Source organism: Melanotaenia boesemani, chromosome 5 (genome assembly GCF_017639745.1).
Source record: "Melanotaenia boesemani isolate fMelBoe1 chromosome 5, fMelBoe1.pri, whole genome shotgun sequence".
Taxonomy (NCBI): domain Eukaryota; kingdom Metazoa; phylum Chordata; class Actinopteri; order Atheriniformes; family Melanotaeniidae; genus Melanotaenia; species Melanotaenia boesemani.
In genome coordinates, this window is record NC_055686.1 from 19574356 (window position 1) to 19639852 (window position 65497).

At 37.5% G+C, this 65497-nt stretch overlaps 1 protein-coding gene across 7 annotated transcripts; it reads left to right on the forward strand.

Annotated features, from left to right (window-relative positions):
* The first annotated feature begins 23806 nt into the window (after nucleotides 1–23806).
* elavl2 (ELAV like neuron-specific RNA binding protein 2) lies at nucleotides 23807–60135 on the forward strand. 7 transcript variants are annotated; one of them, XM_041986605.1, is made up of 9 exons: nucleotides 23807–23822; nucleotides 24228–24312; nucleotides 43070–43160; nucleotides 44534–44777; nucleotides 50522–50625; nucleotides 53593–53746; nucleotides 55437–55662; nucleotides 56232–56270; nucleotides 57538–60135. In XM_041986605.1, exons 3-9 carry the CDS (start codon nucleotides 43089–43091, stop codon nucleotides 57866–57868), a joined length of 1170 nt encoding a protein of 389 aa, XP_041842539.1. In that variant the 5' UTR covers nucleotides 23807–23822; nucleotides 24228–24312; nucleotides 43070–43088; the 3' UTR covers nucleotides 57869–60135. The 7 variants fall into 7 exon arrangements, with proteins under 7 accessions (XP_041842539.1, XP_041842538.1, XP_041842536.1 ...); XM_041986604.1 differs by lacking the exon at nucleotides 23807–23822 and adding an exon at nucleotides 23849–23927; XM_041986602.1 differs by lacking the exons at nucleotides 23807–23822; nucleotides 24228–24312 and adding an exon at nucleotides 27373–27851.
* Nucleotides 60136–65497: the final 5362 nt, after the last annotated feature.

Genomic DNA, 65497 nt, shown 5'->3' on the forward strand with positions numbered 1-65497 from the left:
GTACATTTGAATGAAAGCTTTTTCATGGAGCATGGCATGTGCGCTTAGAAACTGCAGGAATTTTAGTCTAAATAAAACAGAACACATTTAAAATGAACAAATTCATAAGGTGCATTGCAGGATTCAGGACAACTGTTTGGTTCTTTCTGAGATAAAAGAACAAACTGATGAGGTTGGTAACATAAAACGGCCTGGTAGTCATCATACAACAGCACTGATGGATGATATGTAGCAGATTCCAACGTCTTCAAAATAAAGATTGGAACTTTTGTTTAATCGTGACTGAATTAAACAATCTTTGAGGATTTTCTCTCCTTACAGACTAACAGTCTCACTCCCAAAGTGGAGGTCTGACTCAAATTTATGACTTGGTTTCCAGCTCCACAGGTCAACAAAGGTCGACTCTCTCCAACATGGACTGGGGAGGACTTCATTTAAGTTATTTACGAGATCTGGGAAATTTCTGAACTTTAATCTTCTGCAACATAAATTTGCTTTTTAACCAAAGGATCCCAGATGCAACTCTTCATCCCAATGTCCACTTTTGAAACTGTCTCTTTCTTAACTGGAAACAGAACACCTGGACACACCAAGAAACATTTATCTTAACATTCCAGAGGGTAATAAAGTGTCTTAATGTTTCTCTGTGTCCCCGCACAGAGAAGACAAAGACTTTGTGTGAAGAGCAAAAGATCAAACTTTTACTAGTCTAAAATGTTCATTTAAATAGATACATATATATATATATATATATATATATATATATATATATGTGTGTTTTTTTTTTATCTGGATACCATGCACATGCATATAATCATTATCATTTTGTACAAGGTTTAATCAACAAGCTTGATTAATTGGTGACCTGAAACTTTATTACTGTGTTTGTGTGAGATATAACCTTTTTACTATTTTCTTGTCTTTTCGATGATTCACTGATGGATTTTAATGATGTTTCTTTTAAGGCTTTAATAACTTGGATATATGGATATATTCACAAAATGTTTAATTTGATAAGTCTTTACAACATGATCAGACCAGCCCCTCTGTATCTGCTATCTGACCTGAAACCAGCCCACAAGACTGTTATTGGTCCAGATAATGGTCCCACATCCTTCCATGGGGTGTGTCTTAAAACTAACACTTTTAAAAATTCAGAATAAAGAGTTAGTTCTCTCTTCTTTTTTTGCTTTCTTCCTCTTTTGGTCCTCGCCGCTTCAAGTTGACTTCAAGTCAACCCATCCTCTCCAGACATGGCTTTCTTCCAGAGTTAGGACACTTGGTCTGAACGCCAGAGAGAAAGAGAGAGATGCTGCCAGAGGATTAAGTTTGCAGTGATGTGAAGAACATCACTACCAATACTGAAGTTTGTGCCTGCATACCAGATGCATGATTGACAGTTTTTGGCCCTTTTTGGACTCCGTAGTTCATTCCTTTTTCCAGCTAATACTTCGCTTTTCTTGAGTTATGTTTTTATCTTTTGGACTTTTAATATAGATCCTAAATAGATCCCACAGAGTTTCTTCTTCTTTGGACTGACCTAAAGCTGGACCTTTTCAGCTTTGCCATATCACCGCAAGTCATTCACTGTCCATCATCGATGCCACCAGCCGAGCCACGGGAGAGTCCGCATCGCAGAGCTGTCTGATCCAAACCTTCGGACCACCACGTGACGCATCTTCTGGCCTTCCTGGAAGTCGCTCAGGATCAAAACCACCTGCGCCAACTTCCTCACTTGCCATCAGAGTCACCACAATGGTCGTAAGTCGGCTCGATCCAAACAGAACCGGACGAGTCCTGCTCGGATCAATTCTCTGCTTATCTGCTCCCAGAATGGTTGGTTGTCTGACAGCGACCTAGTAGTTCTACATCTTAGTTAAACTTCCAGCTTTTAACAGATAAGATTCAGCTTTCCCTCTTTTCTTTTAGGATTTAGAGATCTTTTTCAGTCCTGAACCTTAGTTTAATTAACACCGCAGGTTAATTAACTTTTGTTAATTTCTTGCATACATTTCATTCATTCTTACACACTGAAATAAGATTCTGGTTTGAACTCCATATTCTGCATTTTACAATGTTTGATTCATTTTCCCATGCAAAGTCCTTTGTAAATATTTCCTTTTCATTTATGCATGATTAGTTTAGTAATAAATATTTCATATTTATCCTAAACTGGTCTGGTTATTGTGAACTTCTCCTTTGAACCATGTTATGTGTCCCTTCGACGTAAGAATTCACGTTAGTAGCGTCCTGAGACTGATTGATTGATAACTGATTGATTTGACTAGCTTGAATTAATTAATTTATTAAATTAATTAATTTAGTTCTCTAATGGTGTCCACACAGCCATTAGATTAGAATAAAGCTATCTGTGTGGTGGTGCCCCATGAGGAAATTGATAACATAATTTCAAGAAATCAGTAAAATTAATAATTTTATTAAACATCTTTAATGTTTAAATACGCTTAATGCTACAGTAACAGAATCCTTGTTATTGTAAATAAGAACATCTCAATCAATGACAGGCTGTCCAGCAAATGGACATATTATTATTTTTACAGAGAATATGGAGAAGATAAAATATATACATATATATTATCACAAAGAAAACATAGTCAAAGTGAGACCACACTTGGAGCTAAATTATTTTTGACAAATAAAACAAAGATCAATCAGAATGAGGAAAAAGTATGAAGATGGTTTTTAACAGCTCCTAATACAAAGAACAGAACATCATCTGCAAAGCACGAGGACACATAACATGGGCCTGCATGACCTCCAAGGACAAAGGGTCACCAGAGTTTAATAATGTTGTGACAGAAACATTTGGAGGAACTCTGAAGTGTACAGGGACATACTGCCTCCTCAGATTCAACAATGTTCAGCGAAATATGTTGATTGGGACTTCAAAGAGTCAACATGAACCTTAAACAAACTACAAAGGCAACCCAGGAATTTTTGAAGGTAAATACAAAGAATATTTCCCAGTAGCCATAGTGACTTGATCTTTTTTAGCTGTATTTTACAATCTGAAGAAAAGCACATATAGGCAGAAACAACATAAGCAACTTTAACAACATAAACAATAAAAGACAGCTCTAGTAGGTCTGACCAACCAACACAAAGGAGCAGAATGTCTGTTTGATGATGTTCATGGTTTCTAGATTTCAAGTGATTATTTCCTGCAAGGGGTGTGACAGCTTTGTGCCTCTTCTCAGCAAAGCGTTTAAAATGTACATTTTAAACAATGTTATTTTATTTGTGCATTTTTATTTGAGCCTCCAAAGAAAGGCACCACATGAATGAAAGATCTGATGTTTCTAAACCCTTTCTCAAAGAGCTGAGTAAGGCTGAGGACTCTATTTATTTATATAGCTTCAAACTGAATGTGTTTTAATGACAACTAAAACTATGTCAATGTCATAATATTTCCTAAATCAAGTGTATTTTCTTGACTGATAGCAGTCTGGCTCAGTCATATTTTACTTAATCTCACATCACCATGTTCAAATCTATTAAAATGAGTCATAAGTAGTTGGGCCATTAGTTTTACATAAGCTGTATGAAAACTTGCTTTCTAAAACTGACTCAGTTTCACAGTGCTTTGCCAAGGAGAAAATTATCTTAATGTAACATTTATGTATTTATTTTCTTTAATATTATAAACCCGATAAGCAGATTGCTTTTGTTTTGGAGAACATAATGAATATCAGAAAAACAGCATCAGGGCAAAAGTTTAGACAAACCACAACATTTGAATTCTGAGATTTATTTTACATGGACATGGAGAATTAAAATTTAAATATAATGTTGATATTTTTTACATCAAAATAATGGAACATTGATAACATATTGGTAATGCACTTATGGCAGTTATCCAGCTGATCAACTAAAAACATCACTTATATCACTTGTGCATTATAATTTGTTTATTTATTTATTTTGTCATCTATAAATCTTCGGATGATATCATTGTGAATACTTTTGGCAAAGATCATTCTGAAGAGGAAATCTGATATCTTTACTACCCTTCATAGACATAACAGGACTCAAACTTTCATATGCAGCATGGTTACATTTAGGCAACATAGTTATCTAATGAGGTTCAGGAACTACAGCTACTTTGTTAGCTAAAGCACAGGGTAGTAATTTTGTTGAAGAAAAACCCTTTGTCACTGACATCTATCACCCAATGTCTTTGTCACCAGATGACTTACTGTGCCAGTATCTGGAGCAAAAAAACACCTGGATGAGGGAGAATTTTCTACAATTAAATGAAGACAAAATTGAGCTTATTGTGTTTGGTAGCAAAGAGAAGAGGGTCAGCATTGGTAAACACTTAGAGACTCAGGCTCTTAAAATCACCAACCAGTTCGTAACCTGGGAGTGTTGATAGACTCAGATCTGATTTTCAGCAGCCACATCAAAGCTGTCACTAAGACAGCTTTTTACCAGCTCAGAAACATCAACAGAATTAAAAGTTTAGTTTCCCAGAAAGACCAAGAGAAACTCACCCATGCATTCATCTCCAGTAGACTGGATTACTGTAATGTTTACAAATCCCAGAATAGTTTGGGTCCAGAATACATCTGTGACATGTTTAGAGAATATAAACCTAGCAGAGCTCTTAGATCCAAAGACTCTGGTCAACTAGTCCAGACCAGAGTCCAGACTAAACATGGAGAAGCAGCATTTAGCTGTTATGCTGCAAACAAGTGCAACAAACTGCCAGTGGAGATTAAACTTTCACCAAATGTAGACATTTTTAAATCCAGGTTAAAAACATTTCTTTTCTTATGCGCCTGTGAATGAAATCTTCACAGTAACTTTTGACTTATCTTGCTTTTAATCATTTTAATGTAATTTTTATGTGATTTTTGCTATTTGTTGCTGCCTTTTACTACTTATGAATGCTTTCTTTGCACCATCTATAATGCTTTTAATTGTTTATGTAAAGCACTTTGAATTGTCCTGTACATGAAATGGGCTATACAAATAAACTTGCCTTGCCTTAGAAAAAATCCATTAACCTGGTGCATTTGATCATAATGCCGAAATTCACTTTCTTGCAATGTTTACAGCCCAGATAAGCAGCAAGAAAAAGGATAGATGGACTATGTTTACAGATAAAAAAGGCTTCCTTTGCATTGATTCGTGAGACTAATGGGGAATAAATATATTCATAATGTTGTTTAGAAATTTCATCAAAAGAACCCGTCTTGAATTTTTAAACCACTGGTGCGTGGCTTTGGGCTTGTGATGTAGCCAGCTCATAAGTTAGATGTCATTGTTGAGAAAAACAAAGGACTTAATCAAATACCAGAAAATTTTAGAAGCAAACATGCTGTCGGTTAAAACAAAGAAAGAAAAGATGATAGAGGATGTCTTCTAGAAATCTACAAATAAATTACCTGAAGAGCCTCAGCCATGTTGAATCTGAACAGTGGCATGTCAAAGGAACGGAAAATCCTCTCAGTGATTATGTGTTTGTTTTTTCTTTATGGTTATTGTCTGATGATGATTGTGGGTGACCTCGGGGGCGTTCAGCGTATCGCACCTTCACTCCATTACTCCACTTCAATGCAGCCCACACATTTAAAGCTCAGAGCTGAATGGAGTGGGGCTCTCTAAGCACTGAACCCTCCACTGAGCTGACTGACCTGTGTTAGATTTCTCTCATTTCTCAAGACCTTCCTGAAATACACACAGGGCTTGACTAATTACTCTTAAAAACAAAAGGGGGTGTGGGTGGTTTGTAATTGGCAAGAGTCAGCATCCAGTAAAAGATCACTCATCTTGAGGGCATGTGTCTGAGCCTCCCATTCATGCTGTTTCTGCTCAACCACCTGATTTTTTTTTTATTTTATTTATTAATTTATTTTTTTATGTTGCTGTGATCCCTCACTGTTGTATTCTGCATGACTCAAATTCATTTATTACCTTGATTTTAGTAATGGTTGAAAGATTCAGGTTGTGAAGTTGCAAAAACAAATGTTTCATTACAGTTACAGTCTTTTACAAACTCTTGTTTATATGACGCAAAGACAGAGGAAATGCATGGGCAGTTGTCTGAACTTGTAGCTGCAAATTGGCTAGACAGAGTGCACGAGCAATGTGGAAAACATTGAGCTGCAGTGTGATCTTGAAGTGAGTGGGAGGGATGCCATACATTACAAGTGGCACATCCACTGACAGGAGGCAGCCAGAAACAAGGCCACTCTGTTTCCAATTACAATGCAGCAACAGCCACATATCCAGTAATTAGGTGGATCGAGTTTAATTAAATAAACAAATAAAAAATAAAATCTTATCTTTGTAAAGAAAAACAAGATTGCAGAGTGAGGAATCCACCTGAAGATATTTTATCTGCAGCTGGAATTCCTGCTTAGTAATTCAACAACACAGCTCCTTTGGGAGTTGCCTTGTTTGCTCTGGTTTTGAATTGAAGTTGTTTTACTTGGTATGACAAGGACTCGTATTGACTTTCACAGAGACCTGCTGCCTGAGAGTGTGGGATGCCATCCATAGATAATGTGAAATCCGTTTCCCCATAGCGCAATGAGGCAGGAGCTGAGGCACGCTGTTTAAGTCAGTGTTCATCGGTTCATTGTCCTCAATAAAGCCGCGAGTCCGATACCCTTTTCAGGGGGAGCTATAATTACAGCGCATTCAGGGTGATTATGCAGGCGTGCAAGATGGCAGGCAAATAATAAAAGAGATTTCACTTTAGCTGTCAGCTGCCATGCTGCTGAATGACAAAGGAAAATGTAAAGAAGCAGAACTTCATTTCAAAAGACATATATGAGATATGCCAAGTACATCAAGAGCGACCTTAAACTTTTAAAGGAAAAGTTATTGGAAATGGAATTATGAACTGTCACGGGCAAAGTCATTTCCTTTTCCCCCAAGGCCATTCTTGGCCTTTGCAATGGCTCTAATATTAGAAAATATTACTGCAAGAATTATTTTCTGACATTCAAATGTTATTGCTTCCACAAGTACATGTGTGTTGCTTTTTCCTTGTTCATTTGGGTACTTGACATGTAAGACAAATAGATTAAAAAAAAAAAAAAACAGAAACAGCTTTGTTGTTTTTAGCAGCGCTACAGGCGAAGTCTGCAGCTTCTTGGACAGGCCGAACACATATCAATAATTGAGTGTCTCACTAAAAAGGTGGGTGCAGGGTGCATTGAAAATTTTATGGCTTGTCATTATGCCCCTCCCTCTGACACCACCACCCATATTTTACTCTTTTTTTTTTTACCTCAGCAGCATCCCTTCTCCTCTCCAGTAGACAACGCTGTGAAATAGAGACGTCTCTCAGGAGGCGACGTATTCCCACCACACCTCAGTCACTGCCCTCAGTTTCACCTGAGCTTTTAGGAAAACCTCAGCCACTGAACTCCACCGGAGAACCATTAGAAGGCAACATGTAAGTACATTTTTGACATGTTAGTTGAGGGTCAGAGCGAGGTGGGGGGTGGGGTGTGTGTGTGTGTGTGTGTGTGTGTGTGTGTGGGGGGGGGGGGGGGGGGGGGGGGGGGGGGGGGGGGGGGTTCAGAATAAAACACCTAAATAGACACACCCAAAGTAAAAGAAAAAATTCACTACAATAATAAAGTTCATATGGATGTTTTCTGTTTACCTCTGAGAACGTTTTCTTAATGATGTGTCTGTTACTTTGCCTGAGGAAATTTCAATAAAACAGAAGTGAAGTGTGAAATTTCTATCCTTGTCCATTTTTTTTTCTCCCAATTTGTCAAAAGCAACATACCATGCTAACACTGATTCCATGCACACACATGCAATTGACCTTTAGCTACAAAATCATTTCTACATTTCTACATTGTTTTGTGTACATTGGGGTCTAAATTAGCAAGGGTACTTGAGCAACTGTAGCAAATGAATGGGCTATTAACAGGTTTGTGTGAAACTTAACAATCTTTTAAATCAGGTGTGTTGAAGCATAAAACATCTGAAACTAGCAGGACAGCAGCCCTCGAGGACCGGAGTTAGACATCCCTGGTTTGAGGGATTAAAGTAAGTTATTTAAGATACCTAAACACAATCACAGAATCAATAATGCTGATCATCGAGTTGTAAATTATTAAAATAAAAGAAATCCTTAAACTTTACCCAGAAATTCTTTACCAGAGCTACTTCACCTTGCAAGTGTCCACCAAGCTGAACTAATTATGTAAATACTTAAGTGCTAGTGTTTCAGCCAGTCAAGCTTTAGTAACACAATGTTGTGTCTAGACACAGCTTTTTTTTTTTTTTTTTAATCATTTGAAGTTGTTTTCTTGGTAAGATGTTCAATAATTTATTACGTTTTTATGTGCTTGGCTTTGCCAGCAAACACGTGGTGTGTAAAGTCTCTCTGTGCATGTGTTGCCTTCAGCTTATATTGTGCTAAATAAACTGTGTGAAAACACCTTGCTGTTAAAATACACACAACCATGAGTCACTCACCCCATGTTGTCATCACTGCTGAAATTAGATTGTGAATATATTTGCTTATTTGCCACAATTGCTAATGGAACAAAATGTTCCTTGTGTACTCAGATTACTGGGCTTTCTCTTTGTTTGAGTTTTTCCAGGTGTAACATGACGGCTTGTGGCCAGCCTCTTCCTGCTGACCTTTCTTGACAGGGGGCCATTTTGTTTCTCTTGGTTGATGTCAACTTTTTATGTTTCTTTGCACTTCACGGTTCCTTTGTGTGCGTGCGATGACATGGTGGCCCCTTGCATGTGCGCTGGAGCATAACATTCTGTCGGTGAAGACAGCAGGTCTTTGGTACAGAACCTGGTGTTTGACAGCCTCTCACAGTCTGCATCTGATGGCGGTGCTTCCCTGACAGCTGGTGGTTTTTGGTCCTTTAGTACACATACAGATTGTGATTGTGTACCTCTTAGCAGGCCACCCCACAACCTCCCCTCCAAACCCTCAGAAAAAACTATGAAACGGGAAGTTTTGTGAGGTGAGACTTACAGATTTCTTTTGTGTATCCCATTTCTTTTTGTTTCGGTAGTTGTGATGATGCATTCCTGAGCTTGCACTTCATTTTCCCTCCAGAAGCAGCTCTGCTACAGTGAAGTAGTTGGTTAGGAGGGGATCCACCAAGCCACATGTCATGCCATAGCTTCCAATTACTTATACTTCACCCACCCAACCTTCCACAAGAGCTTTGTTTTACCAGCACCATTCCCTGAAACATATCTGAGTTACACCAAGCCTGTCAGTGGAAGGGCTTTTAGGAGCTCACTTTGCTCTTTGTCTTCCACTCCTGTAAGGATTTTCCTCCTCTGCCTCATTCCCAGAATCCATACTTCTACCTGCGCATCATCCTTCTGTTCTAATGAGAGGAAGGGATCAGCGAGGAAGACCCCTGGAGTTTGACAGAGATACCTGTTGTGTCTCCATATTTCTTCCTCCTCGTTCTCCTTTCTTCACCCTCTTTCTGTCTCTCTTTCCTCTCCCTAAACACCAGAGCTGTCGACTTCTGGCAGTTTGATTCTAAACTGTTCCCCCATGTCGGCAGTAGCTGCCATGACAGAGAATAAAACGAGTGAAATGTAGAGTTTGTAGTGAACAATGTGTGGATTGGTTTCCTCTCGCATGGTGTGTGAAAGTCTGGAGTTTTTCTTATTCAGATTTTGTGTCTTGTTGATTTTTTGGGTTGATTTCTGCAAAAGAAATAGCTCAGTGTTTATATCTATTTTTAGGAGGGAGCAATACTGGTCAGAATAATTGAAATCTATGAAATCTACTATTATCAAAAGGAGTTATACAAACTTTCAAGGCTTCAAGTTGTAAGAACTATAAACATGAAAAATGTCAAAGACTGCTCTAACAGTCAAAGGCTATCATGGTTGTAAAAAGGTTATTTTATTAAGCATTTTGTAATAATACACAATTATTATTTGCTGTTACCTGAAAAGATATAAACTCTGCACTTAGTAACTGAGCAAACAAAAATTGAAAAATACACCCATTAGGACCTTCAAAATTAACTTGAAAAATCAATTTTTCACTTGATTCTTCATGTTTATGTTGAAACTGCAATAACACAGGCTTCCCTTATTAGAGCTTACAGACAAACTGCGTTATTTAAAAGTAATCAGATTAGATTTGCATGGGTACAAAGCAGCTCATAACTAGTTACTAAGCTTGCTAATGGAGTTAGAACCAGTTCAGTTAGTCCTGAACACAAGTTATTTATTTTTGTTACTTTTAATAGATTGCTCTTCCCCAAATCCTTTGAAATGGATTTATCAACCAACTAACATCCTGGCTACTAAAATCAATTTTCAATGATTAACGTTTAAATTTGATTTTACAGGCCAGAGTATCGAGAGTGAGAGTGCAAGAAATCCAAGTGGAATGCTTTATTAAACCATCTGGAGGAATATTTATTGAGCATCTGTAGTTCCTGTGCTTTAGACAGATTCTCATTTCTTAACTCCATCACCTTGCTCAAGAAAATACAATAGGAGCTCTTTTTTGTTGACCATTCATATCACAATACAGCACATAAATAAATACAGTTTTCACAAAGATAAAGCCTACCGGACACATATGGAAAATAAAATATAAAATATAAAAACTACGCTTCAAGTAGCTTCCATTCATACACCTTAGTGGTGCATTATTAGATTTCTTTTCCTATAACTTCTACAACTCAGAATTTTTAGCTTGACGTTTTAGCTTTAATTTGATATTGTCCAAGGTAGCTGTTTTAATTTTCAGCTTTGTGATATCCAGGTACTCAAAAGGAGGACAGACTGAGCTACTCTGAGCTAAATTAGCTTGTACATTACTTACTACTGTCTTGATCTCTATTGCTCTTCCTTTTATCTTTTTGTCCTTTCTTTTTCTGATTGATGGACAGATAACTTCTCTTCATTTTGATAAAACTGCTCTCACCAGTTTTTCTATATAATTTTCCCTGGGAAAATTGCAAAAAATCCTAAATTTGATCCCAAATGTCCTTTTATCTATAGGTTCTGTAGTGCGTCTTTAAAGGTACAGTATGTAAGAATAACTTAAAACTAGTGGTGAAGATGGGCATAGAAATAACTTCAAATGCCAAGCACAGCTGTGAATGGGCAGCGCCCATCAGTGGGCAAAATCTTTCTAGACATAAATATGTTTTCATCTGCAAGTGGATCCAGTGGCTTCAGGGATGATGAATGTACTACAGGTAACTACTTCAAAATTTTGTACATGTGTAATATATTTTTTGTGTGCCTTTTAAGGAGTTACTTATCCCAAACAAAGCAAGTAGTGCAGTTATATAGCTCGGGGTTCTCACTCCTTTGTCCATTTAGCGACCATGCCAGCTACCATGTATGTGGATCTAAATTTTAAAAGAAAAAAAATTGCATTTGTTTAGTAAAGTGATTAGATACCATAAGATATATAATGATATATTACAGTTTTCTTTCATTGACATTTTTTTTACATGCTTCACCTCAAGGTTTTGAGGATATTTTCTACCCATTTCAAACATGATCAGAAATCAATTGTATAATTTAATCCCAATTCACATATTTTCACAGAAGATGAATGAGATGCCATTCTGGGTCTTGTTCTAAAACTATTTCTTGAGAAATATGGCAAACTGAAACCACTGAAATGCATCTAAACCTGTTACATCCCTGTCACAGCAATACTTGAAGATATTGGGGAGACTCAAACTATGTATCCAGCCATCTCTATGAAACATGCGGAACAAGATATTCTGCATTTTCATTCTGCTCATTATAGTTTTAAATGTGTTATCCCAACCATTCCACCTTACCTTGACATGCGCTAACTGGCAGAATAAACAAATGCCCGCTAGTCACAGTAATCACAGTCACAGTAAAACAGATTAAAATGAATCCAAATAGGAAATAAGCTGCAGACAATTTTTTTTTTTTTTTTGTTTTTTTGTTTTTGTTTTTTTTTTTCTGCAGCTAACGTCTGTTGGTATTGGCTTGTGTGCAATTTATATAAATGTCACCATTTAAGTGGGAATTTCAAAAGCAGCATGAACCACAAACAAACTATACTGTTCAACTCCCGCCTCCAATGCCTCAACACTTACTCAGTCACACATCACAGAGATTGAGAAATGGTTTTGCAAACTGTGTCCCATATGTAAGCTACATGCTATCCAGGTATAGCCAAACAAAACAAATTATTATTATTTTTTTTTTTTCCCCCTCACACTCCCATTTAACAGGGCTGTTACCTTGTTGCCATGGCAGCCATATAATGAGTGACAGTAAGAGCTTCGCTGCAGCGGGCAGCGTAGTGCATTATTTCCGGCTGGATATTCAGGATTAATGCAGGTCTATTTGAGGTCAAGTCAGATTAACTTCTGACTCAGCGCCAGCTAAACTTTCTAAGTTTACTATACAGCAACATCAGCATGGATTATTCTATTTATTGTAAGAAAAATGTTCATAGTTGTTATATTTTTCTTTCTTTTTAAACACTTGTGACCTCTTAACAAACTAAAAGTTGTGATAATTATATAAATAAAATGAGACATTGTCCTTTATAGTTGAGAATTTATTCAGTAGTTTTCCTCTTATTTTAGTTCAGGATGTGATTTACAAAATGTACCTAGAGAAAATGGGAAAACAGACAGAGAGAAAGAAAAAGGCAGCCATTGACTTTTCAAGCTCTCACTGTTCAGCTTACCACTGTCAAGTAGGTCAATGCGACAAGCTTGACTGATTTCTTCCCCTGTACTGTTTTTGTTCAGGCTCTTGCTGAGCAGGTGCCACGGTGGATTCACCTGTTTAATAAAGCTTACACAAATGCAGAGTGAACTGTGTGCCTCATGTTGTGAGGAAAGAAATCTCAGAGCTTCCTTTGTCCAAAGCAATAGATGATTTCTTAACCTAAGCAAAAAACTCTTTAAATGGCACACCGACACATACAAAAAGAAAGAAAACTTGAATGACTGTAGTTCATCTGAAGTTTATCAAATGCCACTGGACATATGATGGTCTTTAAGCATGGTTGCTTTTGTCAGGGACAGATCATCTCCATGGGTACCAGCTGAGCCATTCTCATTGAAGTCATCTTCCCTCACAATTGTACATTTTGCAAAATGCGGAGCATAATGACTTGCACCCTCCACTTCACAGGCTCTCTTCCTGCACACTCAGCTGCTTCAAAAAGACCACATCTGACTCATAATAGACCTCATTAGACTTGTATTGAATAAGCTCTGAGCCTGCGTAACCTAGACTTAGTGTTAGCTGCTTTTTGCCTCTGTGTGTATTCTCCATTAGAGAATTAAAGATTAATTGCCAAATTTCTCCACTTTAAAGCATTGATTAATTACAGCGAGAACCACTGGTGGATCCAGAAGATTAATGTCATGAGATTCGCCCCCTTTAGATAGCTATTGATTTTGATGTGCTCAAAAATGCCTGTCTTCTTTTCCCAGGAGGGCAGAGGCTCCAAGAAGTGCGAGGCAACTTTAAATTACATTTTGCGGGACATTTTATGTCTTAAAATATGAGCATTAGGAATTAACATTCACTTAATTGGGCTGCAAGTGGTTGTGCTAAAGAGGTTACCAATGGCAACAAAGAATCAGCTGCTGTATTACAGGAAAATGGTTCAATTCAAATCAGGCATTAGCCAGGCAGGGAAGGATTAAACGTAACCCTAATTTGCTGTTTGATGTCAAGGGAGATTTCCTGCTTCTTAAATCAAGATGCTTTTCTTGTCAAATCTTCTGGCTTTAGCATATTATGTCTCCTTCTACCTATGAGTGATGCACAGGCAAAGATGAGGGCAACTGCCTTTTTTCTGGTTGTCACATTTTTACTGTTTAGTCTCAGTCTTAATCAAAGCAAATCAAAGCAAGCATGGCATTTCATCTGTTGGAGATGCAGACATCTTTATTATGAGTGTGCCACAGGGAGGTAGTCTTCCAAACACGGGATTATACCCATTGTGATTTGCCTAAGCCTGTTATATTAGCCACATTCTCATGAAATCACATGAAAGCCACTTTTAAATCTTGGATGCTTCTGATATACCTGTGTCAGGGGATGTCGTGGGATATCAGGGAGAGTGTGATTTCTGATTCAATTATGACTCCATTTTGAATGTGGCAGTGTTACTATAAAAATCCCAGATCTTTACACTTTGAAAGGGAAAAATTGTAATCACAAGACCTTTGTGTGATCTGCAAAAAGTGTTATATCAAATAGATTTTTGATGCCAGCCTTGACAGAATATTCATTCTTCTTCCAATGAATGTACAGGTCCGTTTAGCTTTGCATACGAATAAGGTCTATATGTGATAGCATACATTAGGCTGTGATGGAGGAAAATTGCTCATGTGCAGCTGCTGTAAGTGGAAAATTAGAGGAAGCTTATATTTGAAGGTCTTGGCATTGGGCTCAACATGACTGATGTTAGCTGTGTTATTTAAATTCTTATAGAAATATGCTGTCTTTTCCCTCCTTTTAATGTCTTCACTACTTGAATGCAATTATATTAATATATATATATATATATATATATAATTTTTTTTTTTTTTTTTTTTTTACCTGCAGTCTCTGACTTGCCTGTGAGTTTTAAGTGGATGCCTTTGAGGCCCACCATACCAAACCTGTTGAACTCAATCAATGGAGCTAAGATGGACCATTGGTTTCAAGTCACGTAGGGGGGTTGGGGGAATGTTTGTCTCTGTGATTGAACTGTCCCCTGAGTCTACATTAATTGAGCTCCCTGTAATCACACACAGGCACATATGATCATCATCTGCAGCCCTGGAAAAGGTGGTTAAAATGATCCTCTTGCTCGGAAGTTCCATTTTGAAACTGTAATCGAAATAGATTTTTATCTTCTTCCACTTTCTGACTGACGCCTAAATATCTCTGTCTTCAGACATTTGAGAAGTTTGCCTCAAGGGTGCACCAGCTTCACAGGGTTTTGGGGTCGGTGGAGTTGTTTGAAATGTTCATCACTCTGATCTTCACTGAAAATCTCAGCAAATAAATGAGTACATTAGTAAATGATGTGCAGGAGTTTAGTATTCGCAGAAGGAATCATAATGATTTTTGCGTTTGCCTCATCTCATCAAGCACCAACCTCACATCAGAGTTTTCATTTATTCCTCATCGAGAGGATGGATCAACTTGGTGTCACAGAGATACAGCAAATAACCAAAACCACTTTTATTTAATGTTCTGAGGTCACTGGTCAGCACCAAAGTTAACACACACAAAATATTTTTTTTTTTAAATGAGACATTGTAGAAATCAATAAAAGTCTGCCTTCCAGAATTATTCCACTGTCTTATTCTTTATCTTTTTTTTTATTTTCTTTTCTTTTTTTTGAGCCAATGTTTGCCTTTGTTATCAGTAGCTGTTTGCTTTGGTTTCTATTCAAACTATTTAGGTGCCAGTTATCTGGTTAGATGCAAGAAAATGTCATGGTTTGGGTAGACTAAAAAACATAAAAAGAATTAAACATAACTAATGTTAAATTATCATGATCTTGATGACTTTTCAGTGCTTAGATGACCCAACAATTTTTACAATGTTCGAGCTTCTATTTATAAATAGGTTACCGTAATATTTTGTTCTTTGCTTTATGAAAAAAAAAAAAAGATCGGTCCTGAGCACTATCATCAAAGCTCAATATTCTATAGACCGACATTCACAAAAACCTATACACCACCAGTCCAGAGCTTTTCTCCCTCCTACTCTCATCAAAAGACTCAATACAAACATGATTGTGTCTTTGTGTCAGCAAATAGAGATGCCAGTTTACCATGAATATAATATGTTAATATCAATATTTGCTGCAACTTAAAAATTAGAAATGGTCAATGATAACTTCACCTGATGCAAACTAGTTTTCAACTAACATTATAAAATGGAAAAGTCAACTCAACTTAGACAGATAAGAGACTGTTCAGTCTTAAGAGGGGTTACCAAACTTTTTCATGCAACAGCCATGGAGGTATGTTTGGTCCAGCAACACCCACCGAATAGTTCATGCAGTAAAATAAGCCAACAAGCATAAAACTCTGCAGTCACAACATTTACAACCAGATAAACACACTGGTAGACTGATGAAGTGTCAAAGTTTCCTCATCAGCTTTTAACCTGGATTAATAAAATATTCCTCACTGGCCAAGAAACGATGTGGACAGTAACCTATGTGTGCAGATTAGTTTAGCTGAGCCTCTTTGGTCCAAAGCATAAATATATCCCTTGGACCAATACGGTGCTATATAACTGTGCTGGTCCTTTTTGTCCTCCATGTACGAGTTTCCAGTCACATAAATGGACCAATAATAAATGAGATCTTTGCTCAGTTCATCTTCCTAGTAAAGCTAGGCTGTCTAATTTCTAAAAAAATTTTCTTTGGGTAGAAGCAATTAACTGTGATGTACTAAGGCGACACTGCTCCACTGAATCATACCTCAGATGGCGAATCAAAATAGGATCCAACACATTTGTCTTTTGTTAAATTCATTAAGTCAGAGAAGCCATTATCTCCGCAAACTGCCATGGCTGAATAATTAATCATCCCATCACGTTGTTTGTTTGACCTGAATGTATAACGTTTACTCCGCTCTCTTTGTCTAATAAAATCCTCTCTTTAATTTGAGGAAAATGTTGGCTCTTCATGTGTAGCCCTGAAGAGTTCTGGCTGAATCTTGATTTGACTAATGCATAATTAATTGCAATTATCTGCCACTTTTGAGCCTAAAGGTCAGGGACACCTTGAGATCTAACAAGAGGCCCTGTTAGAAATTCAGAGTGGGATGTAATTAAACTTTTTAATTGAAGACAACTATGTTGTAAGAATTAGAATCAACATTACAATTTGTACAAAATGTATAGAAAGGGGCCCTGCCGCTTATGTTATTACAATTTTTTATAATATTTTCAGATTCTTTTACACTGTAAAATGTAACATTAGCTTCAATAGAAACTTAGTAGAAAAATTTAATCAAGTTGTTATTAGCACTCATCTTAAATAAGTCATATTTGGAGTTCAAAAGGTTGAATAAATGAATATCCATTTTCTAATCATACAAACTAAAATGTCCCTAAAAGTATCTCTCGTTAGTTTTCTTAATCAATCATTGTTTCTCAATATTATTAACATTTAAGTTGCTTGTGAATAATAAAATATAAAAAATACATCTAATGTCACCTTTGATGTTCTCTACCAGGCCAACACAGACCCCAGTTCCAGTGTCAGCAGCCCCACATGGAGCTAGCCACACAAGATATGACCCCCCTGATAGAGTCTTGCCCACACTCTAACCACCCCATTTATAAAAGTCCAGCTCTGCCACTGATTCCTGTCTGCTTGCAGGTGATTTTGGAGGGTGGTGTAGTGCAGGAAATGTGAGAGTATACAGTGTAACTCCACTTATCCATTGGTCATCTTTGAGTATACCTAATTCTAAACCCTGATGTGCATCACATTCTTTTATCAAGATAAAGAGATGGCTTAACTGTCTGCATCACAAGTGAAATGGGAATCTGTACCCCCTCTACTGTGTGCAATGCTTGTTTATATTATTTTATTTAACTTATCTTTTTTTTATTGCATTCTATTTTATACTTTTCTTGCACCTTATTGCCTCTATTTAACTTTATACCTGTATATGTTATATCTTAGTGCTTAACCTGCTTTACTGTTGGTGTTGTATTGCTGCTGGTACCCAAATTTCCCTGAGGACTCTCCAAAGGGATTAATAAAGTATTTTCTATTCTATTCTATTCTATCTCGTTTGCTACTACTTGGATACTTGTTACTACTATTGCATGGACTGGTTTGACTTTTGCATGAGATTAAAGACAGCAGCTGTACTCATTAGTCGCACATGGATTTACATATAATGGCTAATTGTTTTTCCATGTTGCTCTTTTTAACTCGTAGCCTTTTTGTTTTGCTTGAAAGCCCATTTTTAAAAAATTCAGATAGAAATTAAAGCGTACACCCATGTTTTTGAGGCACTAGACTACTGATTTTGGAAAAACATTGTTTTCACTGTAGTTCCACATAGTCTAAAACAAAGGTATGTCACAATTTCTAAAGGCAAAAAAGAGGCATGTAATGATTTTGGAGCCTTCAAATGTACAAATATTTGAGCTTTTATTATGCAACTGGAAATTATTGGGCAATAGACAGGGAGCTATAAAACTTTCTGGAATTAGAGCATTACAAATGGCATAAATTACTTCATATTCTCCATGTTTTGTGTGTGCAATCAGGAGAAAACAACCGTCATAAATGCAGTGCAGAAGAAGAGAAGAGAAAAAAAAATTTGATTTACTAAAAGGTACAGCTTCTGCACCAAAAGCAACTAGACTTGTTGAAACATACAAAAATATTTTAAATTACTTATTTTGTCGGGTTCTCGCCAATATTTGTATTCGTTTGTTGCTTTCGCTGTATATTAGAAACACATTTTCCATTTGCTTGTGTAAAGCTGACATTTTGAAACTGCCGTCCAGGCCTTTTTCATGGAAACAGTCAAAACACTGTAACAAAAGCTACCGAAGGTTAGAATAGATTTTGCCTGACAAAAACCACAGCTAATCATGCATGTGCCTGCAATACAATGGGCTTTACATGCTTTTAAGCCTTAATGAAATAAGTCACAGTGAAACACCCTCTGTGCTCCCATGTGTCCGCCATTTTCCTGGATTGATTTTTCCCATTGCAGTTGATTAGATGGTAAAATAATACAAGAGCTGTTTGTGTGGTGTCTGGACTATAAACCTGAATAACAAAAAAAAAAAAAAAAAAAAGCTGATTGTAAATTGACTTGTGTTTTGTAAGCCAGGATGGCAGCTCTAAATAAATATCTTTTTAATGGATTGTTCTGTTCATTAGAGAATTGATAAAGAATTGTTAAATGAGCTTCAAGGAATGTGAGATAAATTAGCTCATGATTAACTTTCCACCTAGAACACTTTGAGCTCATGTAATTTCTGTGTTAATTCCACTAAGATGTTGTTGATTAAGTAATGCAAGCCAGTGCTATCATTTTAGTAAAGTGCTACTATTCTTAATGTGCAATAAATGTGCTGCAGGAGATACAGAGAAGGTGCAAATCTAAGCTTATTCGCTTAAAAGTCATGTACTTCTCATATAAAGACTTGTGTCAGAGGCTGAAGGGACAGACAATTGGCTTTCAATCATGGAAAAGCTTAAAATTTCTCTCTCTTTCTTGGACATTTGGATTTAAAAGGCAGGTGAAGAACATGTTGCACTTAAAAAAGTGTGAGCAGTTGATGTTTAATGATGCCCTTTGTTTGTTTTCTGTGAAATTCCTCATCTAATCTCCCTGACCCTGTGAAGGCTTGCCAAGAAAGCGGTGCCACAAAAGAAAAAAAAGAAAAAAAACAACTTGATTTCTTATTTTATCTGCCGACAAGCAAATCGATCCTTGTCTCCCCTGCACCTGCTCACCTCAGTCCCTCTACACCCCCCAAAGAGATAGGCCCACGCCGTCCATCCTGCTCTCCAATCAGACTGTTTTAGATCAAGTTATTTCTGAGATAGAATGAGGCACTGGGTGGTCAAGTGCTCCTCAGTGTCTCCAAGAGACAAGCGAGTGTTAAAAAAAATAAATAAAGGCATTGAAATTTCCCAGGATCTTGACACGTCTAATTGAGATTTCATGCCCTATTTTCCAGGAGATCTGAAACCTCGTTGCTTCACCACCAGCACTATTTCCCACAGGATCGAGATGAAAGAAATTGTTTTCAGGTTTTATTTGCTTTTGGATGCTTTAAGGGTTTCTTTTTTCCCTTAATCAAACTGGGGCAGATTTTCAATAAAAGTGCCTCTTATTTATTTATTTTTAGTTCAATAGAGAAAACAACTAGGAGTTTATCTAGTTTATCTGTAAGATAAAGATTAATTCCACTAAAGTTCAGTTCCTTCCATTAGAGTAATTCATTTGACTGCATGCATAGATATGTCATGACAATAAGAAAGCTGGTCTTATTCACTGTTAATCATCAGATCACCCCAGAATGCCTTCAGCTGTTGTTGGCTTTCGGTCAAAATGCTTAGTAAAGAATCATGAATATTTCAGCAACTATATTTCTACAAACATTAACTTCACTCTTCCCAATATATTCTAACACAGAGCTGAGTTAAAGTGAATAAATACACAGCATAGTTCATGTTCAGTAAAGCTTGTATCACACATCCCTCATCTCATTTTTATGTGCTACTGTATCACAATGCCATTTTGTCTCTATGGCCCCTGTCCCTGCTGCGATGACATCACCTAGTCTTACATTACACAGTCTTAACAGTCACAGTGGGAGCACCAGCTTCCCAGCAGGACCCATATTGGATGTTGTACAATCAGTGACATCATCTGCAAGCATCATTCTCAAATAATATGAGGAAATATACAAAAAGCTAAAGTGATCTCAGACCCCCTAAGGCTTTTTTTTTTCCTGCAGGTTACATGACAGCAAGATATTAGCATCACAAGAGCAAAAGATTTAAAGTGGTTGTGTTTTTCATGGTGACTTTTGATCGTCTCTCTGTTTGAATTTCTATGATTCACACAGATGGTTTGTACTTAAAGTGTATCTTTTTTAAGTCCCACTCCAGCAATACTAATCCATTAAAAAGTCTAAAAGCCCCCATGGCCCTGAATAGCTTTGCATATGACCACACCTTTTTTTCTCATCCAGTAAATATATGACTATGCTAATCTGATCACATAAAACTTACTAAAATTTTTATGATCTTTGCCTGCTAGCAAATGACACCAGCACCCTGTCCACTCTGACACTGCTATATTAGAAACATAACAGTAATGGATGATATGAGCCTTTGATTTGGGCTTGTCATCAGCTGCTAATGTTTGCTAAGTATAGTCAACATGCTGGCAAGGTATAGCCAACATTAGCATCGCATTACCCAGCACATGCTGACCAGCAGCCATGCTGCTTGTTTCCAGCTTCCCAGTCACTTGTACCAAGAGATTCAGACAAATTGTTCACAGTTCTGCTTGAGTGCATGACAACAAGGAATATTATACAAGAAAAGCACAAAGAGTTAATGGACTCACATTGTTTAGAAGCAAAACCTCAATGTTCTTGTTTCAAATTAGCAAATCATCTTTAGGAAAATGAAGACTGCAGAACTGTGTAACAGGACACTTCTGTTGAATTTTAATATCTTATAGAATCGCTGTGCTCCAGCCATAAACACATGGCAGGTATGCTAACTCTTTCAACAACAGCAAAACGCACTATGTCGCTTATCCACCTTGTGCTAACTGCTTAGCTTGCTAGTTTCTTGTTTATTCAGTTCCTCACAGCAAATGCAAATTACAGATTTTACTGTAATTTACTGTACAGATCCACCTATGTATGTGGTCAGAATTGGTTCCTCAATGTTCTGTGTGGGAAATGCAAGCTGTCTGACATCAGGGTCTGTAGTGTGAACTCTGCAAATTGATCACAGAAATCCCTAGTCACAGTCTTGATGATTTTGCTATTAATCTGCACTGTCCCTTGTTTAAAAAATGTATTAACTCTGTAAGCTCAATTGAATTTTGCATGTAGAGTTTTTCATTGTTTGGTGTTATCAATAGTCACAATAGTTTGTTGAACATGTTCTCTCAAACATGATGTGGATTTTTGGCATGATTTATTTCTTGTTTTAGCTACATTGTATTTGCCCGTGGGTTGTTGTTTTCTTCCTTTTTAATACTCCACTTTTTTACAGGTCTTGTTTTTTAGGTGCATTATTTATGTTGTTTTTGTTATTGATTGATTGCACTGATGTTAAATAAGATAAGAATTTGGCATCCATTTGAGTTACACTGACTAGGACTATCCATTTTTGTGTTAGCATTTTGTTGTTGTAGATGTACTAATGCACTTTTCCATTTACCCAAAATTCCATTGAAAACCCTTATTTTTTATTATTTTTTTTATTAAGTGTTTTATGTAGCTGAAAAACCACATTAGAATGTGCTTACCATTTTTTCTTATGCTTACACAGAAATACTCTTTTTATTTTCTATGCTAAGTGATTTTGTGCAAGTTGAGAAGTCTGTATTTTAATATTGCCAACAGATAAAATACAGAATTCAAGCTTCCCTTGCTCACCTGAGAGCTAGAAACTTTACATCCCAGTCACACATTAATAAATGACTTGCACAATATGTAATAAAATCAAATGTAATAAAGTCAGGAGAGGAACATGTGAATCCAAAATAGTTCACATAAAATTTTGACAAAATAAATGGCTGTTTGTCTCCCAAAGAATCCTTTCTATTATCTTAGAATAAGCCTATTCAGTTCCCTCTGATCAAAAGTTTTATTCTTCTTTTTTTTATGGTCAAAGAGATATTATACAGAAGTTTTGCTTATTACCCTTTTTTGCAGCCTTTCAGGGAGCTCATCCCGACACGTTTTTGTCCACCAACAGCAGGGAGCATTAATAATCACCTCCATGCAACACTGGGACTATCATCGCACAAAGGGCTTCAGCACAGCAGCCGTTAATGTCTCAAAGGAACGTCCATTGACATCTCAGTCCTTTGCAGGAATTGCAGCGACAGAACGTCCGTGTGTGATAAAATGCCCAGCCTCTCATCCTCATAGGTTGCTAGTAAGTGTGCAGGAAGGATGCAGAGGTCAAGAGATCTCATCCGTGACATTCAAAAGCAGGAGGTGGGTTTATTATCAATCAGCAGAGCTCAGATCAAAATAGTAACTTGTGCAAGGACAGTACTTTGGAAAAATATGTTTTTTTTTTTTTTTTTGTTTTTCTGTTTTTTTGTTTTTTTATCTTTTATTTCCTGCAAAAGTGTGGTCAAGTGTGAAAAAAGATACAGAGGCTTTGGGTTTAAAGTCATTCATTTTCAGTAGCATTGTGCTGCAGGCTGTTATTTGAATCAAATACATTCATTTTTCTTTAAACTCTGAAGAGAGGTGAAATATTTTTACATTCTCCATTAAAAGGAATGCTCATGGATTGAATAACAATTAAAAAGGTACAAAATTATCTAGCTGCACTGAACCTTTTTAAAGTTAGGGATCCCATTATGCATCATTGATTAAAATTAAATATAATGTAGTATAAAAACTGAAGGACAGATGGGTAGCTTTTCAAGGGTGTTCCTGTTTGGTTGATTGGTGTAGAAAATGTTAAGGTATTTGTTTACTTTTTAGACAGTGAAATACTCTCATGAGTATCATATTATATAAAGCAATTACATATTTTGTTTGTACAATTTGTAAATTTATATTGTATTAAGGTAAAAATAAAGCAACACATAAAGGAAATACAGAAGCTAAGTGTTAGATTGTATATATATATATATATATATATATATACATAATTTTCCTTATATTTAATCCATTACTCCAACTCCTGAATGTAGATTAGGTGCAGACCACATGTGACACATATCTTTGATATTTATTAGTCACCCAAGCAGAAAAGAGCTCTCAATGTGCCCTCAAAGCACACTGCTTTGCAGGTTGGATTCCCCTAATAAATAAGTCTGGCTAAAGTCACTTCACATGGAGTATGAGCCTACACATATACAATGCCTAGCTGTAAGTACTTTTAATTTAAAGGTACCTTTTCCTTGTGATAAAGCCAACATGCTGGAGGGTTTATTTCAGCAGTGTTCCTTTAAGGCCACACCCTTTTGTCTGTCTTGTCCCACACTCCTTACCAGTTGGTGGCGGTAATGCACACCTGAACGTTCTTTGCCAACTGCCAATAAACTGCAGAATAAGAAGAAGACCGCCACACCCTTTCCACATGCATTCAGGTAATGGTGGGCCACACTCACAGGTTTCTTTGTCAGAACATGAACACAGGAAGTTCTGTTCATGCTTGAAGCAAAATTATGTCAAACTCACAACATTTGCTGCCGGTGAGATTGTGTAACAAAAGTGGATACAAATAAAACCTATTAGCTGAGGGCTGCTGGTTGACTATTCTATCCAGTAGCAAGGTGCTAACCAGTATTTAACATGAAAAGAATATGTTTGCTGGAGTATTTTGGGCCTCCTCGTTTGTTTCACATGTGCCATATTTGGATGATATATTGGGCTTGTTTCCAGTAGAATGTGATTTGTTAGCTCAAATTAATCTTTCCCCCTCAAGGCTGCTTGTAACCAGCAGTCTAAAATGTCTGGTCTCCTTCACTAGAGGATTGGTTGATTTCTTGCAGCTCCCTGGGTGTGGTGTGGTTGGCCAGGAGCATGCTGCGAGGCCCTGACAGGAAGACAGTGCTGGACCAAAGCTGCAGGAGTCTGGTAAGATTTGTTAATGATTCCTGCCTTGGCTGCAACGCAGGGAATTCTCCTGAGTAGCATAATATTTAATACTCCAGTGCTCAGCTTGTATTTCTAGGCTGTTGCTACAATCCCAAGCCAAAATTATTGACTTCTAGATGGTGATAATGTCTTGGGATTTAAACATGAGGTAAGACAGGCTTTAGCCCAGGAAGTTCGGTTCATGCTTGAAGCAAAATTATGTCAAAGTGAAGGAGTTGACAAGGGAAGAAAAGGAGGAAAAATAGCTTAGCAGCTCCCTTGTTAGGTGTTAATTTGCTACTTCATTATTTTTACTGTCCAATTTAGTTACTGGGAACTACTGAAACAGAAATTTAATACTTCTTTAATACTCCCCTGATTTATCCTGATGTCGTGACCCATCCTTGTTTCTGATCTTTCTGACATTCTTTTTAGACACACTTTTACAAATTACCATTAAAAAATAGGGGCAATAGGTCCTTGTTCTTTCATTTGAAGAATTCCTATATTCTATCTAAATGCTAATGATCTAATTGATATTTGTGGGCATGAATAACTTCAAGAAAAGCCCAAAACCAAAGAAGCAAGACTGTCATCAAGATGTAAGTCCTGGAAATTCCATTTAGAAGAATGATTTTGATGCCCTTTAAAAAAAAATTTTAACCTATATCAAACTATCTGGAGTGATTTTTTTTTTTTTTAAGAGATGCAAACCAACAGAACATCCCAGACATGAGCAGCAAATACTTATTCCAAATAAATGTGTCTGTTTAGTAAGACATGCTTGACTGTCATTTGTGCACCACTGTTTATGATGGTTCACTTACAAGAAAGTAAATAATTATATTGTTTTTCACTGGGATATAGAGCATCGTAAACATTGAGGGTCACCTGTGTTGTATATATATATATATATATATATATATATATATATATATATATAATGTGTGTGTTTGTGTGTGTGTAGTTAGTTAGTTAGTTTCAGTTTAGTGCGGTCATCCAAATCTGTCAGAACGCCTCCAGACATCTTTGTTCTGTTTTCCGGCTGTGATGGGCTTTTCATTCAGAACTGCATGAAAGACAAATTTACTTTTCAAAACTTTTGGATATTTCATTGCTCTTTTCTTTATTGAAATTGTATATTAGTGCCCATTCCAATGCTTTGAAATAACATGCACTTAATTTGCATGACCTATTTTGTGATTTCCCTCTGTGAATGGACTACATTCAGCACACAGGAGTGCAATAATTGCACTAAAACCTGTTCAGTTACACGGTATCATTTGTACGGAGTTAAAGAGGTAGAGGAACGTTTGAAACCTATTCCAGTTTTATTAAATTCATCATTACTCAATAAGTTTGCACAAGCTTTCAAGTTTTGTGTGTGTGTGTGTGTGTGTGTTTTAAATCAAATGGCATATTCCTCTCTTTCCAGCAAGAGCACTGAATCAAGCCTATGATGACTCATTTATGGTTGCAATGTTTCTTTTCCTTTTTTTGTGGTTTGGTCAAGGGGTGATATTATTTTTGTGAGCCATCAAAAGTTTAAAAAAAAAATTGAAAGAAATGATAGCAGTAATTTCTAGTACCTGTACCTCATACTCTTTCTTGAAAATAAAAGAAAACCCCAAATATCCCCCATTTTTATCTCACTATTTTCATTGACCTAGTCTGAAACCTATCCTGCACTGTGGGGAGAAGGGAGAGGACGAGTTATGGCATCTCACAACATTAAAAAATGCTGTTTAACTCGTCATTTGTTCCAGATAGAGGCTAGCTAAGTTTAAATAAAGCAGAGCTTCCTCATGATTCTGTTGTAGCTGCTGTGGGACTATAAAACTGTATTGATGCTGTATCACAGCTGGATGATGATTTATGTTTAACACATTAAGTTTCAGTTTGTCTGCTGCAGCTATTTATTTATTTATTTTGCTTGTACAGTAACAATCTACTCTACATCTGTCCAGATTCACTGAGAAAGTATCTACTTCAGATTCCTCTAGAAGCTGCTGCAGATGGGCTTCACTCATATCTTCACCACCTGCTGGAAAATGGAAGTTTAGTCAAATCATAATCTCGCCTTGGGCACCAAAGTGGCTAAGATCGGCTTTGTATTTGAGGTACACTTTCTTGCATCTTAAGGTTGCAGCTATACGTCAATCTAACTGTTGCTCTATGCTTTGAGAGTCAACAAAAGATGTTCGTGGGGTAACTCCCGCCATAGATTGTGTTATTAGTGTGCATCGTGCGCCACACTGCTGTAATCTGAGTCGGACGTTTTTGTTGTTTTTTTTTTTTTTTTTTTTTTTTTTTTTTTTTTCCTTTTTTTTTCTCCCTAATAGAATATCATGGGATTCCAGATTAACTCCCACCTTTGTTCCTAACCTATAGGTCGAGTATTGAGGGCTGGCTATTAGCTGGAGGTCTCTGAGACAGACTGAAGGAAGCGTGTGGGCGCGTCACTTTATTAGAGAAGGAAGCTGACCGTGGTACTGAAACCTGCTGAATGCGAAGGTTTTTCTGTGTCAATATAAACGGTTCTAAAGCGGAATAAATGCTATTTTCAGAAAATGTCCTCTTACATGATGGATTTAGAGAAGTGCCAAAGAGTGAGGGAGGGAATTATTTGATACGAAAGGAAAAACAAAAACGAGTGAGGTTAATCTACAAGGAGAATATCGGAGTTGTTTTATTGTCTGAGATACGAGAAAGAAAGAAAAAATACACTGGGGGAAAAAAAAACCCGAACACATAGGTTGCAGCGTCGCCTTTTTAAGCTGATGGTAACCATGTTATGTAAAATAAATGTGTGTGGTTAGAAACGATATGCTCCCTTGAAGCCGGGGTGCTATTTCAACCCACTGTCCGTGCCTCGGAAAAGCGATATTTGACTTCAAATGCCATATTTAGGAAAAACGCTCGGTCGCTTTGAGTGATTGGGGCGAGGACGAATGGCATCTTGCAATCCAAAAACGACGACAGAGCCCAACGAGGACCCTGTAAGAGCCAATAGTATCGAAGAGCTTCTGTATGCATAAGCGGTGGATGGAGCTACTCTGGGTATACTTCCGCGTCCAATGCATGTTCATGTGTAGGTTGAATGGATGAAACTGAGAGTGCGGAGAGGTATAGGCATGCTGTGATACGGCCGTATATATATTTGCGGTCAGGACTATCTTCTCTTAAAGACAACCTCCGCCTTGCATTGGTTTCCACTCAGTGATGTCGCGTATTTGTGTGGCGCACCTGTGAAGAGCGAGACAGGCAGAAGCCGGTTTTTTTAATTATTTGATTCCTTTTCTTTCTTCTGTTCTTTTTTTCCCTTTTGTTTCATGCATTTGCTGAAAGGAGATCATTTCTGTGTTTTGATTTAATAAATATTTCATTTCCTCATTTTATCTTGTTTGTGTTGGCTTTTATGTTTCCAAGTTTGAACTAAGAGAGCGGAATTCATCATTGTGCAAGCTACAATATTGGCCAGGTGTTTCATTCAGAGATTGTTTGCCAAAGGACGTCCCTAACTTTCATTTATAGAAACGGTAAGATATTTTTCCACATTTGAATTCACCTGAAACATTTTTTTAAGTCGATATAGCATCATGTTTGGATTGTTTGAGGACAGTGTGCAGATCTTGCCGACCACTGTAGTCGCAGCCTATTTGACTGCATGCTGGCGCGACAGGAAAGTCACCGTGGTGCATTCATCTTAACACTGACGGCTGATTTTCCAACTCTAAACTGCGGTGTCTTGGTGTAAGAGACTTACAGTAGGCTATCACCGCACATGGGTCAATTTTTCAGACATGGTTGGACGCATTACCGCTCGTGTGTAGGAATATAGGCCTTGATAGAGAGATGAAACAGTGGATCCGCACAGTAGTAGGTTGTTTTACCGCATCTAACAGAGGGAATTTGTTGGATTTATTAGACTAACAATTATAGCGTTTTATAGCGTGAATAGAATCCCACATTGGTGACTAAATATAAATAAAAGGAGGGAAAAAAAGGAGTTGAGCTTTTTTTCAAGCTGAACAGTAGTTTGACTTATATATTTAAAATAGTCAAAACACATTTGTGATTTGTAAGCTATAGTGGTAGGATAATCTTTAAAATTACCTTCTACCATTTAAATGTAAAAAAGCATCAATGGTCAAACAGTGTTTAGTGTAACTGACAGAAACATGCTGTAGTCTATGTTATAAGTGCAGCCTGCGTGTTGTGCTACTTGGAGTTGCTGGATGAAGTTCTGCTGTCAGTCATATTTCTATGCTTTTTTTTTCTTTTTACTTTCTGCTTAGATTGTGTAGGCTCTTTTTATTTAAAGTTATGAAATAAATATCTAGATTTACACTTTTCATAGGCTGTGAAAGGTTATTTCTATGCATCCGGGATTTAATTAGGTTTCAGATTTTATGGTCTATAGTTGAATTCCAAGACTGTGTGGTGTATAGAGGGAACAGCAGTGGATCTAGTTTTTTTTTTTATTTTTAAGGCTGTACTTTTATAGTATTAATAACTGTAGTGGATCAAATTAGCCTACATTAATTTTCCTGGGTTTCACCTACCCAAAAGAGCACTGGTGGCACCCCTAGCGGCGCAGCTTTGGCTGCTGGAGCGTCCCATCATTAATGGATGTTTTACCTGCTGAATGTGGCATTTACTTTGGTCAATATTCAGCAATGCTACACCTGTAGCTAATTAATCAATCTATTTCCGGGGTTTAGACCGGGTCTTTGCTGATTGGTCAAAAGGTCTGCGTAGTCAATTTAACGTGGCGACGTTCCCGCCTCCGCCCCTATTCACTGCTCCAAAGACTGCGACTGAAAGTTTATGTCTGCAGAAGCTACCTCATTAAATACCCACAACGTCGACTCGACGCCTTAAGGTAAGATTTCTCAAAAGGCGTTGTGCGAAAATATCTACTGGCGAAATAAACTACCAAAAATGTACCCGAAAGAAAGAAAAGTAAGGACAAGTTAGCTAGCAGCTGCAGCTTGCGTAGCGAACACGCCGTCATTTTAGCGTCATACATAATTTCCGAGTCCTGCTTAACTTTGAGCCAAAATTACTGATTCCTAATGGTAAGCTAAAAATAAAGATAAACGAATAAATAAAAAAAAAAAAGGAAACAAATTAACGTGATGTCTAACACAGCCGCGCTCGTGCTCCTTGTTTGCCGTGTTTGGTGAAAATGACTCCGCATGCTTCTGAACGAGCTGATGAGCGCTGCGCTGTATCCTGACTTCGTGCTTAAATGCAAACCAATTTCTATTATTTGCCCGAACCTGAAAGTAGTTACCGTTTCACTGGAATTTGTTTCCAAAACAAAAAGGTTTTGGGCTGTGTGAGGAGCTTCGGTTGCAGTTGGTCTTGTTTGGCCGCAGTAAACACAGGTGTGGCAGATTAATCAATTTAAGCCTGCTCAAATAACTCAATTTCATCATGTTTACTTCATTTAGTTTTATTGGTCGCTTTTACGATTTAGTTCAAGCATAACTTTATTCCCTGTCATATCTGATAAGACTTTACTATTAGTGAGCTCCAATGTTTTGAATTCAAAACCACATTAACTAAATGTATATACATTCAGTATAAACTGAAAAGGGACCACTAATTTCAGGACATTTTAAATGTGTTTTAATCGAGATGAAGCCTGATTTGTTTAATATACAGCAGTAATTATGGCAAACTTAATTTACTGCCTGAGCTCATGGCAAGTGAGCCAAAATGAGTAGTTTTAGATTAATGGCACCTTACGTAAAAAAAAAAAAAAACAGAATTGCTTTTGTAGTTTTGAAAGCTTAGATGCATTTTTTTCTTTAATCTACTGTGTAAAGGTGTTTTTTTTGGGGGGGGGGGGCTGTTTTGGATATGGTTGTTTTTGGCTTTTGAGTTTTGAATAACTGGGTTGAAGCCATGTTGATTTTTATTTTTGTTAGGTGTTTATGAAAAGATTTTGCATCATGTCAGCTACATTCAGTCTGACCTGGTAATTTACAGGGATTAAAATTGAACTGGCTGTCCAATCACCTGGTTAGTACTTTAAAATCTCAATAATTTAATGTTCTTTCAATGACATAGCATGAATATTGTATTTGATATAGCTCCTGTTAAGGTTTTTATAAGACCCGTGTCCAGTGATTCTCTTCTTTGTAATGTTGAGAGCAGAACTGAGCTTAATTCTAATGAAGTCGCTGCATATCCAGTCACAAGTTTGTGATGGATATCTAATACTTTCAGGCATTTTTTTTCCCCTCTGTTCATGCAATGTCCACTTTCAGCATGCTCTTGGTCTCTGAGGACGAAATATAAGAGTGCTTGTATTTATGTATTGACTCAGTGATTGCCTTTCATTAAGAAATAAAAGAAAAAAGTTGCTGACATTGACTCAAATGCAGAATACTGAGGCTGCACGTCACTCCGCTCTGTAAGGCAGCGTGTGTTACTGTCAGAAGTAGGTTAGTATACAGTAGATGGCTTTAGCAAGAAGCAATTTTGCTCCCTTTGTCCTTCTTAAATGACCATCCACCCCCCCCCCCCCCCCCCCCCCCCCCCCCCCCCCACACACACACACACACACACACACACACACACACACACACTTCTTCTCTTTATGGCATCTCCTCCCTCCTTAGTGCTGTTGAGCTAGTCTGGGCTCTGGATGCTGCACAAAATTGTCTCCATTCAGCCTTGTATTGTCTGTCGGCCACAGGGTGGCCCTGCCTGTGCATGTGCAGGTTATTACTGGAGGCCAGTAATGCATTGCCCTTGGGTGCACTCACTGCATTACAGCTTCTCCAGAATGCTACATCTCATGCTGTCGTCTGATTTTATTTATTTATTTTTTGTTAAGATGTATTTGGCTGTAGATCTATGGAGATAACCAGTAATCATTTAAATGTGCCTACAGATAGGAGAAAATACTTGAGGCTTTTTTTAAATCCACATTACGATACCTTACCAAATTAAGTTTAGGGCTCTAAAACTTCTATACAGGATTTAAAAATAACAGAGGGAAAGATTGCAATTAAACATTAAACTTGAAAGATTATGACAAATCATAAAACTAATTTGTTCAATAATTATTACAGTTAACATGGTTAAGTACATTTGGAAACTTTATTTCTCAGTACAGCTGAATTAGTTGACTTTTTCCACTTCTGCCATCGAGGTTCTGGCTAAACTAGAGAAATTGTCCAGATACTCGGTCATCTCGCATCCTGACAGGTACAGAGATTGGGCTTTTAGGGTGGGGCAAAGGTGCTCTGTAAGTAAAGATCACTGATTAACTTATATAGACTGTAGCACAATAACATTATCTTGATTAGCTTAATAATTGCTGAATACCTAATAATGGGGAAAAATGAGATTCAGTTGATTGCACTTTTTTTTTTTGTCAGTGTTCCTAACAGCTAAAACATTATCTTAATTCTCAGCAATTATCTTACTCTTGCATCTAATAGTAAGCCAAGCTCATATGACCTGCATCTGTTTTCTGAGACAAAAACATGAAACAATTTCCTGCTTGAGCAAGTTATAATCATTTCATTGTAACCATTATATATAAAGTATAGATTATTGTAGGTCCTGATCCATCCTTTGTGTTGCTGTTTTTGAGTTGCCAAAACAGGCAGGGTGACAGGACTTATGTACTTACATAAAGTATAAGCAAAGTTATATACAGCCAAATATGAGAAATTACAAGAAATGATGCACAGATGTTTGTGTTGTTCCTCCCATAGACATCTTATCAGTTCTGTTCATGAACATTTGAGAACGTTGATGAACATGTTTCAGAAACTATAGCAAGATTTTTTATTTTAGGGTAAACCGTTTCTGGAGATTTCATGTTATTGCCAGACATGGGGAGATATACGTTTCTATGTGAAATTCCATAAAGGATGGTGAGAAATTGTACTTTGCTGCCACACTTCTAATTATAACTCAGAATTGCATCAGTTTTCACTATTTTTCTTGCATGCTCTGGTTTGCATGGCATAGGATAAAAATGAATTTCATACAACTGACGACAAAGGTAGAAATATCAATAAAGGGGCAAACGGTGCCTATAAAATATTTTTCATTTTAAATTTGAGGCACTTGGCGAATGAAAAGGGCTTCAAATTGAAGAATCTGTAAAAACGTTCCTGTTTGAGCAGTCCTTACACAGTAACTTTACAGCTAAACTTTTGGGGTTTTGCTCCAGTCTTGTATTTTATTTTGATCCGTTACTTGTGGGCTTTTAGTTTTCAAGGACACGTTATGCATGTCAGTGTATGCACTCTGGAGTCCTTTACTCTGCAGTTTGTCATGCATACTTGGTCAATTTAATCCTCTAAGGGGCAAGTAGCAGAGATTCCTGCTTCCCCAGCTTGAGTGCTCTGTGTCACATCAGTACATGGTGATTTCAGCTCTGGCTTCAGGCTCCAGAAAAGTTGGTCAGATCAGAAAACTAGCAAATGTAAACATGTGCTCCTCTTCATCAATGTGTCTTTCAGTGGTCTTCTAGAAATGACCAATTTAGCTTATTTCTACAAGGAAAGTCTGCAGTATTAGCAGTAGCTGTCCTTTAATAAAAAGCTTAATTGAACTCTGATTAGGATGCACTCATCATTCAGTAACCATGCTTTTATTAGAAATGCATGTGAAAATGACTGTCAGCTGTAGCCAGGGTTTATTTGTCAAGTCCCAAGAATGGGAGGAAAATGCAGGTAAATTATCCGATTCAATAAACCAATCACTTTGGTTTTAAGTTAAATTCAGAATAGTCGTTTTTGTTTGGAATTGGGCATTTAAAATGTTTTTTAAAGAGAATTTAATTTTTATTCTAAATTAAAGGGGAATTAAAACTCGTGTAAATGTGGCCACTCTCCTGCTCTACCTCTGCTTTCCTTTCCCCAATAGTCTTTTTATACGACTTATTTAACGAACAGCTGATCGAGGTGATGAGAAAGTATGAAAATATTTACATCACATTTGGCATTTAAAGACACGGACACCGCTGCATGCACAGCACACCCTGCGGTGGACTGTGGCAGGGTGGGCTGTGGATAATGGCTCTCACTGTGGTTCGCTGGAGTCCCAAAGCTTTAAACCAACCTCTCAAACCTTTACCCAACTGATAGATCTTAATTACGTTCTTATTTGTTCCTGAATTTTATTGGATGTTGGCATGATGTCTAGCTTTTGAGGATTGTTTGGTCTAGTTCACTTTGTCAGGCAGGTCCTATTTAAGTGATGTCTTGATCGAGAACAGGTGTGGGAACGGGGGACTGGTTTAGGAGCTATGGGCAAGTATAGTTCCCCTGTGGAGGAGGTCTTGCTCTCCTGCACAAGGCAGATCTCGTTAATTGTTGGAAATAAATGAGCAACCGTGCATGAGTTGGCTGTTTGCACATACCTGATGTTTTTGTGGTCATCATCTCTCCCAATAAGAATTTTTAAAATTCAATGCAACCAGATCCACAATTTTATTTAAATGCCCTTTAAATATTTTAAAAATGTAACGGTGTAGATAGCATTTGCATTTCTGAGGTCAAAAACTCTTGAAATGGGGTACAGTATTTTTTCTCCAGCAACATTGTGTGAGGCTTTACTGTCTCTTGCATGCAAGTTGAGATTTAAAAGGACCAAGAAGTGTACATGCTGCACTTTACTGAGTCCTAAAAGGCAGACTGCTCACTAGGGAAAATTTGTTGAAGTTGATAGGTTTGTCTTAGTAATGATGCAAAAATCCCAAAGAACCTTGTAGTCTTTATGCGGGCCTGGTTTTTAATGAAAACTGAGCCAAGACCTCCAGGAGAAGAAGACATTATGTTCTCATATGCCTGTGTTTACAGGGAACTTGCTGCACGCAGTGAGGGTTCTGAAGTTTTGGGAAGAGGCGACTTGCCAGCTTCTTTATCCAAGTGTTTGTTTACTGAAATATTTGTCTTGTGACACCATCCCAATTAGGACAGTAGCCAGTGTTTGTACTTAGAAATTAGAATAAAAGGTGAAACACTAAATGGAGATGAAAGTCACTTTAGAAAACATGTTGTAGCCAGATTTTTGTGTGCTATGCACAGAGTTTCATTGGGTAAATATTAAAGATTATCTTTCAGTTCACTCTATAACACTAAGACTTTTAGCCCTCTCCTTTTTATTTGAACTGTATGACCATATTAAGTTAATTTTTTAAGTGTCCTTGTTTTCTGGGAATAAATAAAGGTTAAAGTCTGGTTATTTGCAAGTATACCATTTTATGATATGTAGGCATCTATGAATTCATGCTAGTATGGTCTGTTCCTGCAGTGAAAATGGTGCATGTAGCATTAAGAAAGCTGCTTCTGTATTCTACACACTATTTAGGGCCCTATGAAATCTATTAAATTTTTTTTTCCTGAATTCCATGTTTTCCATTGTTTGATCAAATTTTGTTTTGACTTTTTCCACTGGGAATGTGTCTAATCATGTGGTAGGTGTATAAAATGTCAACAGTTAATAGGAAAATGTCCTAAATATCACAATGTTATATTTTTAATATATTTGTAGCTTTAGAGGTTTTATTGGACGGTTGCTTGACAGAAAAGGGGGCCGGAGAAAGAGGGGGTGACGTGCATGAAAGGGCTACAGGCTGGGATTAGAAACTGGCCATGAACAGCCCCCCCCCCCCCCCCCCCCCCCCCCCCCCCCCCCCCCACCCCCCCCACCCCTTTTTTTTTTTTTTTTTTTTTTTTTTTTTTTTGTTAAATCCAAGTAGTTTTATTGACAAATTTTTTTACCCACGCAACTACTGCAGGACAGCCTCCAGGTGCACCTCGAGTTTGATGGAGGGTGCTCTTATTCTGTCGATTCTCCCCCTAGTTTGTAAACAAGTAAGCTGTATTCTTGGCCTAATGCTTCACATGATGTGCTTTTCTAAAGCATGTAGCGTTGATTTAGTTTAGTTTTTTTTTTGTTTTTGTTTTTTTTTTTAAGACGCATTAGGCATTTCTGCCAGCCTCTGAGCTTTTATTGGGGGAGACCTGATCTGTCTCATCTAGCTTTACTTGTTTGTTTGTCTCAGGAACTGTGAAAATCTCTTAAATTGGGGTTAAGATAATGGTTTAAACTGACCAAATGTTCGCAGTATTTCATGTTTTACAATGGCATTGTGGAATTCAGAATTTGTGTTAATGCTTGCATTAATTAATTGCATTGATTGTACAGATTAAGCTTTGCATTAATGCGTCAATTTCAACAGCCCTAATTAAAACCTAGACCTGTAAAGAATGTTAATGTGATTTTTTACATATTTAAAGTGTTGGAAAATTAACACAATCGCAAAATCATCTTACTGAGAAACTGTAATCGTGACATCCCTATATTGTAAGGGATGCTGATAAATTGACTTGACATTTGGTGTTATTCTGTACCAAGAAAAGTAGGGAACAATGTGTTTTAAATCCATTGTGCAGTATGACTTAATATCACATAATTCTTTTCTTTTTGAGGGAAAAAGTGCTAACAGATGTTTACTGTCCAGTGTTAAATTTTCCTCTTGTGGCCATCATTCACTCATGTTAATTAATAATTTTTACTTATGCTCATGCGTAAATTAATTAGAAAAATCAGAAAATGTCAACTCTTTTGGTCCTTTACTGAAAAGTCTATGTAGCCTACAACTCTGAAGTTTATCTCCTTTTAATTACTGTTTACTTAAATTATTTATATCCCAAAACTATTTAAATGACAGCAGGACATCTGGTAAAAAGGTCCAAAAGTAAACTGCTTCTGAGCTTAAAGTTGAGTGAAATGGACTGCGCACAAAGCTCAGGGTTGTGTATATGAGCAGAAGGGCTAAGCACCTCTTGAAGCTCCTCGCTGTATAGGTGCAAAGATGCTCAGCGTTTTCCCAATGATGGTGACTTTCACTTTTTAAAATGTTACTAGTTTTGTTATGGGAGTACTGGTGGTAATTTTATTTCCAAGTTTAAAATAATTTTGGGACTTTATCCTTTTAAGGCAGCACCATGCGTTCTTTTTTTAGTGAGTGAAAGTTCTGTGGCAGGTCATGTGGACTAAAGTTTATTTTTCTACTTTCAAAAAATTTTCTTTGGTTTTGCAGTTGGTGTGTTTTGACCTTGGTTCAGGGACATGCCAGTGAATGAAATGACTCATGTTTTCCAGTTGTGTAATGCAGTGTCGGCACAGTAGTTTACATCCAAAAGGCTGAAAATAAAGTAAGGCTGAGTTTACTTCATAAATTAGACATGATTTCCAGTAGATGCCTAAGTGTCTTATCCAACATGTATGTCAGATGTACTTCACTGCCCAAAATTGTATCTGAAAATAGCTTGCATTTTGTTTGGCTAGCCAGAAGTCAAAATAACTAAAATACTTCAGCTAAAATGTTATGAAACGTTATCAGAGGTTAACAGTTCATAGAATGAGATGAAGCAGTCTGTAAGCAAGTTGCAGAACTGCAAGCTGTTAAAGCTGCTGAGTATCTTAATATACCTTCATATATTTCACTCACATCCTTTCTGACAAAACACACAGCCTGACAAGATATTTAAATGTTTAGTTTTGAAAATTTCTTTTTAGACTCAATTACATTGTTCGCTCAAGTACACTATAAGTCAAAATGGACTTTGGCTTGTTGTGTGCTATTACAGGACAGACAAAACTGGACTGAAGTAAACAAAATGCTAAAAACTCAGTAATGTGATTAGTGCATATAATACACTGGCAAAAACAGCTGAACCCGGAGGCTCTTTAGTATCTGGACTTTGCAACTTTTGTTTTCAGTTAATCTTGTTTACATCCAAAGCAACAAACTGGATTGTCTGAATTTTCCCATTATTAGCTGTTCTATTTCCCAACCCCCCATTCTTTTTCCTTTTTCCAGACACCAATTTACTCAGCAGCTACTAGATGTGAAGTACACCTGTATTATCATTATGGGAATGCACTGTGCTATGACTCAGCCCAGCCAGAGGAGAGAGGAAAAAAAAAAAACAGTCCAGGTTTAGTTTGGCATAAGAAAACATTTTTATAAAGGCGACCTGTAGAAGCTCACAGTTGGCAGGTTGGACAAAAGTCTTTGTTTGGCCCAATTAAAAAGACGCATTAAAAATACTATTACAAAGTAAAGCCACAGGCTGACAACCTTTAAGGCAGTGGTTCTCAATGTGGGGGCTGCAAGCTAATTTCAGGGGGGTCACCAGATACTTATAAAAAATAACCTACATTTATGTCAGTGCATTTTTAACAGGACTGCCAATATTAAACTATTAATGAGAAATCTTTTTAATTTTTTTATTAGCACCTTAAAATTTTAACAACAAAGTACACATGCCATATTAAAAATATATGACATCTCCACAATGGAAGCTGATTTGGGGCTTATAGGTGCCCTTATCACAACAATAAACCACCAAAAACCACTTTATTCTTCGACTGAGTTTTGTCCAGCCTTATCATTGGGGTTGTGGCTCATAAAGTTTGACAAGCACTGCTTTAAGGAACTCCTTTAAGCAGTACACAAAGCAAAGTCGTAGAGCTAAAAGGGTCTGAAGTAAAGTTTCTCAGTTGCTAAAATCTGCTCGGTGTCAAGGAAAACCTTTTTGTTGATTAGGTGTGTGTGGGTGTGCTTGCATATTAAAAGACAGGGGCTAATGTGATATTCCAGGGGGGTGAAACGATAAAGCATTGTGGTAATATATATATTGATGATGATCATGATGGTAGCAAAATATGTGGCTGCCCTGCCTGATAAGTCTTGGGTGAACCCTGTGATAAATACTTGAAGAATACAGAATACAAAATTTGTATCACTAATGTACACATTAAAACTTTTCTAAATGGGCCAAGTGTAGTGGAGAGTTTATGAACTTTCTCCCTTTACTCCGTCACCTCCTCCGCCACTCTCGAGCAAGCCGCAGTGGTGACAGAATGTAGTTTCTTTTATTTCTCTAAAAATGAAGTCATTTGCAGAACAGTGTCTCATTCCTTGAGTACAATTTGAAACTTATTATGGTCCGCAAATGTGTGCAAATATAGACTTTGTTTATATGGATCCATTCATACGAAATATTTTACATTTGTAACATCTGACAAATTATAATTCTGAAGGCGTAGTTAACTTTTCTTTGCTGTCACTTGCATTTTGGAGAAACTAGGGATGCACTGGTCTGATATTGGTATCTGTACAGATAATGAAGAAATTTCTAGAGCCAGTATCTGTGACAATGGGTCTGATCCATATACGCCGATCTGTTTAGTGTAATTCTGTGCGGTGTGCTTTGAGTGATGTCATACGCTGAGGACTCGCCACGCAGAGGCTCACATTTGTTTTCAAAGTGGAGCAAGCGAAAGGATCAGCCATCAGGAACTTTTTCACACTACCTCAGCCAACACATTCAACAGCTCAATGTGTAACACCTGCGCAGTGAATCTTCAGAGAAACTTGAGAAATCTGCGTGGTCACTGACATTGAGTGATGTGATGTAAAAAAGCTAATAAGTTGGGATTATCTGATTTTTATTCTTTTACCAGGCCAGTGAAGCTATTGTTCGGCAGCTTTTGTAATGGGTGTTTAATTTCAGGGCTTTCTGCAGCGTGCTGGATTTCCTGTTTGCAGAGATTTTGTGCCTTTTTAAAAAAGGAAAAACTATAGACTGTTAAGTTGCTGTGTTCTACTGTGGACTGTTGCCACGTTGAGCTCATCTGCCAATGGTGCGAGATGAACGTAGCTTTGCTCTCATTAATAACCGAGCAGAAGCTGAGCTGGGCCTTGGAAAACGTGTGGTTGAGAGACAAGCTGCAGTTTTAATCTACGCTAGACCACAGATTGTTAGGATAGAGCTGAGACGCAGATGAACAGCTTTAAACATTAATTAAAACTATAACACTAGACTAGGTCAGTTTTATTGGCAGGATGGAGGGTAAATTAGTGAAGCGTAGTTTTTATATTTTTTACGCAACATTTTCCGACATTATCCGCCGTTTGGTTGGTGGGAGAGTGCTCACCTGCACGTGCACATGCATGTGTCTTTGCACATCGGAGCTATGGAGAATTGTGGACGTGTGTCATGATATGTAGAGTCAGAAAGACATGCCATCATTTAAATAAGGTCAATAACATCAGGCTGATTAGTTTCAGTACTTTATTTTACGTTGGGTGTCAGACTACTCCTACTTTGACGGAACCAAGAGTTTGGTTGTATTTGTCCATTTTTGACCAAGCTTGTGAAACTTTAAGATTAAGTTAAGATATTAAGATTTCTGTAAGTCAAGTCTGATGTTGCCTTCCACAAAAGATCGCAATCTTTTCCACGCAACCAGACATAATTTGTCAGCGCTTTTTCTGTATCGGTATTGGATTTGTATCTGCAGATAATAAATCTGAGATATATCGGAAGTGACACAAGTGGATCAGTGCATCCCTAGCAAAAACCCTTGGCTTTACTTCCTGGAAAAAATTGAAACTCATAATGGCCCACAGCCATTTTTGTTAAAATAACTTCAAGTCAAGGTGAGAACATAAAAGCTGGTTAGACTTTAATTTTTAGCAGAAATGTAACATTTTTGCATTTCAGAAGTCCATCTAAATCCATGCATGTTGAAATATTAAAAATGGCACATTGTGCACCCCCACCTCCTCTACTCAGAAATATTGATCAGTCATATTGGTTTTTGCCTGTCCGCTTGACAAGTGCTGCCGTTTTCATCGCTCGAGTAGAGAAAAATCAATCTGTGCTTGAGTTATGCCTGGTTGATATTTTCATTAGATGCAACCAACAAAGTGAAAGAAATTGACAAATGGAGCACTAAGCACAGCTTTTTTTTTTTTTTTTAAACTTTGATGTCCTTCAGCTAAAAATCTTGTTTTACCAGCGCTCAATGCAGTCAACACTGTAAATGAAAATACTACAAGCACACAGATGAATGAATTATACTTAAAAAAAAAACAAACAAAAATCAACCAAACTTAACATTCAAATACTGCAGTAAATGAAGATTTAATGAATGTATGCATTCATAATTTTCTGTGTATGGCAAATGGTTTTAAATTGATCAAAAAGGATATCCAATTATAGAACCAAGTCTACAGTATGCTATATATGCTCCAAAAAGCTTCAAAACCTCTCTGTTGAAACCATTTTTAAGAATTCAGTTGTCTGACTTTAGTTTTTCTACTGACGTGTAGAGAGTAAATGTGCTCTTACTGACCCCCCCCAACGAGGTCAAACTAATTTATTTTGATCTCATTTTCTACACAGCACCAACTTAACAGAATTTATTTCAGGATCCCTTTCCTTTGGAATAGGTTTTAACTGCATTCTTTTATTTAAAAAAAATACTAATAAGTATATTTATTGAATTTACATGACAGCATCTCATAGCTGCTCCTTATGCTGAGCAACATTTATAGTGATGTTGCTAGGTACGCGTCCTACATCCCTGATGCATTAAAATCTGAAAGTATCCATCAAAAGAGATGTCAGGGTTTCCCCTACATTGACTCAGCTGTGGGCTATATTGTTAGCACCACGCCTTCAAAATGCTGAAAATTAAATTGTTTGACATGAACATCAGACATCTGCTCTGAACGTGAACACAGCATGCAGAGTGCTAAGCCGTTTCTTTCTAAGACTGTTGAAAACATGAAAACAGTTTACATGCACGGTAAACACTGGGAGCGTGTAGGTGATTAAGTAAATTAGTACATACGAGTGAAAACGCAAATTGCGCGAGGCATTTCTCCACTGCGAGGGAATAACGCAGTATTTGCACACATTTCATTTGTACACAGGTGGACCATTGTCCTCACGGCAGTGACCAGCACGCTCTGCTAAACAGTCCTTACTCGCACAGCTGCTGGAGTTTTGAGACTCCGGAGGCGACGACTGTGGCTGACATGTCTTATCCTCTGATTGGTCTGTTTCTGGTTGACAACAGCGTTAATGTCAGAGAACTTCAACATGTGTAAATAAACAACGCTGAGATTTGCCATATGTGTAAAAGGTGATTCCACTAAAATCTTGGGAACTCAGCCCACATTAGGCCAGCGCCTGATGATAAATAATAATAAAAAAACAAAGAAAACTACATCTTAAAATCTAAACTGAATGTGTGACAGGCAGGAGTAGCCCAAGGGTTAGGTGCAGAACAACGTGGCACAGGTGAGGTAGAGGAAGCTGGAGAGTCAAAGGGGGGCGAGTGGCATAGAAGACAATAAAATAAAATGTCATCAGCCACAAATTGTCACTGACACATTTAACTTAATAGATTAACATATTGGTGAATCATAATTTGTCATTTATGGTAACTGTTTAATTGGTTTTAATTGTTTTTTTTAAATAAATAAAAAAATAATAAAATTGGCATCAGTTGCAGAAGGAGTGATATTCAGAATTGGTATATGGTTTGATTGGTTTGTGTTGATGATAAAACATCACTTACATTGGAATTTGTTATATGACCATTTTTTTTAGATTTGTAATTTTATTTAATTTCATATACATTGATGAAAATATCTTTAACCACGTCATACCATACCACTATTAAAGGGGTTTAACACTACAATTTAAGAAATAGAAGAATATAAGATAAAGAAAGAAAAGTTTTTAATTGCTGACCCTTTGTATTTCTCAGGGACCCACTGAAATCACCACTTTTGGGTCCTGAGGACTCACTACTTTGAAAACCCATCAACATCACTGCATTTATGGAAAATTGATCTGCGATGAAGTTTGAAAATGCAATGTGACTTCACAGCTGAGTGAAGCTGTCACATGATTAAATTTTTTTGTCAGACGTGTCACACTGAAATGGATAGGTTACCTGTTGCAGCTACAGGGCTTTAATGTGACGCTAAGACTGAGATTTGCATCCTGTTTGTTAACCGTGTAGGAAGTTACATGTATGAAACAGACTTAATTGTAATTGGTGTGCTTTGTTCCAGCCATTGCATCGATGAAAGCCCAAAGGATGATGGATGTAATGGATGTTGGGTCAGTGTTGTCACCCCCCCTCCTACCAGGCCTGTGAAGTGGGGGGGGCGGGCACTGAAAAAACATACTTTTTTTTTTTTTTAATTATTATTATGATGAAGTGAAATGACTTGTGCAGTAGTGTTTGTTGCTTGGTAACTAGAATAGGGTTTATTAGCTTTTGGATTTTGACCAGAGTGTTTCAGAAAATTAGAACAATTTGATGTAGATTTAATAGAATTTGAATAGAATAACTCCTGCGCTATTGTTTGACTCTTTATTTGAAAGTCCTAGTTTTCTCCATTTTGCTGCAGTTTGTCGCTGAGCTCTGTTTTTTTATTATCTCACCTTAGTGACTGTTTTTTCATCATATGGATGAAATTGTAGATCTTACTTGATGGTTGCATCTTTTTAATACTTTGTGTGTACTTGGACAATAAATGCAGGAATGTTTCAGTTTAATTTGTGCACCAGCTCAGATGCTGGATGTAAACGGAGCCACAAACACATTTTTGCTTTCCAGTTTCAGTGTGCATCGTTCTGTAGCACACCCATAAACCTTACTGCCATCCACATGATTTTTGTCCTTGTTGTAGCCAAGTTTCTTCTTCTTGGTTCTGTGTCTCATTGTAGATAAATTATGACAAAGTGAAACATTGCTTTGTGCTGCTTCCTTGTTTCAACCAATCTGCATGGACGAGCACCTTCCTCCCACCCAAACAATGGCATGCGATCATCTCTGACTGTTGCTATTTTTGATGATCTAACATGAAATACTTTTTTGTCCACATTTTCAGACGGCAACTCCAAACTAACATGGCAGTCAGACTGTGCGATGTGGCTTCTCTGCTTAGAAGTGGTTCGTGGGCGCCTGAGCCTTGGACTGGGGTCTGTGGCACTTCTTTTGTTTTTGAAATCATTTGGCCAGAAGGCCTGCTTGTTGTCGCCGTGCTCAGACCATACCAACGATGTTAGCCCTGTCATATTTTAATGTTCAGCTCAAATTAATCATGTTTTAAAATTGGGAGTAAAGGCACTTTTGGGGTTTGTGTACAAAATGCTTTAAAGTAGTTTGACTGAATTGGTATGGTCTAAACATGTCTGCCCCACACATAAAGTTTATGTCACATACACTTTTAAAACTTCTGTGAAACTAGGCAAAATGTGATGTTTCCAAGAATATAGTGGTGTGGTAACACTGATCGGTCTTCTGCACATGGTGAATCTGTTCAAAGGATGACTCTTCATACATTGATTTGTTGTTGGTTGCCTTAGCTGATGGCATCTGAGGGCTTGTTGTCTGCTAGTGTAGTGATGGCTGCAGATTTTGTGCTGCTCTATGCTTGGCATATCCACTAATTTGTTGAATGAAATGTTTCACTTTGGATGCCACATTACTTTGATAGTTAAAACATACAAAAAAAACTTTAAATTAAATCATTAGTATATAGACCTTAATTTACAAGCACGTTGTTTCTTAGTAGGAACATTTTATTTTTCATAGAAAGCAATAGCTTGAACATCTTAAACACCAGGGTGGGAATTCATTACTTTCAATGAATATATATTATCCTATTTCCATTTAAATAGAAATGCTATTGATGATATTGATATTTAGCCTTCTATTAAGATTTACAGAATTACAGCGTTTGTATTTTAAAGGGTTATTGCCGTCTTTTTGAAGTGTGGTTGTGTGAAAATACTTTTTTTTTTACCTGCAGTAGACAGCTGTCAGTTTGGAGAATTGGGGAGGAATTCTTAAAGGCAAACAAAATTATCTGGATTCTGACACTTTTGCATCAGCAACACAATAAAAAGTTCACTCGAACTGGTTTGTAATTTTCATGGTTTGAGTTGATGGCATCGTTTCGGTTTATCATCCCTGTTCTGAGTAGCTATTATCTTGGCTTGTCCGCAACAAATCCTCCCTGATTCTTTAAAGTGTGCTGACCACATGCACTCTGCTACAAATAACTACCAGTAAGTACTTTACACAACCCCATTTTATGAAGTGTACCTCTTGTAATTATGACATCCAAATTTAGTATTGTTGAGCTGTAATATGCCAAAGTCTTTGTCAGTCACTACTTTTGACTTTTTGTGTTGAGGGTAAAAATAGATTTTGTTAATCCAAAAATAAAGACAAACCAATGTTTCAGTGTGTGAAGAGCATCTTTTTTTTTTTTTTTTTTTTTTTTAAACTAGTTGATAATTTGTATCTTTACATGTGGTATAACTTGTCTTTTTTTCTGTCTCTTTAGCAAGTAATTGCTGCCATGGAAACACAGATGTCCAACGGGCCAACTTGCAACAACACGAGCAACGGTCCTGCAACAATCTCAAACAACTGCTCCTCACCTGTAGAGTCAGGGAGCATAGAGGACAGTAAAACTAACTTAATAGTCAACTATCTGCCTCAGAACATGACCCAAGAAGAGTTGAAGAGTTTGTTTGGGAGCATCGGAGAAATTGAGTCCTGTAAACTCGTACGAGACAAAATAACAGGTAACATAACTGCACAACTGTCTTCGTTACGGTGGCTGTTTGATGACAAGGAGCCTTACTGATCAAGAACGCTTGAATGTATTTACAAAACATGAACACATACATACTGAACCTGAATATTACCACTAGGGCTCCTGTAGCAGAGTTGTCAACCTTGATTTGTCTTTTTTTGTTTGTGTTTTTTCAAACAATAACTCCAGAAACTTTAATTTTTTTTAAAAATCAGCCTATCTTTCTATTTTGCATCGTAATAGATGCTGTAGATGACTTACTCAGGTTGTTTGAAGGAATAAAACTGTCAATCTCTTCCTGACATTGTGGGACAGAAGCAGGTAGATAATGGCTGAGGCTGCTGCATTCTGGTTTAGTCAAGGGTAGTCAAGACCTTCCTCACTTTCCTTCATATGTCCAATTGTCAAGCACAAAAGCTTCACTGAAATAATACATCTGTCCTCATTTGTTCCTAAAACATCAACAGTGAGTGAGCAGATCGGTTCATCATAATGAGGGTGAGGGATGGGGGGCTCTTACACACTGATTGCAGATTATCTTTATGATGTGAATTCAACATGGTTCATTAAATTAACATGCAAGATGTGTCCATCCACATCTCGCCTTTTTAAAATGGTCTTTTATATAAATAAATTTTTCACCAAGTCTCTTGCAGGGTTGCAAAGAACCCCTTGTCAGCTTGTCAACTATTGCCACTGCAACTGAGTCAATGCTATATCCATTAAAAAAATAAAAATACATGTGCATAATAGGAGCTTTTGCAGTTGAGTAGCCCATGAGCTGAGGAAAATGGGAACGGATGGCTCGAGGTCTTTTATGTATTTATCGAATTTAAACATTTGCATACAGAGTTGATTAAAAAATTGTGGAGTCTTGCATGGGAGAAAATGCTTTTGTGTATTCATGCAAATAAGAAATATACTCTGCTAATGTGTGAAATGCTTTGAGTTAAATTGACAAGGTAGCCTTGCACAGAATCAGTGTTGGGCACATCGTGATTGACCATTAACACAGCCCAATAGTTTACATATTCAGCTGAAAGTGTGAACAAAACCCTGAAAATAAAGAGCAGAGGAAATAATTAAAAATTATCAGCCTTCCTTTGAGTGAAAATTTAAATGAACACCAGAGACAAAAAAAAAATAGCTGTAAATATCTTAATGCTGCAAATAATTTAAAAAATGCCATTTTGTGGTTAGAATCATTTGCTTTCTGATCATTTGGACAAGCATTTTGAAATCAGTTTTGGCTTTCCATAACAATGTAATAAAGATATTGCACTAGGATCTAGATGCAACATTTAACACTAGAATTTCCAGGGCTGCAAAAATTTTCGTAAAGCTGAAGTCCCTCCCCCCCCCCCCCCCCCCCCCCCGGTCCTGCAGTGTCACTTTACACCTCGTCAACTACGTGTTCTCATGTAAATTGGCAATATAAACGCTTTCCAGGCTCCTACGGCGATAACGCCGTGACCACCCTTATGCAGACGCAGCGCAAGTTTAAATCCAGCTTAACGTTCAGCTCAGGTCTCTGTTATAGGTTTTTACTGAGTGCACTAAAGGAAATTATATGATCAAATATGTATGCCATCTGCGTTTTCAGATCTCTGATAATTTCACACAGCAGCTAATCGATCTGTAATCAGTCGATATAACAGGCAATAGTTACCTTCCACTGATCTGTTAAGTCAAGACTTTCAGTAAAGTAAAAAACTCCAATGAGTTCTAAACTGGTTTTATTCAGTAAAGTGTAGAAGTGGGCTGCAGCACAAAGCTGGGTATGAAAAATATAAACTTGTACATCAGCACGTGAGGCAAAGCCATGCACCAGGTCTGATCTGCTCTGGCTGGGACTTCTAAATAGTTGTTTTAGCCTCAATGTAAATAGTGTAGATTGTCATACTATAAATATTCTTACCCTCTTGTGCTTTGCACACAACAGCAGCGTACATGCGGTTGATACGAGTGTGGCACGAAGAGAAGGCAAAAATATTTGACTCAAACTCTGCTAGACGTTCATTTACCAGCAAGTTGTCAAAACTGCTTTGAGCTGTGTGTGCACCATTTCTGTGAGGTGCACAGTTAAAACCCTTGGCTAAGTATATGATTTGAAAAACAGGTTGGTAAGTGAGGTGATTAAGTGTGGTAGAGGACTGCAGGAGAAACTGATAATCCTGGTAGTTCTAGTGTTAAAACACTTTTTTTAAAAAACCTTCCAAGTATGGTCAGTTCATAGTGCACAAAAAGGAGCAATTGGGAGGAAATGCAAAGGTTGTCTTTGTTTGCAAACTCCTGTTAGACTGGATCAGGGATGACAGTTGCAACATCTCCACTGATGAAAGGTGTCTAGATGAAGTTTGCTTTCAACTCCAGTCTCTTAATATTGATGTAAATTTGATTTAAATCAGTCATATTTTAAGATATAAAACATGCAGCTAGCTGGAAAGTAAGTCCATCGCTCTTCATCTGGCCAGAGCCATATGTCAGCTCTTTAAGGTCATTTCATGTAAAAACATATAAACAGCCTTGGCTTAAATTTAATAGTTGAAAGGTTATTGATTCTTACTAATGCACATTGATCATGGATTTATGGTCTGCTTTGCTCATCTGAGGTCTCCATTAAGCATGCTATTATATCGTTAGGAGATAAGTAATTTCTTTTGTTATTCTCTTTTAACTTAAATGTTTAAATTGGGTTGGGAAAACCGGATTCTTAATATTCAAAGCCTCCTAGTCATTTTCTCAAGAATGGTGCTCAGATTTCAGTTCTACATAAAACCCTATCCCCTCCAGACTGTTGCTTTTTGTCTCACTCGGCCCTGTGGCAATGGGTTTAAGCCAGCCTACATCTGTGTACTGGTGCTACATCAGATGTAAAGTAATCACCAGAGAGACGTGTGCTTCCTCTTTGCTCTAAATGTTCATGATTTGGCTGCTGCAGAAGCAGCTTAGTCTTTGTCGTTTTCCTCCCACTATGGGCAGCAGTAACATTTCACTGAAAGCTGGGTGCTGCTCTTTTGAAAGTGTATCTCAATGCGTCGTCTCTGTTCTTTTAATGACAACTGAAAGTGATTCGTTGTTATAAGGCTTCCTGGTTATGAAAGGAGATGTGGCACATGTTAGGTTCCTTAAGAAATCAATACAGTAAAGGCTTTACATTCTCGTGCACATGTGCGCTATAGTTGGTGCTTTTGCCTTCCAGGCTTAAGTGTGTCACGTCACCAGCTTATTTAAAACGTTTGGCACATTTCTCATTGCTAGTTCTTGCTGAGCAAGGTGAAATTAAGTTCATGAACTTTACTTGATCACAAGAGAACAACCCATGAGAGTAGTGACTCATGGTGGTAAGACAGAAAGCTGGTATGGATGCATATAGGGTGTTAAGTTGGCTTTTATGTCGAGCTTAAAAGTGATGCTTCAAGCAGTATTTGACTTGTTTCCTTTTTTTTTTTTAGTATATGTGACTTTGATTTAGAGTCAAAGATTTGAATTTCTGTAGTAGAATAGAGGCCCAAAAAAATCAGTTTTGTCCTTTAATTTAAAAAAAAGGGGAAAAAAACTCAACATGGATTTAATTATCTTTAGAGAAGTGCAACAGTTAGATTTCATGTGTAAATAGTAATCACCATGATTCTTAAATTAATTTACAGTAACATAATTTAAAGACCATAAACACATTAATTTAAAAATTGTTTATTGTAGGGCTAGGCGATTATTAACCTAATTTCATATCTTTGTATCGATTTACGATATGTCTTTTTTTTTTTTTTTTTGGTCCAAAGAGATGGTTATAATTTGCAGCCTTGAGAAAAATTAACACTATAATTACCAGACTTTTCTCTTGCAGCCCCCCCTCCCTCTACCACACTTAATCACCTAACTTACTGGCCTATTTTTCAAATCAGGTACTCAGGCAGGTTTTTGGCCCAAAAGAGCAGACAGTACTCGACCCAGGCTTTTCACTCTGCACTTCAGATATTAGTTGAAATCTGTAGTGATGAATATCTTTGTGCTAAATTTTTATTTAGTATACATTAGATGCATTCAACACTAGAACATCCAAGATGCATGTATGATGCAGCATGAAGTCTGATCTTATTAGCATCCCATCTCTGTTAAACTAAACGAAGTCATTGACTTATGTTCTAGTGTGAAACTGCTACAGTAAAGTAAAATAAAAATCAAATGGTAGTGAAAAGATCTGGTTTGGTCTGTAATGTAGGGTGGACACTGAGTCATGTTTAGCAATGCTGTTACACACAAAAAGCTCTGTACTTTACCTGATGAGCCCTTATTTATTCACTCCTCCCAAAGTTGACCCACATTCAGCCCTCGGTGGATGATGTTGGTCCCTCTATATTTCTGTCATGTTTATAGATGGAGGTGCAGGAAAAGTTGGTTTATTTTAAAGCATAAAAGTCTGGTTCATTTAGAGAGATGTGAATGAACAAATAAACTCTAATGCAGATCAGAGGCAAACTCTAGTCTGCCTGTAAACATACCTCTCCAAGTGAACCAAATGCAGGAAGGGTAACGCAAAGATCATTGTAGGCTTAATGCAGCACATTGTGTGTAAACACAACCAAAACGTACACAAGTGTAGGACAAAAGGCAGCTTTGGCCGGGATAAATGGCTCGCAGTCAGACATGGAGTAAAAAGTTCTGATTTATGAACTAAGATTGAGACCAGTAGGATCTGATGCAGCTCCATGTTTTGCTCATAGGTGGTGGAAACAAGTTGTCCTACATTAACCAATAGATGAATGAGTTTTCTTCTGCGTCGTGACGTTTCCACTCCTAGTAGTTGGACAGGGGGAAAAGATGCATAAGTAATTTTATAATGGCATCACAGCGATCTGAACTGTAATTGAAACGTAAGGCACCTAAAGATTCTCACCCCTAATAGACAGAATTCCTTTTCTTTTGCAAGGATGAAAATGTAAACTCTGTTCTGAATGCATGTTTGTATCGTGTGCTTGCATATAGTTATTTAATCTTGGTAATGGATCATTTGAAATGCATAAATGAAATTTATTTTTTTCTGCCTGCGTCTAGGGAGTAAAGATGGTAGCTAAAGAGTAGGAGGGGAAGTGTCAAAGGGAAATTAAACTACAGATTTAGACTAACTGAGAGATAAGATTTTAAGACCGACCTGTCCTGCAAGTTCAGCTACAACATAAGTTGAGTCATGGCACAGATTAGGCGTCTATATAAACTATCACGTTTTTGAATGGAAATCTTTTTCCTTATGTGTGGAGTATGTTGAGATGCTGCAACTGCTTGAGCTGTTGAATGACTATGGAATTGTGGAAAAATCAGCACTGTTGGTGCAGTAAAAAGAATCGCCCTCATGTACCCAGCGTGTCAATCTACATTTCGAAGATAAACTGCTGGGGGGGTGCATCAGCTCTCAGCTACCTCACTATTATCATTAACTTAGTGTAACAGAGTAGTTGGTTGACATTTTTAATTGCAAACCTAGTTGTCAATGAGTGGTTTTGAAAATTTTCTATAGGTTGTGAACCAAATGGATTTTAAAGACCTCCTGTGTGTTCATATAAGTAGACTAATCTGTAGCCTTAATACTGAGTACTGACTGTTCATTAGCAGGGTTAAAATTGTGCAATAACAGGTATTTGTATCCATATTTAGTGGTAATGGCAATCTTTGTATTTCACTTCTGCAGTTTCTACGGTACTAGGGTTGAACATAAATTTGGTCTTGTGATTGCAGGGCAGAGTCTGGGCTACGGATTTGTGAATTACGTGGACCCGAAAGATGCAGAAAAGGCCATCAATACCTTGAATGGCTTGAGACTTCAGACCAAAACCATCAAGGTAAGAAACCCTCATGTTACCATTTCTAACAGGCTGCTAAAGTCCCAACATATGCTGTTCATGCCTAGATCTCTAAGCTGGAGTCGGATCATAATGAGGCTGGACCAATGTGGGGTGGAAAAGGAGCCTATTGTTAATCTGGGCACAGACAGCTTTGCCTGAACCTCAAGTAGAGCAGAACAGTTTCTATGGTTGCATTTGCTGTAGCTCTGCTGTATGCCTTTACAGGCAAGTGGCTGCCATTAGCATTCATCAGGCAATGTAGCGCTCGGTGTGCTGGTGGGAAAAACTCATTTGCTTCATATAGTGCTGCAGGATTTGTGGGTTGAGGAGCTGGATCTGAAGATGGGGGGACTTATTCATTCTTCCCCCACTGTGGTTTTACAAGATGCTAACCCTCTCATGTCATACAGAGGACTGATGGAGAGATTTTTGAATGGCACCAAGTTTGATTGTATTCTTTATTTCTGTTTCCCTGATTCATGCAAGCCACGTTTTACACATTTCTGCCTCAGTTTATGCATCCGTTTATACCCCTGAAAGTAGAATATGGTAAACTTTCTTTAACACAGCCAAACCCTAGTAAGCTAGAGAAACAACTTTGCAAGTACAAGCATAAAAAATGTAAGATGAGGGAGGTAAAGGTGATGGGATGCAGAAGTTTTTAGAATGTGGACAGGGGGCTTTAGCTTTCATATTCCTTTTTAATGGCTATCCTTCAGTTTGGGTAAAAGGCACGTTTTCAGGCGGGCTCACTGAATGGAGTTCTTTATGTATAAAAAGGAGTGTTTTATAAGATGGTAGAAAGGGATGATCTAAAAGTCTGACACCAATACGGCTGCAGTGGTGTTTTTGTTACTGATTGGTCAGAAGAACCAGCAGCCATCCGATGGGAAACACTCTCTTTGTCCAGTGTTTTATTTTGATTTGTTTAGATTTTTTTGTGCTTTTTTTTAAAAAATTCCTTTTCACATAACTTCTAAAATTCAAGTTGATAGTTTCCTGCACCTTTTTATTGGAAAAATGTCTGCATGAATAAAAATAGTTTGGTGTACTCAGAAAAATGAATTTGACTACTCGGGGGTGTAATGATATATTGATCCACATAGCATATGTTTGCTTAGTTATGTTTTTTTTTTTTTTTTTTCCCCCCTGCTTTTGGTCTTCTATTAAGCTTCTGTGTTTATACATAAATGTGTGTTTATGCTGCTCATTTATTTAGCCAGACACTGGGGAGGCTCGTCAATTTTGGCTTTGGAAACCAAACATGAGATTAGTTTTAAGAGGCAGCCTCGGTACTTTGCTTAAATTTAAAAGAACTGTCTAGAGAAACCTGATGCTGCAGCTACTACAGTCAGGATGCAGAGATGGACAGAAAATCTTCCTGTTAAAACTGTCGAATCACTGATGTGGTGGTTTATTCTCCTGGTAAAGTTTAAACCTGTGAAAGTGTGAAGTACATTTGACTTTTTCTTCTAATAGCAACAATTGTTTATGCCTTCATGAAACATGACACCTTTGCACCACTTAATAAGTATTCATCTGCTAATGTACAAACCTGCATTACCTTTGTCTCCACTTCTCAGCTGGCTGCACCCACTTACCTGCTTAATATGTTATCAAACTTAATGTGCTGCAAATGTTGGGGAAACCTTCTTTTCACACCACCACAACAAGTCTGTCGGTGGTACACTGCAGCTGCAAAATCAACAGTTTATACAGGCTGTTCATTAGACATTAGTTTTAAAAAACATTTCTATAAAATCGGATATTTGTCTTGTGACAAATCTCACTAGAATATAGACATCTGATTGTAAAGCACCACTCAAAAGATTACAGGAACAATAAAAGATGCAAAGACCTGGCACAGTGTCAGGTTTGTAAGTTTTATTATTCACTGTTTGGATTTAACCAACTAGCTTTTGGTTAGGTTTATGTTCAGCAACTTTGTCCTCCAAAAATGTCATTTTGGTTGTCAATTTGGTTGAAATCATAAGTGGTTTAGAAACCACAAGACATTGTCCCACATGGGTTAGCCACCAGAAAGGCCAGACATTAAAGCTCTGCAACATTTTAGGATGTGCAAAAAAAAAAAATTTTATACAGAGGACATGTTAAAATATGATGGTGTTTGGATAAAAACAAATGTAGAATTGCAAAAGCTTGCTGAAATGATGCAGCAAATGTGTGCCATAATCAAAGCTAAAGTCATTTGAACAGAATTTTAATTCTGCCAGATTATATAATTTTCCTTTTGATATCATGTGCCACAAAAACCCAACAGAAATCTGCCATTGCACTGCTGGACAAATTATCATGGTTTCCTCCTTATGGTAAATGAACAGTTTGGTTTTGCTTTGACAAAATATAACAGATGTAGTCGTGTTTTTTGCAGTCTGTGTTTTATTGGCAGAGAAAAGACTGGTTTAGCAGGTGGAGACTGTGCAGGACCTGTCTGCTACATCTCACTAATATGATCATAGTACTGTCAGTTTTTCTCCTGAATTCAGCCTCCTAGTTGACATGTATGCAATCTCGCGTGTCTGGGTTAAACAGAAATTGAAGGTATGCTGGATTATGTAAAACATGTAAAATTTTGTGAACCTAATGCACTGATTTTATATCAATATTTACCTTAAAATCTGAACAGAACTGGTGGAACTGAGAGGTAATCATTCCAGGTTTTCACACACTGCAATGGGAAACTGAGTTTTTCCTTCTTTTCAAAGGTCTTTTCATAAGACTGCATTGGTAACCACGAGATGTGTGTTTGGTTTGTGTTAGGTTTGTATATGCATCCTCTCCTGTAAATGGGTCAGCCTCTGCTCATTTTTTTTTTTTTTTAAACAAATGCAACATCAAAGGTGATGAATGAGCTACCCTGAGTTAAGTCTGTAATGAGTTCGGTGCTGCATGTCGAGGAACATGCTTTAATTTTATGTACTCAAGTGAACTTTCCGTTCGCAGGTTTCCTATGCGCGTCCAAGCTCTGCCTCCATCAGAGATGCAAATTTGTACGTCAGCGGCTTGCCAAAAACTATGCCGCAGAAGGAACTGGAGCAGCTCTTCTCTCAGTATGGACGCATTATTACCTCACGTATTCTGGTGGACCAGGTGACTGGTGAGTAGAACATGACGACTTTTCCACCTCTTTGTTCCCTTTTTTTTTTTTTTTTTTTTTACTTTCACGCTTTCCTTTCCCCTTTTCGCTGGAGACTGCAGAACAAAATGACATGGCCAAGACTGAGAAATGTATCAGAGGTGGTGGTGTGAGCCTCCCAAAAAAAAGTAATTTTCCACTAGAGGTGTTCATAAATATGCATCGATGGAATATGAAAATGGGTGTAAAGTAGCAGGACTCACTGCTTGCTTCATAATTTCTTTTCCTTTCGATCTCTTCTGCTGGCACCTACCTTCTCCCCCCCACCCCCCACCCTTTTCTCTTTTCATCCCCAAGGTGTACATGCGATGCCTGTTTTATGGTATGAAATGAAATGCGTTTAGAGCAGTTACATTTTCTATTTCTCAGCCATCTAGTGAAGCAAAGCAAAACACTAAACAGAATCCCTCACAGAGACATTTCCCAATGGTTATGTGCTGCCAAAAAGTATAATAATCCTTCTGGCATACATTGTGGAAATGTTTATTTTTCAAACATAAAAACCACATGTTCCGGTAGAATTCACTTTCACATTTACGCCTGTATTAATGCAGCAACCTGCATTAATGCACCGAAAACCAAAGTAGGTTTACAACCTGCTATTGCTCAGACTAACGGAGTAACACTTAGAGCCGGATCATTGAAAGCCTGCACTATTTACAGCACATACTTGAATGCATACACGCTAAAAAGCACATTCTGTGAGAGGAATGGACTTGAACAGTGACATGTATAAAAGTGTTAATCAGAGGTAACACAGGAGGCAGGAGTAATGGATTACTTTGACAGGCAGTAGGAATTAACAAGACCCAGAAAAATGACATGTTTACATCCCCTAAGGGATAATTGAATATTTAAATATTCTTGATATTTGATGTTTTATTATAAGTGATGTGTGAACTATGTTTTTAAATAAGCAGCATTTCTGAAAAGTGATGCTTCATTGTTTGGCTTGTAAACTACAGATTACTTTCAGCAGCCATCGGTTAATGCTACTGATGCAGCCGCACATTTTAAGCTCAGATTAACAGTAATTGGATATGTTCAGGTGTTGCTGATTTGGGGCTCTCGTGTTGGTCTTTAGATGCGTCTTTTGGCCAGTGCTGCGAAAGACACGCTAAATGTTCTCACCTGCTGTGTTCACGTTCTCGCTACACATATATTTTTGATTTAAAGTGGGTCTTTTTGTGTGTGTTTCTAGATGTTGTTTGGTTGCTGTAATCAGTGTCAAATGTAGCCAAGATCCTGACAAAGATGAAGTAAAGCTTCTGTTGCGGGGATCTCCCACTCTGGCCCTCGACGGTTGCGGTCCTGCAGGTTTTAGGTGTCTCACTGCTCCAGCACACTTGATTTTAATTAAATGGCTCTCATCAGCTTAAGCTCTGCTGAAGCATGTTGACCCATTAATCTGATTGAGCAGGAAACGTCCAAAACCTGCAGGACAGCGGCCCTCAAGGACAGACTTTGGACACCCCTGATCTGTTGTATAAAATATTTTAGTGGTAAATTTGGTAAGTACAGTGCACTGTACTTGTAGATGTGTATTCTACTTAACAATGACTGGTATGCAGCTTATATATGATAAGTTTTTGATCATTAAGTAATTTTAATTGTTGGTGCATTACATAAAAAATGCTAATGTTTTCCACAGGTGTTTCCAGGGGGGTTGGCTTCATTCGTTTTGACCGGCGAGTTGAGGCTGAGGAGGCCATCAAGGGCCTAAACTGTCAGAAGCCACCTGGTGCCACTGAACCCATTACAGTCAAGTTTGCAAACAACCCGAGCCAGAAGACCAGTCAGGCACTGCTGTCCCAGCTGTATCAGTCACCCAATCGAAGGTACCCAGGACCCCTCGCACAGCAGGCACAACGCTTCAGGTAAAAGGGGCACACCAAGAAAGAAAAATATGAGAGCCCAGCACAGTTTAATACTGCCAGTGAAGTTGATTCTGTTTACCCTCTGAAGCTTTATGAAATTAGCATTTAAATTGTCTCACAGCAGTACAGTGAAAATATTCTGTTGGAGCTCATCAATACTCTGGACAGAATAATTCATCCTTATATTCATATTCTTATCATTGCTGTGTTCCTCCTGTTGCAGATGTAGGCCTACAACACCAGTGTTAAAGCAGTTTGACAAAAGCAAACATATGGATTAGTATTCAGACTAATCCTTACGTGCTTTTCAGTGATTACTGATTTGAAAAAATAAAAAGGTCAGATTGTGACATTAAAATTGCTGCTATTCATAGTATTAACTAGCTTTACAGCATGAACGTGGTCTCCAGCCGGATTCAGTGTGTAGGCTGATTGTAGGAAAGTAAGATCAGTCAGCAGGTTAAACTGACTTTAATCACGGCGTCACAACTGCACCTCATCTGTCATCTGTTGAAATAAATCAGCCTTCTAAACGGGTTTCTATACACTGAATTTATTTTTTTTTTAAGGTTGGACAATCTGCTGAACATGGCCTATGGCGTCAAAAGGTAAATAGATTCTCCTTCTAAATTTCATAATCTTTTATTGATCCTGAGGGAACTTCATACGAGAGCTGACGGGATTGTGTTCTGTTCCTTGTTGCGTAGGTAGTTGACACCTCATAATGTTGCACTGACTCAGCCAGAGATCCCTGATCTAATGAAAATGCTTTTCTGTGCATACAACAATGCTCCGAAACACTAATAATTAACTTAAGTAGGAGAACACCTTCCTTTTGTAGAGGCACGGTAAATCTTTTCTCCCATCCTGTAAATGGACATGAGGATCTTTACATGCTACGTTTACCTTGTTCTAACTAAAACATGCATGGCAATGACACCGTCAGCAGCAATGGGATTAAAACTACAGACATTAAAGCATTGTCTACATAACAAAGGACAAGGTTTTATAATATTACTTGCTATTGCACAGAGTTGCATCCATGTGTTTTGAGTCCGTTTTTTCTTACCTTCATCTATTATGGACAGCTCTGTCCTGTATTTTACTTGGTTGCATCAGACATCTTTCAGGTTTTGCCAGGGAACCAGTTTTAAGTTCAGAGTTGTCTTCCTGGAGTTTAAAGTCCAGCTTACCAGCAGCAGCAGGCTGGTTTCTCTTCTGCCTTGCTCAACGGCGGATGTCATTGTTGCCAAATGTCTGTGTCCTTGATGCTGGAGCACACCTGTCATAGTAAATGTTCCCTGAGAGGCCAACTGGAGCAGCTAATCGAATGTGACACCGGCTGCAATAATTCATAGGCTTTCCAAGGGCTCTGAATTTTGTTTCTTAAAACTGCAAAACCACATTCACCAGCTTTTGCTTCTTATTCTGATCTTGGCCCAATCTCTAACATAATTGTAGTATTTAGTTTCCATTTTCTCCATTTTTTTTTTTATTTTTATTTTTTATTTTTTATTAGAATGATTTTGTGCTTCTGGTTTGTTGGCATGTAAGCTCAAAAGCGATGCAGCTAGTGTGTAAAGCTGCTTGTATTTTCTGATTGGTTAATGAGATCAGCTCATATGTGCTCACATTTACTTTTTGGTTTATTCCCATTTTTAATCTTGTTTACATGGTTTATGATGTAGTTCCTGAAGTGATAGAACAATGCCAATGCAGTAGCTGCTAGCTCAGGATGAAGCAGGGATGGGGCTGATCCCTGTAGACTTGTCAGATTTTATTAAGCCTGTTGGCTCGATCTCATCTTGTTAAGGGGCCCAGTTTCTGCTCATTTTGGCTCTTGCCTTGAACCATGTTTCTTTTTGTGTATTACAGCAGGTTCTCCCCCATGGCCATTGATGGGGTGACCAGTTTGGCTGGCATCAACATCCCAGGGCACGCAGGCACTGGCTGGTGTATCTTCGTCTACAACCTGGCTCCTGATGCAGATGAAAGCATCCTTTGGCAGATGTTTGGGCCGTTTGGAGCCGTCACAAATGTCAAGGTTATTCGCGACTTCAACACAAACAAGTGCAAAGGATTTGGTTTTGTCACCATGACTAATTATGATGAGGCAGCTGTGGCCATTGCCAGCCTGAATGGATACCGCCTCGGGGACAGAGTTCTGCAAGTCTCATTCAAAACCAACAAAACACACAAAGCCTGAAAAACCTATTGAGATTGTTTCTTAGAAAAAAAACAGGAAATGAGAAAATGGAGGCGTATTGACCGTAACTTTCTACATTAGTAAAATCAGCTTTGTAATCAATATTTAGCGTCCAACAATGTGATTTATTTATTTATTTTTTTTCTCCATTGCTACGCTTTGAATCTTCTCAGTATAGTTTAAACAGAAAAAAAATCAGCAGGTTTTAATGCCTGCGATGTTGAATCTCTCGCTGTCTTTCAGATGGACCACCTAAAACGTTACTACAGGTTTTGTCATTTTGTTGCACAATGCTTTGAAGCAGTAAGTCTTGTACGGTTATGTGTTGTGATTATTTTCTTCTTTTTTTTTTTTTTTTTTTTTTCTTTCGTTGTAATTGTGTCCTGATTTGCCATAGGTGCGTTTTGCCTTGAGTGATTAGCAAGTACTTATTTTGAGCTGTGTTTTGGTTTTGTTGATTTTTGCCAGTTTATTGTAATATGAGTTGGTTATTGGTTGGCTGCATAATGTTGCTTATTGTAAACTTAATGGCTAAAAAGACAAAAAAAATTCTTAAAGCAGTACCTTGCCAAAGAGCTAAGAACCTCTTTGATGTGGGTTTAAAAAGCATCTATTTTTATAAAAAGAAAAATTTGGAGAAACTTTTTACTGGACCTGGAACAAAATATTTTGACTTGGATACTTTGAGAAATATCTTCATATGACACCTTGTGAGCTTTTGAACTTTACAAGAAAGTTTGCAGTGGTTGACATTTCTGGAGAGATTTATGATGTAAAAGATACCTTTTGAGATCTTTGTATTATCTTTAGATTATAGAATCAGTGGTAATGCTGGTTTCATTTGTAAATCTGTGGGTCCTCAGTCATCCTGGTTGCCTGGTCGACTAGCAACTCTTTCCGATTCAGATTTGGAAACGGATAAAAATAAAAAGGTTGATTTGCAAACCGTGCATGCAAAATTACAATAAGATCTTAAAAGGTAAACTGGGGTGGGGGGATTAAAATCAGTTCTTCCTCTAAAATTACTTTCAGATGGAACTCATGGTGTTTTGTGGTGTACCTACAATATATCATTAGACTGATTTTTGTCTTAATATCAACCATAGGGGGTTTTTACGTACTTGCTATGAAAGATTGAGGACAAGCAGATGAAGGCAGCCGCATTAAAAAATAAAAATAAAAAGGTCTGAAGAATCGGATGATTCCTGAGCTTTGAGCTGTGTAAATAAGTCCTTTTTTACGTTGAGTATTTGGCAGACTTCTTTTGGTTCTAGTTTGGACTTCATTGATAAGTGATTGTTTTTTTGTTTTTTTTATTTTTATCTTGGAGTATGTAAGATTTCTTTTTTACATTTGCCTTTTTAATTTTCCTGAGTTTACTTGATTTGTTGTCCTATGGACTAGCATTACAGTGCATCAAATTTGTTGTTTGGTCTGTAGATAGCCTTGCTTCGTTTAAAAAAAGAACAAAAAAACAAAAGTATTAAACTATAGACATTTTGTTTGTTTTTTTTTTTTTATATATAAACATTATAGATATATATTTATGTGGTAAAGAATGGATATAAACCACAGTTTTGAACTTTTTTTTTTTCTTTTTTTTTTTCATACGCATATATATCCGTAATGCATATAACCTGTCTTAAAATCGTATAAAGGTGTATATTGCTTTATTCTCTTTGGGGAAGGACAGTGAAGCAGTTGCATTAACGATAACGAAAATTAGTTGCTAAAGTTTGTCAAACATCGATCTTGACCAAATCCTCAGACGCACTGACAACTGCACCTGCATCCTGCTTGGTATTTGAACCAATTACTAGTCATGCTTCCCCTTAAATGAGCAGTGTGCTATGCATTATGATTCTTTGCAACTGCTTTTTCTTTATCTATTCCTTCTTTGTGTTATTTGTAAAAGTTTAACTTTAAGTCTAGGTGAGTTGTGATACACGCTGCTGTGGGGGGAGAGCGTGCATTTTTCATGCCTGACCCATCGTTGTCGGTAATTTTTTCTTTTTGTAAACTCTTAACAATTATTTGGTCCTGGCAAATTGTGCGGATGGTCCGGCATGGAAAAATGTTCCCTTCCAACCCCCCCCTTTATCTCAATTCTTAATGAGAATGATTATTTAAAGTTGTATAGTCTGACTTGGTTGAAGGCATTTTTGGAATAGAATCTTTTGTTTATTTAAAATGATGTACATGTTCTTTACTTTAAATACTTTGTATTATTTGTGTTCAGTACATCAATAAATAAGTTTGAAGGGCAATGCAGCTTATGAGATCATCATTCCTTTGCAGCAGGAAAAGGGGGGTTTACTCATTTTAAACCATTTAGGAAAAGGTCTTTGTTTAAATATAAAGATAATCCAGCAGTCAACTCCGTACTTATGTATATACTTATATATACGTACTTACATATTTTTCTTCTATACTGGCTTTTGAGTTCCTGTTAAAAGAAAAAGCATTTTACCTTCAGTTAGAATTAAAATGTTCTTGGCATGTAAATGCATCTTAAGTGTCACTGCTGCACTGACCTGCAGGAACTCTGTTGTTGTTCATCATCTACTGGGAAGGTGTTGGTTTTCAAATTGGCCTCATAGGTGCAGAAATGCACGCTTTAAAAAAAATAAGAAATAAAAAAAAGGCTAATTTATTCACATGTAACCCCATCATTGTAATTGAGTCAGAGTTCAGATGCTGGCTCTGAGCGTGCGAACACAGCAGCACGAGGCTTGATATAGAGTATTGATTTTATTTTTTTTTTTCCTGTTCACCTCCTTTGTATTTTATCATGCTCCACTTGAGGCTGAAGATGAAATGGCCTGCTTTTGAAGTGAGTTTTCCCCACCACGCTGCTACCTCACACACCCCAACTGTCATTTTAGGTCATTTTAGGGCCTGGGGTACTCAATTCAGGTTTTCTAAGAATACCTGCTCCAACATGCCTAACTCTGTTTTAACATAAACAATCTTCATGTTACTGAGTCATGTAGCCTAGCTCTAGTGGCGGCAAAAAAACAAGGATGTTGCATTGCAGGCTGCTTTAAAAGGCTCTAGAGCCTCTCCAGTATTTTCATTTAGCTTGTGCGTTTGAATAAAAATCTTTGCTGGAACTTTTTTTTTTCCTGCAGATTTAAAGCATCTGTGTGTCAATATTAACCCTACAAGGCAGTTTGATTTATTAGAAGTGGATGATGTGAGGAGCTGTGTAACAGCATATTTGCCTTTTTTCTATGAGATGTTTGAGGCTTTTTTCCAGCTGAAACTGCTTTCATTGGCAGACGTGATTGCCTTATCAAAGATGGGCATCTTTAAGCTGTTTGAAAAATAAGATTAGGCTTCAGTCAGTGGTCGTCATAGATGAGGGGATGTCAGTACCATTTCAGTGGGAAAGGCGGTAGTTGGAGCAACAAGAAAACTTATTAAAATTAGGATGTAGATCACATTAATGTTCTTTAAAAATGGTCTCAGGCATCATTTTGGCAAAAAATATCACTCAGGTGTTTGGGTAATTGTCCATCAGTCTCCAAAATTGGCTCGCTTTAGTATTTTATTTTTTTTTTACCACATTCCTGGACACAGTTCCTTCAGCTTTGAGATTTTTAGATTTATTGTGTGTATTGAGCATCGAAATCCCCCACATTTTATTGGGATTTTGGTCTTAGTTTTTGACTTGGCTACTCTGCAATCAACCATCTCGTCTTCTTGATCCGTTTATTGGTGGATTTGTTGAACAATAAAAGAATATGCTTTTGAGAGGTCCATTTGACTTTGAAATGAAGCAGGACTCTAGAGGTAGGTAGTGGGTTTTATTGATCAGTCCTTCAGCTCAGAAAACAACCTCTAACCATAATCCTTCCAACACCATGTTTCAAGGTAACGTAACACGTCATGTTAAGGGCTCACTTCAGAACATATTCCAAAAAGCCTGGATTCTGGTAATGAAGATCAGCGCCTAAAAGTTCTTTCATGACAAACATCAGCAAACTTTTCTCTAAAGACCTTGGAAGGCTTTGTAAATAAAACTTGAGGTGATAGAAGTCAGCAATGCTCATCATTACTCCCTGACACCTCATCACAGATCCACTAATAAAATGGTGTCAAAAATGGTGAGTTTTTACATTTTTCTAATTTATTTAAAATTTTTAAAACCAAATAGAACATATCAATGTATTTTTTTTGTTTTACATCCCCAATTACAAAAAAGTTGCCTTTGTAAAACAAAGTGCTGTGAGCTGTAAATCTCTATTTACAATAAAACGTAGAAATCAGGCATATTAGATGTTGAAAGTGAGGCCGCTTGCTATTGTCAAATATTAGCTTCTCTTGAATTTGATGGCAGTAACACATCACAAGTTTCACTTCCCGCATCCCCTCTTAACAGCAGTGTGTAATTATCTGGAAACTGAGGGGGACCAGCTGTTACACCTTTTTAAAGATAAATTTTGTCCCATTCTTCGCTGAGGATTCTAGTGGTTTATCTGTCCTGAGCTGTCCATCATATGTTGTAGGGCTGCAACTAATGACTATTCTGATGGTCGATTAATCACCGACTATTTAAACGACTAGTCGACCAATTGAAATATGTATCTCATGATTATTATATATGGATCTTATTTCACTTTCAGCTTTGAAATCTTGCATGAGGTTGTTAAGTAAGTCCGACGTGCCTCCTCTTTAAATGTTCGAGCATTGCAGACGTACTTCCGTGGTACACAAGGTCCTCTTTACAAATCTCACATGTATTTAATTTATTTTGTAAGTTTAATGTGAAGTTATCCCAGACTTTTAACGTTCTCCGCCGCGGTTTTCCTCCCAGGTCCGGCACCATATTTTTCCCCTGGCGGACTTCATGGCGCATGTGCAACTCTCAGCAGAGATAAAAAAAAAAAAAAAAAAAGAAGACGATGTCTCACTCTGTATTTTTTTCCCCCTCTCTTTGCGCACGTGCATTCTGCAACTTTCAGCAGAGATAGGATTAGAAGACGATGTCTGTCTCTGTAGTTTTTTTTTTTTGCCGACAATAGTCGACGGCTAAATTCGTTGTCGACTATTTTTATTGTCGACTATTGTCGACAACGTCGACTAATCGTTGCAGCCCTAATATGTTGCATTACAGGATGTATTGAACTGGTGAGAGGTCAGAACTGCAGGCAGGTCACTCCAGCACCGACTCATCTGCATTGATGTGCATTTCTGTAACCACCAAAGCACCCCCATGCCATCTGAGATGCCGCTTTTGCTTTGTGTGCTAACTTGGAAGGTCCCTCTTTTCTTTTGTCTGGAGATTGAAAATTATCTTATTTGAATTCACCTGACCATAGAAGGATTTTCCAGCTTTCTTCGGTCTTTTTTAAATTGGGTCTGGCTGAGAAGACGGCCATGTGTTTCTGGATGCAGGTTACTTTTTTAGTACCATTTACTTTTACAGTCTTTTGTTGCTCCATCCAAACTATTTTGTGACGTATTGGTGCCAACAAATTCAAGATGAGTGAATATTTTTAATCGAATAGTAAAATATTGGGGAACCATTCGTTAATGCTGAGGAGATCCAGGAAAGATTTTCTTGTGGCAAATAAAATACTAGTTTTTTTTTCCATTTTAATCACCTTTTCTTGTTAAGGGAAAAGAAACTGTGTTTGTATTTAATAGGCTACAGAAAAAAAATCAGGTTTGTCCCCAAAGTTCAGCTGTTAAGTGACCTAACTTTGACCTGCAGTTCTTACATTACCAGCACAGGAAGATTTGAGCTTGGACAGTGTGTCCTCTATACATCGACCATGACACCGTTTTCCGCTCTTGCCCTTTAACCTCCCTCCTTGCACTTGTGAAACCTAACATACTGTAACATGAGACAGGAGATAAATAAAAGATGCTTGAACGTTTTGTCCAGAGCTGCTGATATCAGCAAGTCACACACAAACACATTTGCATACAGCCTGTCTGCTCATGTGATTTATGGCCCACCATAGTCTTTAACGCTCATTTATAGTTTGCACCAAGCCTCCCGTACAGATTGTCCAGCATTTTAAAAGATCTTTGTCATCCTTGTGGTTTTATTCGTTTGTGTATGTTGAGAACTTGTGCTCATACTGAGGTAAATAAATCTATATATTCCTTACCAGGCAAACAACTATGACACTAACATGCATTTAAAAGCCTTCTGCCCTCAGTCAGGTTTATTTTAAGCATTTACTGTCAGTCCTATATTTATTTATTTTTCTTTGCACATATTTGATTCAACATCCATGTTTCCATGGTAAAAGGTACTACCTGCAGAGATTATCCTGAGGGGAAGGAAATGGTGTGACAAAATTAAAACAGTCAGGTTAGGGGGAAGGGTAGGTACAAGAAAAGGTCCAACATAGCAGTAGACAGCTGTTTTTAGATTTCAAATAGTCATTTTATTCCTAATTGACATTGCATTAATTACTGTGATCATGACAATAGAGGTCATCAATTTAACTTTTACAAAGCATAACCAATCTGAATGTGTTTTGGTTTTTTTTCCAGCAGAAAATCTCTGCAATGTCAATCTTTTTGTGGTCCTATTCACACAGAAAAAATCTATTAAGTTGAAGGATTTAACTGAACCTAAAGGCATGATTTGAGAGCATTTTCTTTATATATATATATATATATATATATATATATATATATATATATATATATATATATATATATATATATATATATATAAAGCCATCCTGTACCAGATACAGTGAACTAAACCCAGATCATAATAGGACCACCACCGTGTTTCACAGTATAACATTCTTATGCTGGACTGCAATGTTTTTGTTCCACATATGTAATTCTTTTCATTTTAACCAAACGTTTTGTTTTGGTCTAATCTGTACCAAAAATATTTTTCCAGCAGCCTTCTGAGTTATAACTGCAGACAGGTTGTTTTTGGAGAGCAGTATTTTTCCCCTTACTGTCCAACGATTCACATCATTGCTGGTCAGCAGATTGTATGCTCAAGAATATTTACATAAGCCAAGCTGAGAAGAGCCTTGACGGGAATCTTATGGGTCCACCACTCCAGAAAAAGAGTTCCTTCACTTTTATCTAACTGCGAGTTACTGGAGTCCAAACTCTTTAGACTGCCTGACCCCTCCAGGTTGAAATATCCTTTTGATTTATTCCTCTCAGTTCCTTTGATTTACAATTGTTCCCTTTGTCATCCTCAGATGAAACGCTCTTGAACGTGTTAAATGAAAAGGCCTTCAAGCTGATTGTGCTAGAGTGGGGGAATGGTGATGGTTTATGTGGCTTCCATATGAATCCTTTTAATGGCCCTGTGTCACGGATAATTACAAGTACCTACTTGGTGTGAAGTTCTTCCATTAAACACATCATGAAATATTCTTTTTAGCAAGCTGTTGCTGCATGATGCACCTGTCTGTTGGAAGAGGATAAGTGGTGATCATTGGTCCCTGTTAACTGTGACCAAATCCAAATGTGTCAAGTGCAAAGTCTAAAACAGTTAAGTGGTGTTTTTGGAAGGTTTAGAATTAAATAAAAACTGTAGGTCAAAGGCAATAAGATGCTTGTTTTCAACCTCAGATATGCCCAACTTTCTATAACTGACAGGCATGCAGAGTGGCCTGTTGAATACTTCTCTTT

What these genes read in the sequence shown, in the direction of transcription:
- elavl2 (XM_041986605.1), top strand. Translation starts at nt 43,089, where the DNA reads ATGGCAGTCAGACTGTGCGATGTGGCTTCTCTGCTTAGAAGTGGTTCG. An exon ending in CAGCAGGCACAACGCTTCAG is followed by an intron (nt 55,663 to 56,231) that starts GTAAAAGGGGCA and finishes TTTTTTTTTAAG; the next exon opens with GTTGGACAATCTGCTGAACA. An exon ending in ATGGCCTATGGCGTCAAAAG is followed by an intron (nt 56,271 to 57,537) that starts GTAAATAGATTC and finishes TGTGTATTACAG; the next exon opens with CAGGTTCTCCCCCATGGCCA.